Genomic DNA, 58,845 nt, shown 5'->3' with positions numbered 1-58,845 from the left:
TGTGAAAGAAATAATTAAAACTGTCGGTCAAGTTTATTTGATTTTTTCTCAAATTCCGATCAATAAGAAAAAATTGTAATAAGTTTTCTAAGTTGGGTGCCGTTTTTTTCCTTTCGTATCATAAAACAAGATCTTTGCTGCTTGGGGCGTTATTTTTATTTATTAGTTTCCGGACGTTTGTCCTTGGAACTTGCGACCTGCATGAAAAAGCCACCGACACAAAATTTTTCATTAGAATGCAAAGTTTGACTAGAGAGAAATTCATGCAAAAAACACTCTTCAAAATTACATAATCCGCATCCCATTATCCTCAAAGGTTAATGGTTACAAAATGGTTTTAATGGAATTTTTATTAAAATATGTATGGGATCACTTGATTATTTTGAAAAGCCACACGTGACTAAAATTACTGTAAATCGGCAATATTTTATCTGAGTCAGTGCATTGATTACCATCTCATTTAAACTAATTAATTGCCAAAGTCTTGATCTTTTAATTAAAGTGACAATGAAATTTTTTTGGTGGGATTAACAAGCTGTAAAGAATGGCTTCTATTTTTACAAGCTTTTGTTGATGTTTTCAAACCGGTTTTTCCATCTTATTATTGAAAAAGTAGTTTGGAATAAAAATTCGCAACATGACTCATATGAATCGGTTCGTGATTTATTTGGATACCCACTTCCTGATTTTTTTATCATTTGTTACACTTTGGCAGGAAACAAGATAAGAAAAAGATTTATTGAAAATCGCTTCAGGATTTTTCCCCCGGAAACCCGGAATTACACAAGACATATTTTTAGCACGTGATCTCGTTGCATTGTTGCAGATTGTGCAACTCGCACCTAATTACATAATGGCATTAGGAGAGTAAAAGTTCACACTTTCCCACGCATTTTTATCGAAAAAAATCCCTAAATTGCGGATGGTAACACTGTTACATTCCCTCCGAAAAATACCCGATTTAGGAAGCAGCATGCAATCAAGCTATTAGGGGAATGGTTCCAAATTATGCAATAAATAATACGCGTGCGCGCGTGTATTACTGGTTGCCTGCTCCATTGATTCCATCAGCTGATTCTGTTTTGAGGAAAGATTTTTTCTAATTGATAATTCAACAATGACTTCGTTATCGAGTCTTCATTCATTATAATGACTCACAAGTGATACGTAAGTGAATTTTTGTTAGAGTTTTTTTGAGGTTATTTTTGCAGGATGTTCGTTTATGTCATTTCTTTTGCATGTCTTGGAGTCTCTTTAATCCTTTCAACATGTCTCTCATACTTCCTTTTTATTCTGCTAACACTTGGGGTAGTTATATCGAGCCTTGGTATAGTTATTTGGGTCCATGTAAAGCTGTCTTCGCGACATATGGCCACAGTGGGGGCGGAACACACTCTAAAAGACATTGAGAATTTTCGTATCACTTTAATGGTGAGGCTTATGCTATTTCTGCAATTTTTTCAAGAAAAAAATCGTAGCGCGACTATGAGTCCACAAATACCGGCAAAACACCCCAAGCCCATTTTAACCAGATTTTCGGGCGCACTGTTGATAGTTTACTGCAACAGTTGTTGGATTTTATCGTCCGGGATTACATTTTGGTGTATTTGAAGGAATATGCGTACAATTGGGAAACGCTGGGTGAAAATATCAGGTCAGTGTTTGTGTTCGTTGTTGTGGAGTAATTGGGGGTTTTAGGGAGGATTTTTGGGGGGCTATCGAGATCCTCCACGAGCGCTTTTCACGGGTGGACTATGCCAAGCTCATAGCATGCGACATAGTTTCAAAAATCACCGCTCATTTTGAGAAAATACGCGAAGCGAAAACGGCCGTGTTAGTATTTTTTGCCCTTTTTTTGTATTGTGTAATTTTTGGCCTTGATAGGGTTGATAGCGACCGTCCGCCTGTTTTCGCATTGTCGCCCCACGTCATGTCATCCGACAAAGAAATGAACTACATAAGATCGGCAAGTGAATTATTCATCATGTTTCTCCTGCCGCGGAGTTACTCTCTCTCGCCCTCAAAATATTTTCTTAGGGAAATTCTCGCGTGCAAAGTGTTCAAACCATTCGTCGAAACCATCACAGACCCCGATTTTTTCAACTTGCACGTGATTTATTACATCGAAGCGCAAAAAATCGCCGCAAACGTACACGTCAAAGCGTTCGAATATGCCAAAAGTTTCGACGATATTTTGAAAATTATTGCGAAAACTGACGATATCGATGCGCTCAAGTCGATAAGATACAGTCTGGTGACCAAGTTGATGCAAGCGACCACTTTGCAGAATTTGAATCGGTCGAAAGGCGTCGATTTGGATAATGAAAAGAGTGTTCTTGCTTCAGCCGGTGTCAATAAGTCCGATATTAATGCGGCGAAAAAATTGAGGAAGTACATAAATCAGCTTACAGTGGCGAAAAAAGAGTCCGAAAAGAGGCTGGCGAGTCTTGGGTGGGAGTTGGGGTACCAGTTCAACGACGACTTTAAAAAGGTTTGTTAAAGCGCTAAAGAAAAATATGTTAGGTAAATATCTATAAAACAAACATTTTTCGAAAAAAATTACTAATTTTTTTAAAAGTTGTTACGTTTTTGGATGAAAAATGCCCTAGAAGGCAAAAATGAATGTAATTAACTAATTACTGTCTTAATTTGGTTTGTTTTTGGTCTGTTGTATCCCAATCTCAAATAGAAACTGAGAATTTGGTTAAAAATTCGCTTTCAACTAAGTTTTTTGGTTGCGATATTGTTAAAAAACTTAGTTTCACTCCAAAAAAAAAGCTTGAACACTGGCAAAAGGAGACAAATATTTTGTAATTGCTGTCTTCTCTTAATGATTTTTCAGTCTGTTTTGCCAAAATCTCACACTAAAACTAAGAATTTTGTTCAAAAATCGAGTTTATGTTTATTTTTTGGTGATATTTTTTTATTTAAAATAAATATGTTTCCAGTTCAAAACCGAATGAAACAGAAAAATAACATAATTTGGTGTTTTTTGAGACGGTTTTGGCAATTTTGTTTAAAAAAACTTTGATTTTATTTTCAAATGTACTTAAACACTGGAAAGCAACAAATTTAAAATCATTTTTGGTTTATGTTGATACATTTTCGGCTTGTTTTAGATGAAATTTTGCGAGCGAAATAATTACAGGGTGTCTCAAAATTGGCGAATTCCGAGTTCAGAGCATTGTAGAGAATCGATGATTATCAAGAATAATAATGTAAAACAATTTCTCAAAAAATTTGCTTTATTTTGGAGTAAAATAATTTAAAATTTTCGTAATTTGTCCTTTCATTTTTAAGACAAATTACAAAAGTTTCAGATTTTTTTACTACAAAATGATGCTGATTTTTCGAGAAATTGTTTTACGTTATCATTCTCCACTATCATACCTATACCATAAATAATAATGAAATTTTTAGTCTGCATTTGAAGAAAACGCATTTTAAAGTGCACCTTGAAACCAATGTGTCTTTGTGGGGAATCCCCGAATTTTTATTTTGCTTCTATATTTGTATTACTAAAGTGATTCTCTACAATACTTGTTAAAACAGACGAAAAAAGTAAAAGTAATTCTAAAGAATTAAGTGATTTATTAAAACTAAATCTTTATTTGAGCTAATTTAATGATTGAAAAAATTGAAAACGCTAAACAAACAACATATTTGTTTTAATATTGTTATTTTTGGCTACCTTTTATTGAAATTTCCCGAAATAATGATTCTAAAACATACAAAAAACACTCATTTATATTAAATGAGACTAATGCACCACCCAATGAAACAGACGAAAAAATGTTGTTTTTACTTCAAAAATGTGTTTAAACAATGGAAAAAAGCATATTTAATATCCTTAGGCTTAGTATGATACATCTTAGCTCTTTTGTAGCAAAATATAAAGCTTACGAAAAATGTACCTTCCAAAGGAATTTTGTGACTTTTCAATACACAAATTTTTTACACATTCTGGAAAGAAAATTGAGTGATATTTTAAAACGATCGGGAAAAGTAAAATCAGTCACTTTTGGTTTGTTTTTTTTTTATCTAATCTAGTAAAATCTTACAAAAAAAACTGGAAATTTAGTTTTGAAATGTGACTTTAATTAGATGTTGAAACAATTTTCTATCAAATTTTATGTTTTTTCGGTTGTTTTTTTCACGAAATGATCTGATTATCTAAATTTTCGAACATTTTCAAACTCTTTCAATGGAACATATATCAACTTCTATGACCAACATATTTGCCTTAATGTGGTTATAATTTACTCATTAGTAAAGACTAATGTTGTTAAAGAACAACATGTTGCTAAGTAGTTGCATTTCTGATTAAGACGCACAAAAGCCTTTGAAAAAGTGATTTTTCAGTCTGTTTCAACAAAATTTCATACAAACTTCGTTTGCAGATAAACTTTTTGTTTATGTTTAATACTTACAATTTTGAGGAAATTTGGTGATTTTGGGTTTTTAACTAAAAAATGCGTTTTCAAAACTGAATCAATAAATGAAAGAGATGAAAATAACATCAATTTGGTGTTTTTTATTCAGTTTTGATGACTTTGTTAGAAAAAAATGTGCTTTTGCTTCAAAAATCAGCTCAAACACACCAAAAAGGCAAATTTAGCATCACTTTTGAATTGAGTTTATTTTTTTCTATTTTCTCTTGAAATTTTGAGAAATAATATACGAATTCCACAGAAACCATATAGTAATATTTTTTTCGTTTCATAGTTATTTTTTAAGATTAAAGACATCTATTAACTGTTTTAAAACTATAAAAACGCCAACGTCGCATTTTATCAAATTATTTCTTTAAATAATATTGATAAAATTGTAAAATAGTAATTAGTGATTAAATCTCTCATTGAAAGTGCGAATTAAACTAGTTAATTTTTTTTGAATAGCATAAATAATTTATAACAGCTAAGTTTGAGAGAAAATGCGACGCCGACGTTTTTATAGTTTTGAAACAGCCAATAAATCACCAAACAAAATGTTTTTTATAAAAAAAAATGTTTTCTTATAATTTTTTTTATCTTATAATTAGGAAAAAAACAGAGGTTTTAAAAGAGATTACAACAAAAAAAAATTGAAAAATTTAAAAGCCCGTTTTATAGATAATTACCAAAAATTGTTATAGCAGTGGTTTGCTTCTCCACTTGCCGCTACATGGCTCGTGTCACCTTACTTTTGGTCAATAATTTTGTCTAGTCTTTGCCAATTTCGTCAATTTTGGAGCATGTCCTCGGCCGGAAATACCTGTCCCAATTTTTGGAAACGTTGGCAAGCCAAGATTTGGTTCGGTATTGGATCGCCGTCGAGGAATTACGAACAGCCCATCGAAAAAACTGGCATCAATTAGGCGCCGAAATTTTTTATACTTTTATACGCAACCCAACGTCGGAGATAAAAGTTGATAAAAACACACGTAAACGAATGGAAGCGTTTTTGCTAGGTGATAAGGGACCAGAAGTATTCTACGAAGTCCAATCCCAAGTTGTACAAACCCTAGAAGATAAATATTATCAGCCGTTCTTAATCAGCGATTATTACAAGGAAATGATCACAGCAATGGAAAAAGAAGACGACATATCGGACATCGATCGTTCGCTCGAAGACCGCCAAAATTCCGGAGATTCGATTTCGAGCGTCGACAGTACAAATCTCAACGTTGGCGACCATTCCAATTACGCCAAACAAAAATTAGACCAATTAGAAGAGCGTCTCAGTAACAAAACACAAGCGTTGCAAGCACTCCGATCGTCGCTCCGACCTGAATCGAAAGTTTTAAGTAAATTAGAAAAAGAGGTGGAGTGGTTACAAGGCGAGAGAAGGCAATTAGAGGCTCATTTGAACCGAACCGAAGTCTGGGGTGAAAATTTGGGAAAGTGGAGGACGGTTGTACAATCAGCCGAAGTTCCAGACGAAAGGGAACCGCTCCAGTTTGTGCTAGTGGTTCACATGGTTGAAGAGGAGTCCAATGAAGGAGAGGAAACCATCAGCACAGGATGGGTCGTGTGTCGTAGCTTAACCCAGTTTCAGGAATTGCACCGAAAATTAAGACCGTTGTGTTCAGAATTACGTAACATTGAGCTGCCCTCGAATACGTTCAAGTTTTTGTTCGGCAAAACCGACAAAAGCTCGCTGGAGAAGGCCAAGCAACAGATACAGAAGTATTTAGATGTAAGTTGACTAATCTGTATAATCAGTTTTTTTATTATGGCAAAATTTTGTTGGGAAAAAGTATTTTTTGTCTCTGGACTTCTAATGTCCAAAGTTATTTAAAATTTAACAAGGTTCTATTTTTTATTATTACTACGGAGAACTTTATACTAGGAGGCGAAACGAAATATGGTAGCGCTCAGCTCCATTTGCGTGTGCGTCATCTGACATTTCTACGTCACTACGTTTACATAGCAGGGGCATAGCGGTGAAAAACTATCAAATATTTTTTGAGGTTACGAAGTGTTTAAATTATGAGTTGTTACAAAAAATACAGATTCACAAAACAAGAACTAATAAGCGCAGAATCAAAAATCTAACGAAACGCAAATCACAAAACACAATAAACGAACAGAAAATACTTGCGATTAACACCGATAACACTTTCGACAACCATGCGATGACGTCTATAATTTACTGTCAATGTCAGTTTGACAAATTCGTGACACTTGACGGTGTTGTCGAAATGCACATGTAAATTAATGTTCAAGGATACCACCCTTAGATAGCCCTTAGCTGTTTAAATTTGCATTGTTTTTGATAATTTTTTATAGCCTTGTGTTGGTAATCAAAAAATTACATTGATGACGCACACGCAAATCGAGCTGACCGCCACTATATAAGATCATTTGATTTTGCTGTACAGCCGTTCCAAATCGTTTTAAATTAATTTAAATTCAATCAGATCACTAATTGTTTAAAAAAAAACTGCAGAAATTAATTAACAAAATTAAAGATTAAGATTAGTCAAGTTTTTCGACGATTTTTCGACTTATTTTTAACATTATTTCTGCGAAATAATTACTTTTCTGTGTAAAAAAACGCAAAAATTTGAAAATGTTATTTTTATTTTGCACACAATAATTAGTTAATTTTACAGCTTGGTCTATTAGCTAATAAATTAAAAAATGTTTAGAAGCTTGAAAAGGGTTGGAATAAACTCATTATTCGGCCTAAGTTTACTATTTTTCGGCATATTCTTGACAAAATTTCGCTCAAGATCAAACAAAATCGAGTGGAACATTTTATTTTTGTGATTCTGAGTTTGTGATTCTGCAAAAACAAACTAAACTGACTGCAGTAAGATAAAATTTATACAAATTTCGATTTTTGGTGATTTTTCAGCCAATTTGAGCGAAATTTTTTGAGAGAAACAATTTAGTTAATCACTTGAAAAATGTTAAAAATAGATTTTCGGTCTATTTTTGGGTTTGTTTTAGTGGCATCTGTAAACCTAAAATTTTAACTCAAAAACTGGACATGACTTTTGATAAAATAATGTGTTTTTTGGCTTATTTTGACTAAATTTTGCTCAAAAAGAAGTAGGTCGAGAGAAACTAACATTAGTTTCCATTTATTTTATGATTTTCTCTAACTTTACATTCTTAATGGGATGAAAAAACGGAAGACTATAGTTTTTACGAGAAATGTGAGAAGAAAATTATTAGGTATTTAAGATTTGGGCTTCGCGTCATATTTTTTAAAACGGTGCGAATTCGGTTAAAGTCAAGTTTCGGAAAATTAATTTATAAAAAATAAAACAATTTTCATGTTTGTTGCGTCGCGTCGGCTCGACACTTTGAGAAAGGTTAAAAAAATTGAGTTAGTTTGTTTGCAAATTTGATTAATTATTCGGTTGATGCAAAATAAGGTTTAATATGCGATTAAAATTTGTCGTAGAACAAACAAACACGAGCAAAACACGTATTTTTATTTCCATTTTGATTAGAATACCTTGCATTTCGAATTAATGAACAAAATTGACGAGTAATTCAATTCTTCGACGATTTTTTAGCTTATTTTTGACAATTTTTGCGAAATAATTACTTTTTTGCATTAAAACTTTGCTAATAATAAAATTCAAAAATTTATTAAAACCTTGAGTGTTGAGCTCTTTAGATGACTTTTCAGCTTGGTTTTGATAAATAAGAAACTCAAAACCGTGTTTAAAAGCTTGAAAAAAGTAGGAACAACTGCAGTTTTGCCTAAATTGTGTAATTATTTCTGTTTGTTTTTGACTAAATATCGCTCAAGAACAAACGAAATTGATTGAAGCAAGCTAAGGAACAAGTATTTTATTTTTGTGATTTTGAGGCGTGTTTTCACAAGAACTTACAAAATAAGTGAGTTTCAGGTTTAAAGACGAACTAAATTGATTGAAATTAAACAAAATTAATAGCAAATTCTATCAAGTTTTGTGATTTTTTAGATAGTTGTAGCGAAATTTTTCGAAAAGAAAACCACTCGAAACAAAACTTACAATTTATTTTGGACTAATTTTGGTTTGATAAAATTTTGCGAGTTTTCCGTTTCTAGATAAAAAACCTGCTTAACACTCAAAAAACATTACGTAATATTCGACCTAATTTCGAGGACCAAATGTTATGGTTTTTCGGCTTATTTTGCTGAAATAAAACGAGATAAGTCAAGGGAAACTAACATCAATTTCTGTTTATTTTGTGATTTTTAGGTGTATTTTGAAAAGTTATTGCAAAAGAAATCAGTGTTGAACTTTAAAAAGGTAAGGTAGTTCAATTTCGATCTTATTGGGTGATTCTTCATTTAATTTTAGGTAAACATTTTGAACAAACTCAACAAGATTTAACAAAAACAGACTTTGATGGTGTCTGTTTTTAAAGAATTTTTTCGAAAAATTGCGCTTATAGCTGAAAATGTGCTCAAAAGGCAAAAATTAATAATGTTTCATTTAAGTTGGCGATTTTTCGGTCCCCTTTAACAAAATCTCTGGGAAAACTGAGATTTTAGCTCTAAAACTTTTGACCATAATTTATTATTGTAAAAAGTTGTGTACAAGTGGTGAATTTTCTGATTGAACGCTAATTGAAATAATAATCTTTGAAATAATCTACCTGTTAGCGAAGTTATTCTAAGAAACTTAGTTTTTATCTGAAAAACGTTTAAGTTCAACAAGAAATTGGGGTGGCTTTTACGTCTGTTTTTAAAAAACATTTTCGAAAAATTGAGTTTATAGCTGAAAAATGTGCTTAAAAGGCGAAAATTGGTAATTTTTTATTTAAGTTGGTGATTTTTCGGCCACCTTTAATAAAACCCCAGGAAAAACTGAGATTTTATCTCTAAAAACTTTGACCATAAACCATAATTTATCCTTGTAAAAAGTTGTTATACAATTGATGAATCTTCTGAAGATAGTTGAAATAATCTAAATAATCTACCTGTTAGCGAAGTTATTCTAAGCAAATTAGTTTTTATCTCAAAAACGTGTTTAAATCAACAAAAAAGCGAAAAATTCGCATAATTTTGTGTTTTTTCAGCTCGGAAGCTGGAAAAGGTAATAGTAACACCATTTTTAACAATACTAAAATGTGTTTTTTTATTCAAAAAATTATTATTATTATTATTATTATTATTATTATTAAAATTACAAATTTATTTTTTTGACCAATCTTTTCCGACACAAAATCAAAGGGTGATAAACGAAATACCATTTCGTATCCTAACCTATAGTTATCCGTAGTCACTACAAAGTGTAACTTTTAAAAGTTTTTGGATCTTGCATTCCTGATTTTGGCAATTTCAGTTTATTCTGACCGACGATAAACTGAACCAAAGCGAGGCGGTTTATTCATTCCTAAGCCCCAGTTCCGACCACTTGAAACATTCCACACCAAGTCCGAAAAAATCCCGCTTTTCATTTTCAACACTTTTTAAAAGGTAAGACAATTCGGCAAAAACCGCCAAACAAAAAATGAAAAAATTCCAGCGGAAGCGAACAAAGCAAGGACGGTTCTTCGGTTCTTAAAGAAAGCGAAGAGGAAGACATTTCGCAGTGTTTAGCCCCCGATTCAGGCGATTCTGTCGATTTTGTAAAAATAAACGGCCACCACGCAAAATTCTACGACGATTCGAAAGACACAATCGCCGAGCCTCTGTACGCTTTATTAGGCGAGCTTTTCGATATGAGAGGCGTGTTTAAATATCTCCGAAAAACTTTGATTGGGTTCGTCCAAGTGACGTACGGGCGCAATATCAACCGCCAGATACACGAAACCATTTCCTGGTGGTTTTCCGAGCAAATGCTCCACTATTACGTAACGCTGATTTTGAAGAATTTTTGGCCCGGAGGGACTTTGGCGAGTCCAAGCCCCCTCCGGACGGCCGATGAAAAAATAAGAACGGCACGTGAAGCACAAGTTTTATTCGTAAATAACGTCCCGGAGTTGCTTACAACTTTGGTTGGGACAAATGCTGCGAAAAGCGGGGCGAGAAAGGTGTTTGATGCGTTCCAGGAGAAGAATATGAACAAGCAGCTGCTTTATGTAAGTTTTTTTGAGGGTAGGAGGAGAGTTAAGTGTTGTTTGTAGGAGATTTTTGAGGTTTTGATGGATGCTGCGTTCCCGGAGATAAGTTAACGAAGTTGAATATCATTTTTAAGACAAAGGAGCATATTTTTAGAATTATTTTATCAAAAAAGACTTGAAAAAATTGATATGTGGCTGTCAATTTTTCCCAAAGTTTCCGTTAAAGTAAGTACTAAATGAGGCACTAGATTGTAAATAAATGTGACGATTGTGTACAATAAATGTGGCTTAGTGATAGATAAATGTGAGGAAAACATTGTAACACTTGATGTTGTTTAGTTATACACAGTATTAATTTCTAAAGATAACATTACCAAAGAAATTTATTTATTTTCTGTACTTTTTGTAAACAGCATACTTAATACAATGTAATTTTATGTAAATAAATTATACAAAAATGAGCTTCATAATGACTTCATTTATTTTATAATTAGGTAAATACATGGGTGAGTCACTGACTTCTCGGTAATATTTTGCGCCAAAATAAATATTTGCAAGTCGACCTTTAATATTTTAAACAGTCTCAAGGTTTTGCTTTTTCCATATTCTAATAAATACTGTTTTTCTTTAAGAACACAAGAGTCAAAAGTCGCTTTTGCTTTGCCATTTTTTGCCACGAGAAAATCGTACGTGATTATAAAACTTGTTCAATTGTATACTGGGTGTTACAATTACACAAATAAAGTTTCAACAAGAACACCACACTGAAACGCCCGGTATTTAAAACTGTTATTCAAATCTCTCAGTTCCCTTAACGATTGTGCTTTGCGTCTGAAGATTAATATTTTATGTCTCGAAAGGTCTTGTTACAAAAAAGCGGATGTTTTTAATTTCCGTTTATTCTGCTCAAAATAATCACACAAATTATCTACAAAAGTCGGCATTTTCCGAGCACCGATTGGTCCATTTCGTCTCCATGTTAATCTCGCTGCCCGTCACTCCGAAGTTCCTCGACTTTTTCAAACACTTGAAGAGATTCAAAAACGACTTTCGAAATCCACAATTCATGAAACAATAAGTTATGGGATTGCAGCAACTCGAACAGTACGCCAACAACTGAAAGAAAGTTATAGCCTTATATCCTATGTTGTTGTAAATAACGGAAGAGTCAAACAAGACGATTGTATTAATGACGTAGAGTGGAGTCCAACAAATGAAAAACTCCAAAACTACGGCGAAGAGCATTTTTATGACGCGCTTCTTGTTGAGAAGACTGCGTTCGGCGTTTGTTCGCCGGAGTCCCGGAGTGTATTTTTGCGATCCGGTGCCCGGACTGGAGGATTCTTGCGACCAGTTGTGGCGCAGTTGGCGCCAATTGGGGTTGTGGCGTTTGCTCCAACGGCTGGTGGTGGACGAGCCGTGGAGGTTGATATACACGTCCACAGCGCCGTTCACTGGAATCGAAAAATATGGATTTTTAACCCTATTATTTTACTAGAACTTAGAAAACGAAAATTTAAATTCAACCAATTCACTAATTGCTTGGGAAAAAATACAGAAATGTTGCGCTTTGCATTCCTAATAGGCTGAGAAAAACTGATGAAATTTTTTTTAAGTATAAAATTTACACTTTGTCATATTTTTTGAAACGCTGCGAATACAGTTTAAGCTACAAGAAAAATATTAGAGAGACAGTTGTAGAGAATTAAAGTCTGCGAGACCTTGTCTTTATGTGCGACCCAAAGACGTTGAAAGACGCTCAAGCGACGCATTCGTTTCTTTTTGCTGGTAGTCATGTATCGGAAAATTTATTTATACTTAAACTGTTGAAGATGGAAATATGGTGTTAGGGACTTTTTGTGTGGAATTTAGTTTTTTCCACCTCTTACACTTTTTTGTACCTTCAACCGTATTCGCAAGTTTTGATAAATACCTATGAGAAAAGGTAATTGCTAATAATTTTTTAAAATATTGTTTTCCATAAAATGTTTGTATTGTTTCTTTGACCATGATTAAGTTTTTAATTTAAATCTCTTATTTTTTCATTTCAGTTTTTGCAGAGGAAATTAAAAGTATAGTCTGCTTTTATAATTTGCTGTGTTTTTTTAACCCTGTAATCTTCCGTTGAATAGGTAGATACTACTGTTATATATTTCTTAATAAAACTAAATAATTATTCGATATTGTATATTAAGTAGCAAGAACGATAAGGAGATTTTACAAATCGAATACAATATTGTTATATTATTATTGTCTGAGATCGGTAATCCTGAACGTTCGTGATGTTTTTATGGCGTTTTTTGCATGATATTTTCATTTTTTAAAGATTTATTAAATAATGTCAAAATAATTGTCAAGATAGTAGATTTACTGGTTGCTACGTCCAAGGCGTCGAAAAAATTACTTACCGATGCCTTGGACGTAACAACGAATAAACACCACGTACTGTCTTGGAAAAATGTTATTAATATAAATGAATTAACTAATATCTAGCTAGAGGTAATTATGTGGAAAATGCAGGAATCTTTTTGTGTCTTATAGTCTATTACTCTTATTAGCATCAAGAAAATTGTATCTAATACCAGCGAAAATTGAAAATAACTTCAAAGAAATTTATATTATTAGATTCCTTCTATAATCTTATTGAAAAACTGGAGTTAGCTTTCTTAAATACCACATAGCAAAAACTATGCTAGAAGTGAATTCCATCCTGTGAGTATTGTTGTGGCAATAATTTAGGTTTTTTTTTAATTAGACTGAATTTTTATGTATAATTTTAAGTGAATTACACAAACAAAACATAGAAAAAACTAAAAAGTTAAGGAATGATCCAAATTTTAGATTCAATAAATATTACAAGTTTTGAATATAATTACATTACAATATGTTTTGTATTTCTATTGAATTAAAGTCAGGAGTGGGATAATAATAATAAAAGACTTCAGATAAAATATTAATAAGAGTACGAATACTTGTACTTATACAAAAAAAAAATAAACTATTACGTATCGTTTACTTTAATAATAATAATAAATTGTGTTTTTTTTTGTCTTATTCTTTCATTTATTAGTAGTACTTTCATTTATTTCTTAATGAAACTAAATAATTGTTCAACAACGTTATAGAATTACTCTCAATCCAGAGGTAGAGAAAAAATGTAGGAATTTTTTTATATCTCATTAGTACCGATGGAATTGTATGTAACTCCGGCAAAAAATGAAATTAACTTATAAGAAATTCAGGTTCTCTCTATAACATTATTAACAAATTAGAATCACAAAAGGAGTAATTTTAACTAATGATACTCGGCTGGAAGGAATGCAAGCAAAATCCATGCTGAGAGTATAACTTTGTTAATAATTAGTTTTTTTCTATTAATTTTAATTGAACCACACAAACAAAACAGAAAAATCTAACAAGTTAACAAAGGAATCCAAATTTTAGATTAAAAAAAAACATTTCAATTTTTAAACGTAATTACCTTATAACTTTTTTATGATGATTTCTTATGTCTTTTCAAGTAAAATCAGGAGCGCCTAAGTACGACAAATGCGACTTTTTTGGTAGTAAAAATAAACATGACTACCGTTAAAATTTTATTAAGAGTACAAATTTAGTATACTGAGTTGAGCAAAGTATGGAACTAAGCGTTTTGTGCCTAAACTACGTTCTTTAGAAAAAAAAAACTATTTGTACATCATCACCTACTTTAAAAATGCGACCATTTTTTAAGAAAAAAATTTTTGGAAATTCTTTTTAGTCTTCGAGTTATTAAAAAAATATTTTTTTCAAATGGCACTCTATCACGGCAATTTTTTTTTGATAAAGAATATGCTTTAAAAATTACTTCTAATTCAATCATTTTGTTTTTGAACTAGTGTTTTTTATATAAATTATTAACTCATTTTGACGATTTTCCAGTTTGACCTTGTACATGTAACATGTACATGTTACGACTAATGTGTAAACTTGGCCAGTTTACAAACTAGCCAAGCTGTTGGATATTTTAACAGAAAATGCAGTTTCAACTGAAATAACAGCTAGTTTGTTAACTAGTCAAAGTCACTGGCTAATTTACTTGACAGATAGAATAGAAATTTATATTCTCATTTTCTCATTATAATGATAGTAAGTCCAAATTGTCAGAAGGTTGGGAAGTTAGTTGGTTTATGAACGAGATAAAACTTCCATTGTTTCAGTTAATTTATAAACCCGACCTGGTAATAAAACATTAAAAGATCTCATAATCTCAGTTTATTTACTAAGTTAGCCAGCGAGTTGGTTAGTTTGTCAACTAGCTAAAGAGTTGGATATTTTGTGTTGCGAATAAGTATGATTTTAATATTAGCCAGAGAATGCTTTAGAAAATTTATAAACTTCTCCAACTGTTTTATCATTCAAGAAAATTAGCCAAGATTTTTCGGTACTTTGTAAACTAACCGCTATTTTAGTTGAAACTCCGTTTTCTGTTAAAAATAGCTACACATAGCCGTACAGATACAACCACCATAGCTAAGTGCATACTCGTAGTAGTGTCGTGCCAATTGATTTTTTTAGTAACTTGAAAACTAAAACGAATTTAGTCAAATTTTATTTTTGAAAAATGATAACACTTTTAAATTATGTGATGATGTACTAATTTTTTTTCGAAAGATACATACGAGTAGTTTAGGCTCAAAACGCTTGATTCCATACTTTTGCCCAGCTCTGTGTGCATTTATACAAAAAAGCTATTATTAATTTGCATTCTAATACAAAAATGTGTAAGCGATAAAGTTAAAGGGAATTACATTTCTTACAAAATAGTCTGCTATACTTTGAACTACCTTGAACGGTTTTGGTATACGAGTAAATTAGTTTCCTATACTTGATCACAGGTAAAATGAAACGAATTTGTCGCTTCCCATCTTTAAAAATGTTTAGGGCCTAAATGGCAAAGATAGGAATAAAATTTTGGACAGAACGTAATTTGTAAATGATTATTTTTTTCAGAATTTAATGCTCTATCAGTCTGTATTTTTTTGTTTACCTTGGTCTTAACATTCTTTAAGTACGACCATTTTTTAAACAAATGTGATGTAATGAGTTAACTGCTGGGACGTTTTATTTGTACGTTGCCTCGTTTGTTGTTATCCGTATTTCGAATATTTTCCCATATTTATAAAATAATTTTTAAACTGACCTGTGTGGTCGCGCAATGCTCTTTCCGTCTTCATTCCCTTGCAAAGTGTCCTTGTTATGAGAGAGTAAGTGACTCCTAAAACCAGTAGCGGGATGACTAGGAGGACAACGTCTAAGAATAAATTGTAGGCTTTTTCGTAGTCGAGTGACGGCCAATCTTCGCGACATTTGTAATTTCCTGGAATCAGATTAAAATTGTTTGTGACGAGTTTTAAGAGTTTGCATCGTCGATGGCAGTATTTCTCCATTACCAACTTAAAAATTGGTTAAAGTTTCTCTTATCCGGTGAATTATTTAAAATTTATCTCGGGTTAAATCTAGAAAAAGTGTAGGTGCTGGAGTTGCGGCTTTGTTGCAAAGTTCAATTGGCTGGAAAGAAGGCGTTCTTCTATTGATTTATTATTAAGAAGCATCAGGACTTGCGGGAATTTATGGTTGTTGGTGCGGTGCCTATTAAGTGCTTAGTCAACAAAACTAATTATGTTCACCTTGCTTGGTGGGCTTGAGTTGACTCAAAAGGGCGATGGGTGCCATGCAAATGAGACTTCCGATCCATATCCCGACTATGAGCTTATAAGCGTGGCTGATAGTTTGCCATCGGAGAGATCTCAAAGGGTGACAAATCGCGTAGTACCTCTCGACGGAAATGGCCACCAGAGTCCACACACCGACGCTGACGGAGCAAGCTGAAACAACGGTTAGAGCTCTCTTATCTTTTATGGCTGTTTAAAATTTTAAGTGTCGCCCGGCGCCTCCACCATTTTTGATAATGAGCGCTGAATTTTCTCGGGAGATAGAGCGACAATTGCTTTTCTTACTTCCGAATGCAAATAAAATTTAATAGGACGTCCGCAGGGACGTCCGACTAGCCGGAATCTGATTATTGTCTTTAATGGGATGGCATTTGGGTTTAATGGAGGCTTAGTGGCGAAATGGGGATTTGGTAGGTGGCGGAAAACGCGCCAAATCGCTTTCAAATCGAAAAAATCATTTCGAATGAAGACACGACTTAATTTAGTCGAGAGATTTATTTGAACTCGATCCTTTTGTTAGTTCCGAACTTCCCGGCCCGATTTATTCAAAGAGTTCTAAACAAAATTTAATAAAAATTATTCCTCATGCATGAAACGAACTGATGAACCGGCATCTGTAAAATTTATTCTTTTATGAATAAAAAACACGGATGAGTCTGCGAAAGTTTTTTGTTCGAATATCCGACTGGAATTAAAAAGTTTATGGAAAGGGAATTTTTAAAGTGTATGGCTTCCGACAGAGATTGATGCGAGTTGCGTCTTGTTAGATTCTTCTAATTCATTTATCATTACATCAGTGAATTGCAACAGGTTTTGCGATTGAATAAGAAGCCAAATTAATTTGTGTTTGGACGTGGTCCAAGTCCCGGCGCATCCACCCAATTTCCTTAGAAATTTTTTGCGATATATAAATATAAAGTGATCCTCGGCCATTTTTCCACGTCTTTCTTTTCATGTTGCGCACGATTTATATCAGATGTTGGGACAAAATAGTTCAAATGATTAATAAGCCGAGTATTATTAAGCGATTTTGCGGCAAATCGATGATGAATGAACCCTTTCAAATCCGTTGATTATTTCCCCGAGGAGGTTTCATTGTTTTCCCTCCAATCACTTTAATTACCATTCGACCTTCCTCAATCATAATTAAAACGGTGGTAATATTGATGATCACCATTTTATTAGGCACGGATCTTTTCATCCCATGTTGGTTAATTAGTCACGTCCGATGACACGCAGCCCATAAATTCCCTGTACGTGACACTCTAATCTATCTCAAGCCCTTTTTGAAAAAAACCTAATCCGAGAGTTGACACTCGCAAGTGTATTTTGGCGGGTCGGTGGTCACGTGTCATATATCAAAATAAAATACTCTCGCCGTACTTTATCTTTTACGAGACAGAGAGGAATTTCCTGTGTTAGGGCGCTTTGCTGAAATTACCTTCCAACTCTGTGAAATTCTAATAGCTCGTCATTTACAACAGCAGAACATGTAAATTATTGCCGAAATGATTGATGTACGGCTTCTTCGGGAAACTAGTTCCGCTCGACGAAACGCCTTAATAAAACCTGGAAAGTACACAGGAATTTTTTCACGATGTTGACTCAAGTGTAATCTGCAATTTATGCATACAAAAACTTGATACGGGATTTCGTGTTTGCTTTCGCCATCTCCGCACGGATTTATGCAAATCGGGCCTCAGTTAAAACGCTTGTTTTACGCCTCAACCTGCGCCACATGAGTTATGTCAACCATTTAGGGGCAAAAACGACGTCTTTATTTTATACAGACGACGGATAATGGACTCCCGAATCGACGGAATGGCTAATTTTTGACAAGGACTCAGACTCAATCCTCAAAGTTTTAACCTGTTGCCACCTCTCAAAGATCAAATTAGGGGAAATGTAACACGATTTGGAGCCCTTGCTCACATCAATCTCTGTCAAAAGCTATAAAGTGCACTTTAAAGTTCTTTGGCGGCAAAATCCCTTACACCACCTTGTTGTAAAAAATTGATACGAGGAGGCTAGACGAGTCAATTGTGTCCCATTAAAGGCAAATGTTGCGCCATTAAGGACAACAATCTTAGTTTAGCGTCTCTCCGGACCTTCCATTAGATTTTATTTGCATGTGAAACTAAGACGCTGTCTTTCCACTCGACCAGAAGCGATTTAATCCTCGTTTACGTTATACAGGGTCGCTAAAAAGTAAGGACTAAATATTTTTAGAACGGTTTAACAGAGCAGCTTGAATTTTGGGGAACAGTTAACAGCGTTGAAACTGTATCATCTCAGATGTTTTTCAACTTTCCACCATCATTTATTTTGAAAATAAAATGTTAACTTGATTTTTTAATGATACGAAGGAGCAAATTTAATAATTTTTAAAAGAGGATTTTTCTATGAAAATTTTTTGTAACATATACCCTCTTTTATTTTTATTAGAAGATAAATAAAAATTCAAAAATTTAGTACTGAATTTCTGAAAAACTAAAACTAAGATAGTACTAACGATCACTTGTGTATTAGGCAAAAAGTAAACTTGTGTCCAATAATAGATTATCGGTGCTACATGAAATAAAGCTTATGGAAATTTTTATGATGGTTGGTTATGGCGACAGAAAGCCAAGAAGTCAATAGAAATCATTTTGAATATCTTCTTTGGCAAAAAAACAGTATTTTGTGTTTAAGCTTTTTTTAATAAATTGTGGTCTTTTTCAGTTAAAAGTCTTACTTTAACAACTACGTTTGCTTTTAATTATTTTGTTGTCAAAGTTCTAGCGGCAAGGAGCTAACGAAAGATAAAGACAACATTTCCAAGCCAAACAAAATATTTCAAACTTTTATTAGTTCAATATACAGGCTGTTCTGTCTAAACTCTACATTAGAAGTATTTGGAGTTCTAATAATGATTGTCATCTGAAAATTTGTGTACAATCATAATCTTTAGGTCTTGCTTAATGAAAATATTGTTAAAAGGGCAGCACTTCCGGTTATAACGCAAGTCGCTATCAACTTCTTTATTTTAAATGGAAAGCTATATTTTTGAATGCGTTTTTGAATTACTAGAGTTATTTTGAGGTAGTTTTTATAAGCTCTCCCTATACCTAAATTTAGCCGTTTACGAAATATTTATGGTTTTTAATTTTTTTTAGATTTGCACCTTCCAATTTAAAAATCGATAACTTTGCCATTTTTGAAGATTTGGAAATATTTTTCAGCTTATTTGAGAGAGGGAGCCTATATATTTATTTTGGCGTTTTCAAATTTCTAAAAAAACTTCCAAATTCCAAATTTTTTAAGTTAAGTTTGCAGAACTTTAAGCACCCATAACTAATTTTTTTCAAATGAAATGCCAAAAGTTTTATTTTACTAAATGGTAGAAAATTTAATTCTGCATCAATCTGTATTAACATTCTCTATACTTATGTTTAATAGTTTTCAAGTTACAATAACTTTTTGTTGGGATTGAGAAATGCATTAACCATAGGTCTATTATTCTCATACTTTGCCATGGTATGAAAAAATGTGAGAAATTAAGGTTTTTAAATCAACATTCAATTAAATTTATTTTGTTTTTAGGGCATGAATAACACAATTTTGAACAGAGTTTATCGTTTAAGTTTAATCATAAATATTTTTATGACAAACTATGCAAAAATAGCTCTGGTTAGTAAGAAATTTCCTACAATGACAAAAAAAACAACATAACTTTGAAATCATTACAGATAGGTACTGGAAATACTAATACAAATGGATGCAGACCAAAATTGTTCTCTATCTAGTAAAATAAAAATTGGGACATCCCGTTTAAAAAAATTAAGTTATGAGTATTTGAAATCGTCTAAACTTAGCCTTAAAATTTTTGGATTTATTATCTTTATTTTAAAGTTTGAACACACTCAAGCATAGATATAGCTCATATTTTTTAATTCTCCAAATATGATCTCGAAATTTTTAAAACTAAGCGAGTTGCCGATTTTTTAAGTGACAGGTGTAAATGCAAAAATTTTCAAAAAATCTCAAACATTTCAAAAACGGTTAAACTTAGGCATGGGGAAAGCTGATAAAAACTTTATTAAAATAACTGAAATTATCCAAAAACGCAATGATAAATATAGCTTTCCATTTAAAATAAGAAACTTCATAGCGATTTTAGACGTAACACCCTGTATATTTTTTAATTTTGATTAAAATAATGTGTTACACCATAGAACTCAGAAAAAATGCTACTTTTAAAACATTTCAAATACTAAATTTGAATCTTTTTGGTATTTAAAAAAGTCAAGCCATTATCCTCAGAACAAATAGAGATAGAAATTCGATAAACAACTGAAACGATAGGATTTATATACTCTTACGAGTACACGAGTATACTCAAGTCCACTAAGTTTTGGTGAATACTTTTTATAATATTTAACTGTCTCCATACTTTTAGCGACCCTGTATAAAAATGGTGGATGCGCGCCTGTCTGAGGGATTAAGTCCAGATCCGGGATCGATCGTAAAAAGCGCGTCTTTGATGCATAATAGAAAATTCTCTTGATCTTTGTCTGGTCCAAACACCGACCAAAGCTGATTACAGCCCACAAATCAGTGTTGAAAGAAGCAATCGCATGAAAAATAATCCCGAAACAGTTCGATCGAACGAACTTCCAAGCCCACAAGGCATCCGACCGATTCGTAACTTCCTTTGCGAGTAAATACACAATAACTTTGTTTGAAACAGATTCGTTATTCACACAGGGAGGAAGGGAAAAAACGTGACTTTGACTGAGTTTCGCTGCACCTTGCATTCCGACAGAGCCATCAATATCTGTTAGAGTTCACGTCGGCACTGCATTCAATTTGTTACTCGTTAGAAGAATACGTGACGGGGAAAAACCGCACTGAACTATCGATATTTTAATTCGATTCGTCGCGTCGCAAACTCCATTTGAATATATTTTCGGTTGAATCAATCCTAATTATGCAAGGACCTGATTTCCTTCAGGACCTAACCCGCGTCAGGCGGTCGACATCTGTCCAAGGCAAAAATGCGATAGGTGGCGCTAAACGAAACACCTCGCGGTCACGTAAAAGAGCAGCTGAATGAAGTGAGTAGACTTATTGTGATTACGAAGGGGAAAAACTGCCAAATTGACTAATATATTTTGTGGGGGTGGCTTAAGCGCTTCAACAAATTTGCTAGAGCCCGTCCACATATCTCTCGAAGGAAAAAAGGATGAATGGAAGGGTCGCAGGCTAAGTCTTTCAATTCGGTGATTTTTGGACGATTCTGGCCACGTGCTCGGCCCATCTATCACTTTGAAAGGATTTTTCGTATTTAATTGCTTGTGCCGCCCCTCTAGTATGCATTCGAAAAATGTAATCACAGCGATGCCGGACAGGACATGAATTATTAAAGGGAGTCCGAGTTGGGAAAAACAGGATTGCAACGCGAATTAGACTTTATGGACGTCAGAGTGTTTCTTGGAGGATTCGGGTAATTAAGCTCGTAATTCACACGGAATTGCGATGTAAAGCGTTTATGCGTGTAGTGTTACGATAATAATAGCAAAAAGGGAGATTGTGGGTAATCCAGGATGTGGATATAGCGAATAGACTGATTTAAAGGGCCTTTTGAGGCCCTTGGAACAAGTTTAGTGGGTCCGAACGGGCGGCCATGCGCCCTCCAACCATTTGGCTGAATTTTGTTGTAGCTGCTATAATTTCTTCGGTATGCCAGGACAAATGAAGCCAACAGACAACATTTATAGGAAATTAGAAAAAAATATATAAATAAATATATGAAAATAAAAATAAAAAATAACAAAAAAATCTGATTTCTCTGCTTTCACATCAAATGAAATAAATGACTATTTTTTTATTAAATATAAAAGAATAATTACCTCGTAGTAATTATTGTACAGCCAGTAAATAAAATTATGGATAAGAAATTCAAAACAAAAAGTATTTTTTCGTTAAGATTCACAACTTATGGAGATGTCTCAGACATTGATTAAAATCTAATGCAATTGGTAATTAGGGTGCAAAACTGTTGAAATTTTTTTGTCCAACTGTTTTTAAGTTTTTAGTTCATTTTAGTTAGTATTTTCAAACTATCTCATCTTAAGTTTCAAACATAGCAAAAACTTGTTGAAACTGGGAAACTTATTGAAACCAGGGGAGACCGGTATTAAATGTAACATTCGACAAACTACTGCTTGTCGGTTATTATAAAGTAGTTATTTGCGAAACTTGAATTTTACAACTTTTAACATATTTATCTATGATGGAGGAGGTGTGCTTTGTCATTTAAAATTTACTTTCGTTAGGTTTGTAATTATGTCTTTATTTTTATGAAAGCGTTATTATTATTTGGCCGGAATAAGGCATTTTAGGTATAATTCGTCGCAGTTTGTTTACTTTAAATTTGAGGTGAAGTGGAATTTTTTTCGCGCAAAGGGTCAAAGAGCTGCTGGTGTCGAATGTAAAATTTCTCAAGGTGAAGTTTGTAACACTGTTACAAAGAACTTTTTCGACCTAAGGCAGATTTTACTTAACGAAAAACCACGAGAAAACAAAATGGAAAAACAGCCATTGGTTACAGACATGCCAAAAAAAAACATTTTGGAGAAAAGTTACAAAAATAGAAAGGTAGGTTGTGCCAAGAAAAACCTTCTACAAAATAAAGGAATTGAGAAATGGAGAAAGACAATCAAGGAAAAGACAAACGCTAAAAAAAGCAAAGTAGGCTAAAATTGTAACTGAAGAGTTAAAATAGTCCTCCGAGGATGAATATGGTATCTGTCCAGTATCTTGTGGACCTTTCCATCAAAGCAAAAAAGATTGACTTAGGTGTAGGGCGTACAGTTTTTGTGCTAATAACATTGCATTATTTGTCTTACATAATTGTTTATAGGACTAAAATTTGTTTAAAATGGGCTCTAACTAAGAATTATTATTATTATTTTCATTATTTTGTTAAGTTTATAAATCTCATAAAGTTTATAATAAATAATACTATAACAATTACTTAAAAACCTTAAATATCTTTAGACCTTTTTTGGCCGATGTTTACAAGCACACATCCATTGACTGTGCGGTGTCAATAGTAACGGCTGACACTTAGAATGGTTATAATTTTTTATTAAAAAATTAATTCTACGAAAGTTGACTATTCACTTGTATTCTAGAAGCATCATGGAATGTACATATATTTTTACACATCTTGTTTAATAATAGTAATCACTAATAAATAAATATTTTTACAATTGATTCCGTTATCTCCTACTAATCTTTTTTATCGATAACTGCTATAGAGGCTGTTCAAAAATTGGTGCACTAACTTAGTGAGATGTTGTTGCAAAGCATGTCTAGATTATAGGAAGAATCTTGAAAAAATTCCTAAAGTCATATTTTAAAAAATCTGGAACTACAAACTTATTTTCTTCAATTTTCATTATTGTTTAATGTTTTTATGTTTTTCTCAAAGTAAACGTCCACTAACAAAACGATAAATATTTTTAAATTTACTATTAGACTTTATAATTTTTTTGAGTTTAAAAAATGGAAAATTTATCAAAAAAATCACAATTTTTAGATGTGCCAACGTTGGGAATAATTTTCTAGAAACCGATTCAAAAATAATTTACTTTTATTGTTAATTAAATTACGACTGCTAGAGAACATTGCACATATCATTTACTTAAAATTCGTAATTTATCAATAACTTTAATATATTTTTTTTAACTATTTTTATCTTTGTATCTAAGCAATTTTCTACCACAAACTATTGAGTTGGTGCGTTGGTTTTTGAGCACCCGGTATAATACACAATCCTTGTCTAGATATTGTTGATAAATACAGTTTGCTGAAGAGTCAAAATAATTGTTGCAGGTTTTTCTGTGGTTTAAAAATTTAATCACGTCTCTAAGTATATTTCAGAATTAAATTGCCTAAGTAAACAGCATGTTCACAAGTACCACCCCACAATGTTTTTACTTCGTCTTTTTTTTAAATCTAAATCCAATTATCTTTGAAATAAGTTTCATGATCGACAAATAGCTCCTATTATCCCACATAGCTCCTATTACCCTTCGTAAAACAACACAATTGTTTTTATCTAGGTTTCGTACATCTACATATTTTAGATCTTTTACTTTTGATTCTGTTAAAGTTTACAATTGCAATTTTGATCTTTTTAATAATAATATAGTTGTTTCAAATCTATAAAAGCGCCAACGTCGCATTTTCTCTCAAAATTAGCTCTTATAATAATTATTCATGCACTTCAGGAAAATAATAGCTAATGTATTTTATACTTTCAATGAGGGATCTTATCATTAATAACTATTTTATCCATAATTTTAGTAAACTTATTAAAAAAAATTATTTGGTAAAATGCAATGTTGGTGTTTTTACTGTTTTAAAGCAGCTAATAACCACAATAAGAAATTTTCGAAATAAGTTATTAGTGATTATAGTTTTGGTTAATTTTTGCTTTTGTTTCTAGATTATTAATTTTAATTATAGACTATGTATTTTTATAAAGGTTAAGTTGAATAGCTTCACGCTTCACTCTCTAAAATTCTATTGTTATTATTATTATTATTTCGGTGATATTCCGTTCCCTCATAAACATTTTTAATGGGTGCCTTATTTAGTGCACAAGTTTAGTTCGTTGCTCACTTCAAACGGGCCCAAAAAATTTATCCCTCGGTTTAAATTTATTGACGGGACGAGGACGTAATTTCGTTGAATAATAGCCCACTTTGAGTGATTATGAGTAATTTCCATTATGTATCATTATGTCGGAGACAGTAAATAACTTTCATCCCCTGCTTAATTATATTACATTATACATAACCTTCGCAATAAGCGAATTTCGCTAATGTATGCTCTTTGCTGGATTTGCGGGTATGTACTATTAAAACTTTACACAAGTTGCCATGCGATTATTAATCAAATCTACCTCCGGGATTTAATTATCGATCGACTCGCTCTAATAACATAATCCTGCCCTTAACAAAAGTTAAGCCGTGAGATGGCGCCACTTGTAAATATTTCCGCACATTAATGCACCGTGAGTGTGTAAGGACGTGCGCTTAGAGAGTTGCAACGGTTCACTCGAGACAAATCCGATTAAAGTCTCGGTTTGAGGATTGCACTCGGTCGTGCAATTGCACTCTTCCCGCACTATTAATCTTGAATGTAACGAGGAGTGGATTTCGCATTAATCAGGTTTGTTTTGCGTCAGACACGAAATTGCCAATCACTTTAAAAAGGGGGTGCAGACGAGTAGACGTCATAAATAGATTTGACTTGCTAAAGAATAATGCTTTTTCGATATCGTTGAATTCTGATCGCGCCGAGTTCAAAGGATAATAATCCCGACACAAGTATCCTCGGCTTTTTTCCTTTGTACCTCTTTAATAAATAGATAGTGGATGTCATTTTGTTTTACATAAAGCGAAATTTATTCCATTTTAAAACCGGGAAAAGTTCCAAGCTGGCGTTTGACGGCCGCATCTGTGCTTTCACGAATTCGCAAAAAATTTAGTCATAATTGGTATGCAAGGTCTTAGCAAGGACTTGTCCGCCTATTTACAAGTAAATTATGCTGTATTCACTCGGACAAGGATAAAGGATTACGCAGGACGTCGACTAAATCAAAGCGACCCTCCACAATACAGCTTGACCCGATTAAGGGCAAAAAATTCAATGTGTCATTAGTGTAAATCAGATAAGAAAGTTTTAAAAAAGAGACGATGACGTCTGGATTTAATTAAAAAGCACCGGGTTAATTGCTGATTGGATTGGAGCTATTTTCACCGAAATTGTTTATAATATTCGGCGCGAACTCAACTGCTCCATTATTGAGATACACTTCTCAAGACAATGCCGAAATCGCAGCTTAATTTCGGACGTACGCTGAATAAATTAAAGCCAAGCTTCGAAATGGATTGCTCTCTTGATCTCTCCGTTTTTAATGAAACCTTTCGTGCGAATCAAGCACTTGAACGTAATTATAATGACCAATTCCAGATTTATCACCGATGTTACAATGCACGCTTTACAACCATAATCAAAATTTTATTAGAGTATAAAATACACATCGAGGAGAGATGGCGCTGTCACTTTGTATCGACGACTCGTATGGGAACCGATTTTGTATAAAAATGTGCAACGTGAAGATAAACATGCTTTAGTCACACAGAAACATAAATTTTTATTTCACAGACAGATAATCTGACGTTTGCTGTATCAAAAAGTGACGCTTACATCTCTTGTAGCGTATAAATAACGACGTCTAGTTGTAAACGAGAAAAATAAATCGCAATATGTGTTTATATCGAAGGAAGGAAGTTGATAACTTGCCGACTAGCACATTTTCTTCGAAAAATATAATATCTGGAGTTTATCGCTTAAAAATATTAAGGGTGGGGATTATTTAAAATAGCCCCATTTACTCCAGGGACGCTGTTTTATGTCTTATACGCTTATGGAAATGAAAAATAAATATTTCGTATGTACATATTTTGTACGATATAGATGCAGTGTTTTCTTAGACTAAAATATTCATATTGAAATTGATGTTGATCTGGGCCGAGATTGGGTATGTAATTTTTTTATTTATTGATTTCTTTGTTTGTTCGTAACAATAAATTAGAGAAAATTGAAGACTCAACTACGGAGGACTATAACTTAGAAGACGAAACGAGATACAAAATTGCAGGATTTTCTAAACCAAAATAATTAGTAGGTAGAGTAGAATGAGGGTGCCAAATCTTTTAAAATTAATTTGATTACAACCCATTCACTAATTAGTATTTAAAAAAAAAGCAGAAATGTTGAGCTTTGCATTTTTAACTGACTGAGAAAAACTCACGGCTCCAATTTTTACAAGAAACATGAGAAAAGAATTATTTAAAATATAAAATTAGTGCTTCGTCCTGATACAAAAAAATCCTAAGAAGAAAGCTGTACAGAATTAAATTTCTTCTAAAAAGCCCGCGAGACTATATTTCAACGCTCAAGCAACGGGTTCGTTTCGTTTTACCGGTGGTCAAGTAACAGAAACTTAATTCATACCCAGTGGCTGAATTAGGGGTGGGCCTGGGTGGTCCAATGCCCACCTAAAAAATCTGAAAACTTACTGGTTTTTATTGAAACCAATTAAAAGGATTTTTAATCAGATTCAGATTCGAATTAAATTACAAAAACTATCTGCATTTTTTTGTAACTCAATGACAAACGAAAGACTTAATTTTTGGTTTGGTTCTAACTAAAGTAGCACTGAATCAAAAATAGCAAAGTATTTATAAACTTCTAGAACGTTTAATTTCATTCTTCTAATCAAAATTGAGGAGTTTTGTTTCATTGTGAGTAATTATAATCTAATCTAACTTATTGTTTAATATTTATTAACAATTTAACCAGATAGTTTTAAATACATCTACTACAAACTGAAAATTAATAGTATTATAAGCGATTTAATCTATAGGTACAAATATATTAAAATGTTGAGTCCAAAACTAAACTGCTCAAAAAAAGTTAGGGATGTAAGTACGCATTTTGAGATTAATCGTTTCTAAGCGTGAGAATTTTTACTGAAAGATACAAAACTCTAAACGATAAAATAAATAGTATCATAGAAAACGCATTTGATATTATTTTTCATGCGACTGCAGATTTTTTTTTAATTTAGATATCATTTTTTGAAATCTAGACAGTGTCCTTAAGAGAAAAAGATTAGACCATTTATTACTGATATTAGGTGTTATCTGCCCAACAAAAATTTTTTTGGCCCACCTATGTGTCTACCCAAAAATTAGGAGCTAGTTCCGACACTGTTCATACCTAAACCGCTGAAGATAGAAATACAGTGTCACGGATTTTTTTTAGGAAATTTAGTTTTTTACAACTTTGTTCTTCACACTTATTTTGTATCTTCAACCGTTTATGCAGCATTTTGATAAATATGCGACGGTGCACGGAAAATTATTGCCTAAAATTTTCTGATATTTTTACAAACGCAGCAAATACGGTTGAGGATACAAAAAAATGTAAGGGACAAGGTTGTAGAGGATTAAATTTTCTATAAAAATGTCTGTGACACCACATTTATATCTTCAACGGATTAGCTATAAAGTAGCTTTCTGTTACTTGACCACCTGTAAAATGAAACAAATCCGTCGCTTGAGCGTCTTTGGACGACTTTGGGGCCTAAATAGTTGAAGATTGAAATAAGGTGTCGCAGATTTTTTTATAGGAAATTTAATTCTCTATAATTTTCTTCTTAACATTTTTCTCCGATCTGTAACCGTATAAGCAGGGTTTTAAAAAATGTGGGGCAGGGTTTGAATTTTTTTTAATTTTATTAAAGATGTTTGCATTATGTTTTATTTCTTACTATTGAGAAGTTAATAATTAATCTGCCTGTATTTTTTTGTTTGCCTTAGGCTAACTGTTATACGTACAATAACAACAATTTTTTAGATAACTTGATAGTAATGCGATCTCTGGCGACATCCACGGAACTACTGAGGACGGGAACGTTTTACTTGTATGTCGTTCCTAAGCTTTAGATATCCGTAGGCTGTAGACTCAACAATATAAAGGTTAGTTTTGGTTACAAGTGTTTACGACTGCTCTGAAGTTTGAATCGGATATTCGCGTTTCAGTCGTAAGAAAATTCGGGTTGCAATAAATAATGAAAGTTTTAATTTGAAAGGATCATGTTTTATCAGGGAATATTGCGCGTTCTTGTTTTATTCTTGCAAACTTTACGCCTATTAAAGCACTTTTATAAACTCGAGCTAATTCCTGGGGAATGTCGGTTTTTCTTTCGTTCATTTATTCTTTTGATAAAGCATCGTTTTTTCGCGTTGTTGAAACGGCTAATCTGTTTATCTTTTTTCTGTTTACAGGCCGATTTATTTAGATTATGAAGGCGTTAAGGCGCTTTCAGACTAATTGCCAAACCGACGATTTTGATTTTTTTATTAGGGTGTAATCCCGATTAGGTGTAAACTCGAGAAGTGCTCAATCGGAATATAATAGGCTATTAATCACGAATGGTACGACTGTAAAGTAAGATTAAGCACGTGAGTTTCGCAATAAATTCGCGATTTAATTAAAGACAACACGCACATCGTCGACGATAAATTTCAGCCAGTTTCACACTCCATAAAAGTGACGATTTTCACAACCGTCAAATTTGAATCAACAGTCATTAGTCGCTCCGACGCTTCGGCCACGACAATTCCGAAACTAAACAGAGGATCTTCCTCTAATTCCAGCGAAAAGCAACACGATACGTGCACCGAATTTCAATAGAGGGAATTTAAGCGAACAATGAGGACCATTATTTTCATTGTTGAAAAATGGGCTTTTAATATCACCACGGATTTATGGCGAATACAACCAAAATGGCCGCACTTTTCAATTTACAAGAGGCGACAACGGAAAAATGAGCCTCTTCCTCTCGGATAACCCACGAATATATTGCAAAGTTTCGTATCTCTGTGCTTTTTTCAATTTCCCAAAAATTTCAAGTTAATTAAATGGAACACCATGTCAGTCGGTTGTATTTATCTGCGTTTCATCTAATCTGTGACTGACGATGCGAAAACGCTCGTTTCAATCAATTCACATTAGCATCCGGCAATAAATTGAAAATATTGCGTGACTCATTAGCGCAAAGCATGAATTATTATCGAAACTGGTGCCGAATTTCCAATTAAACATTTTCTGCCCAAATAGTGATATTCAAAATTAATTAAAATTAATGAACCGTATCTTTGGCATCTTAGCTCGGTTCAGTACTCAATTTTCCGGTGTTTAGCTCGGTTTGTCTCCGTTCAAATTTCGCATCAATCTCGCCCTCTGGTCAAAAAAGCCTCCAAGTGTTGCCTCTAACGAGCAATCGGAATTGTCTGGAGTGTGAATTACAGTCGATTCGTGCTCGCCTAACTGTTATTTGATCCATCCTTTATGGCATCGGCCGAAATGTTTCAGTTTCTTTGTGCTGAAAAAAGCGAGCCACCTGTTCCGAAACAAACCGAGACTTTTCGATCTATTATGGCTCGTAAAACAGGCCACGACAAAAAGCCTCCAAACTTCCCAACCAAATTAGACTCGTCTTAAATCCGTTTTGTGGTTTCTGTATCCATAATTTTCGGGAGATAGGAGGTTTCCCGACGAAAAAACTTCCATAACTGGCTGAAATTATGGATTTAGTCGGTTTAGCAGGCGTAAATGTGTACGACGGCTAGAATGATATCGTTCGAATAAAATTGCGATTATTGCCGGCAGAGTCGACTCCAGATGGGCCATATGGTATTTGGTTTAATTTCATTTGAAATTCAAATAAAAAACGCTGCAAATGTATCGATTGTCACCCTTCCGGTCGCGTTTTTAATTAAACTTTTTTCTGGCTTGTTAATTTTTTTAATGAAATATCAAAATGTGGGCGGCGAGACGGAGTCCTTGATCGACTCGACCCGCATACAAGATAAATTTTATTGCGAGGTGAAGTGTGCAAAACTATAAATTGAAGGGTTTACGGCTTATCGAAAACTTTCACTCTTTCGCTTGCCAAATTAACGACTCTCAACGCCCAAATCGGCGGGGATCGGCTTTACTTAATTGCGAGCTCTGCAAGAATTTTGCCTTTCAAGATACTTTTAATTTCTTAGAAATAGCGACTTTTCTAAACCCACTTTTCTAATTTTAGCTCTTTGCACCATTTATTTTTTTCCGAGTTGCTTACACCACGTCTCTGGAATTGAATGGAACGTCACTCGCTTCCATTAATCTGAAAAAACCTCCTTTCTATCTCTCGAGACATCATAAACAAGAAAATAATCTCATTTTAATAGTTCCATTAACCTAGGAGAACTACTTACAGGGTGTTTCACTAAACAAAATTCCTCTACACCTTTTTCAATTTTATTTCAGATTACGTCAATTAAAATTCAGATTAATAATATGTATTTCAACTGTAATTTACTGTAATTCAGATTAGTTAAGAGTATTTCTGAAAATGCCAATAGAATCTCAGATTAGTAACTTTGATTTAAGAAAAATTTTTTGTAGTTCAGAAATTGTAAATTATATTTTAAAAACAATAAGTTGTAATTAAAATTTACGCAATCTGAATTAAAGTTCACGATTTCTTAAATACAATTTACTATTCTCAATTACAATTAGATTCTGAGTTACATTTATGGTGGTATTTTCTAACTATCTCTGTTACACTGTTACGTTTATAGAATGTTAGCAACATTGCTCTGTTATGACACCGCCTAACAGAGCTGTCTAATTTGCGATTCTCTAACACTCTCTGTTAAAATAAGGGTAACAGAGTTCCCATTTGTTCAAGAATGTAATTTTAGAGAAAATGGAAGTCGATTTTAACGTATGGCTTACTACTTAATTCAAATATTTTATTCAAAAATGTCAAGAAGTTTTCATAAAATTATTATTTCGAATTTGGTGTCGCAAAAAGTTTCTCTAAAATGTTAAAAAAGTGAATGCAGAAGACAAGTGCAGATCAAGGCAAATAACATTCTTGTTTATTGAAAAGAAATCCAAAACAAATACAAAACGCAAAATAAATAAAAGGGAGAAACAGAATCTGGAAGAAACGAAATAACTATTAAAAGGCAAAAAATTTAATTTGAAATAAATAATACAAATTAAAAAATCTATGTTTTATTTTACAGAATAATGTTTCCAAAATGAAGAGTACGCAGTGTTAAATTTTTTATTTATACAAATTATGGTTCCTGACGAATTTTAAGTTGTGTTCATTCCCACTTAGGATTGTCAAAGATTACCTTTGCAACATTATGGATAATTATACGAGTTGATTTTTTTTTAAGATCGATCTTATTCCCTTTCTTCGTTTTCTATTACTTCAAAAACCAAAGGTAGACTTGTTTGCGTGATTCTAAGCTTCTAGTTTCATCCACTTATCACATTTTTGATGCAATTTCTTGTTAATTTGGTGAAACAAACGTAAAAATTCACGATCTTTTACTGTCATTGTTAGTTTATGGAGAGATTTTTGCCGTTGTTATTTAACAGAGAATGTTACTGTAGAAATGTTACTAACAGAGGGTAACAGAGTTTACGGAATACGAATCTAAATAACAGTTGTAATTTTTACAGTAATAGAGCAATAACATAGTAACAGAAGTTAGAGAATAGCACCATTAATGCTTTTTGAAGTTTACTAATCTGAATAACAGCTAATATTTTTTGAAATAAATTTTATGTTTTTTAAATACAGTTAAAAAAAGGTGTAGTCTTATGTATTTAACGTTTAAATGCGATAAAACAGAAATAATTGTTTTTTGCCCGGCGCCTCCACCAAATTTGAATGAAACGTTTCTCGAATCCGACTCCCCTGAATTGAAATAAAAGGTAAAAAGGTATAAATTTCACCTATCTGTTTCCCTTTTCTACCGGTAATAACAACAATGTCGCTAAATCATCCGTATCTCGTAAAATACGGCCGTACATTACCTTGGAGGAAGGGCAGAAGCTTGCACATGACCTCGCCGAAAACGAAGTGTCTCAATAGGGTCCCTATTAACGTGAAAGGTATGCAAAGGACGCCTAGGAGAAGATCCGAAACGGCCAAGTTGAGGAGGAACAAGTTTGTTATCGTTCTCATCCTTTGGTTCTTCACCTGTGCAGAGAGAGCTTTAATTAATTCCCTGACATGACCCGAATCAATATTTTGGGAAAAATTTTTAGGGCCTGACACCCGGTATTGATTAGGTGGTAATTTATTGTTTGTGGTATCGTAGCAGCACAATTGCGCCGCTTTTTTCCTGCCTTGATAAGGGAATGAATCATCGAATTAGCTTTGTCTGAAAAAAACTCGAGCTGTAAAATTCAAATTTCTTACCAAGGTGAGTATAACGAGGGTGTTTCCGATGACTGCCAACATAAAGATAACGGCGTATAGGGGGATGGTAAGTCTGCCCGTTTCGTACCATTGTGGCACACTTCCGGTTTTCGTTGCGGTTTCCGGTGTCGTCACTTCGTTCAATAAAGTTTGTGAAATGTTCCAGAGGGTGGAGTTTTCAGCCCAGTCCATTGTTACATTCTGGAACAGGTGTTTTTTTCGGGTGAAGGGATGAGTGGAAAAAAATAATTATTTTCAGTCCGACGACAAATCGCTCGGATCAGGAATGAAAAGCAATTTTTTTGGTCGAGGAAATTTACTTTCGGCTCTACAAACAAGTCGCTGAAGGCTAGACGAGGAGTGTAAATGATAAACGTTTTAGAAAACCGAGGCCTGAAAATGGAAAAAACAGGTCGCTTTTGTTGAGGTTTAATTTTAAATTTAAATTAATATATTTTCGAAAAATCGGGGCGTGCGAACAAACGATCTGAAATGGCAGGATGAGTGTACTGAATTCTGAAAAGAGGAAAAGTAATTTTAAACTTTTACTGAAGAAGTTGAGGTGGAGCGGAATGAAAAAGACGACAAGTGACAAATCAGGGCGCAACCAAAAGACTGAAATTTTAATCTGTGCTAGTTCACAAATATTTCAGCGGTTTACTGAAAACCTCATTGTTATTCAAAACACATATTTTTCGGTTATTGAGTTACGGACAAATAAAGTGAATGTGAACATATTTTTAACTTTTCCGAATAATTTTAGCCACGAGAACACGAGTAACAAAAAATACATTAATTTATTGAGTCATCGTAGCCGCTTTTTTGACAAGCCTTAGTCGTTAATTTCAGAGAGAAAAACAGTAATTATTTTTTCTTAATTAAAGCCTCGGGGTTGTTATTTTACGTGGTCGTCCTTTGATAAAATATTTAATTTAATTTTTCCGTTTGAGTGTGCTTATCGTGCGTTGAAAAATGAGCGTATTTAAAATGTTTCCTCTTGGCTGCAATTCCTCAAATTTTCGTGCAAATTCTTTAGACAAAATAACGCTTGATAAGATAATTACCGTGGCAAATAACGAAAGTAGACATCTCGTGCGACCATTAGCGACTGCCTCCCATTGATTTAAAGATTCTCAAGCGCCCCGTCTCGCCTTAGGCATTAAACTTAATTAAATCCTTTCTCTTTGGAAATGAAATTCAACAGTAATACACCATCGATAGTCGTCGGGAAAAAATTTTCGGCCAACCGTGGGCTCTCACTTAATTGCCATGTCTCGGAAAAACGAAATTCATTACGTCCCTAATTCACAATTAGAGGCCAATTAATTAAACGAAGTAGTAAGCGAAGTGGAAGCGACCAATCGCACTGATAAAATCGTCCAGAAATGACGGCCGATCATTGAAAAGAAGTCCAGACGATCTAATGATCGATGCTCGAGACTGTGAAAAATTTGACGGAACGTTTTTCTCGAATGAAAAATCTGCCACTGACACTTTCCATATTTTTTTCACAGTTAATTAATCCCGACTTTAGTGTTATTTGAGGTTTTCCGGTGCTCGGAATCGTAAAACACGACACTGGCGGTGACAAAGAAGTGCTTTCATGCACCGAATGCTATTATGCAAGCGTGAAAGGTGTACTTTAAAACATCGAGGCGTGAGATTGACACAAAGCACTATTCACATACGAAATTTACGCGAAATGGAAAAATTCTCGACCGGAAATTAATTCGGCAAAAAACGATTTTCGGATACAGAATTATAGTTGTCGTTGTTTCCTCAAAAGTATTAAAAGTTTGTACATTTCGAGCTGTCTTGTTCAATTCGAGACACTAATGGTGCAGCGAAAACTGAAATTTTAGCTCAACTAACGAGGAAAGTTTTTTTATCATCACCGCCATACAAATACTACTTTAATTAAACCAATTAAACGCCGAAAATAAGTTTATTTTATAACTCCCGAACGACACAAAACGAATTTTAAGTTTAGATGAGCTTTCAGACTTTTTCAGACAAATTAGATTCGTTTCAACTAAAACCAACTAAATTAATTTGCATTCAAAATAACTATATTCACATTGAAATTATTTCATGAATCACTGCTAATCATTTGAGTTTGGAAAAAAATGTTACGCAATAATAACGATTCAGGTTTTTTTAGCTCATGATTTGAATTTCATGATTTCAGTTAATTCATTGTCTGAAATAAATCAAACTTTAACCTTTTGAATATTTATGACCGGTGTAATTTATTTTTCAGCTTTGCTCACTTGACAAAAAATTTGACGTTTGTTTCAGGAGAGAAAGCAAATTTAAATAACAATGTTTTCAATTTGGTGCGAAATTGGAAATATCTCACCTCGATCACCTCGAAGGTGTCTGGGGTCGTTTTAGTTGGAAACGCCGTTTTTTCTTTTATTGGGTAACTTTTAAACGGTCATAAAAGCGCGCGCGATCAAATCCAAGCAACAGTTTCAAGATAGCCGTCTGAAAACGTAACGAATACTGAAACGCTTGAGCTTTCAAGAGCAGACCGAGCGACGCCAGCGCTTTCATTCACAAGACGATTTATCCTGACCTACGATCCATATCCTGCATCAATTGCACCGATTATTGCCATAGGTTAAGACTACCTTAAGCTTGCCTCTGAAATTTTAATAATCCCGAAAGCTCCAACACTTGCAATAAGAAAAATTAATTTCGTCCTTAATTGCTGAAAAATTAATTTTTCAGGCGACAAAGCCACCTGTTGATTTGTTGATTTTGTTGATTTTGTTGATTTTTAATTAAGAAAGAAATTTATAATTGTCTCTGAAGCGTCTTGAAAGAATGATTAATCAATTAGAAAGTAACTTCCTGAAATTGAGATAAATTTTTGATTGATTGTTGAAAGTTTTGGCTTTAGGTCGGGCCTCGATACATAATTGTGGTCCGGGGGTGTTTTAATTGATTCAGGGCCTGGTTTCCAATACCTGGGGGTGTTTTGGTTTAAAGTTAATTAATTGGAAGGAAAAATGGCCGAAGAGTTGACACTTTCGGGTCGTAAATCGGAGTTGAATAATTTTTTACGTCGGCGTTAACGAGCTTTTAATGTTGCCCAAATAAAATTTGCCTGAGAGTGCTTTTTCCGATCTATTATCAAAGTTTTTGTTGTTTGAATCCGCGTTAAATCCTGAAAGTAGTCGTTTCGGGGCAATTATGAATAATTTATGTCCAGAGAAAAGCCTGAAAATATAATTAAACGAGAGACACTCGGAGAATTTCGCTCAAATACCTAATTAATTTCTGTTTTAACTGCTCTCTTACCTATTGTAGTTGAGGAAAGAGAATGACCGGAAAATTCGGGGCACGTGTTGGCTGAAATGGTCTTTGAGGAAAATAATAAAAGTGTCAGCGTTGCAGTTTAATTGTCGAATCCTGAAAGGATTATACTTTTCTATTTTTCGATAATACAGGTAGGAACGTAATATCGGCATAAACAGGAATTCCTCGAGGGCTATGAAAAACTTGAAACGAATATTGTGAGGCAACTATTGCGAAAAAAGAGAAAACCTTTCAAGATAATAAAATTTCGCAAATACTCGGCTGAGTTATAAAAGTTTCATGAGATTATTTGGTGGCGAAAAAAATTTAAAAGAATTATCAAGAGAGTTAATTAGCGTTGCGTTATCAAGAGGGTTGATTATTTATGGGCGAGGGCGCCATCTGCAGGGCAGGACTCTAATCAATACAGGACGCTTCAGCAGATCGATTCGGTTGATTACTACCTAAATTAATTAGTAGTAATTAGATTAAATTTAGTAATTATTTCTTTTTTTTCCAATTTAAAGCGCCGATTGTGTGCAAATAAAGACGCAAGTGGAAGTTTTTCAATTAGTATGTCACCGAAAATACTGTTGTTTATTTCTGCTCCGTAACGTCAAGATTACTCGCCGACCCCAGTTCAATTCAATTAAATATTCATTGGGCATTGTAAAATTTGTCATCAATATGCATACGCCAAAACCATATTTATACTGTCTCACCACCCTTACGCAGCAGTTTTTCTTTAGTTAGTGCGGGACAATTCGTGTAAAATGGTTGTGGTTGAAGAATCCCTAAACCATTCGCTCAATTTGGGCAACTCTGTGCTGATTTCTCTGGGTGTGGTGGCTGTAATTTTGGCGGTTTATCACTTTTGGCTCCAATCTTTGCGTTACACAAAGCTGGGCAATAAAATACCCGGATATGACCCCTTGCCCATCATTGGCAACGCCCATATGGTCATGAACAAGAATCCCACACAAGTCATGGAGCTAGCGTTGAGAGTAGCCTCGGAAAAAGGAAGTGTTGTGAGGTTTTGGTTCGGGAGTAAGCTGGGAGTTGCTTTGCTAGACCCCAGAGATATCGAAGTAAAAAATAATTCCGCCAAAAAATTTTTTTTAATAATTTTTGTAGTTGATTTTGGGTAGTAATGTTCATTTGGAAAAAAGTTCCGAGTACCGATTTTTCGAGCCTTGGCTCGGCGACGGCCTTCTGATTAGTAAAGGTGACAAGTGGCGTTCGCACCGAAAAATGATAGCGCCAACGTTCCACCAATCCATTTTAAAAACTTTCGTTCCTGTTTTCAATAAAAACGCGATGGATTTGGTCGAACAATTGCGAAACGAAGCCCTTGATCAAATTTGTGACGTTCACGACTACTTGAGTGGTGCCACTGTGGACGTCCTTTTGGAAACAGTGATGGGCGTTAAAAAGACCAAAGAAGCAAGAACTAGTTACAAGTACGCCAAAGCCGTGATGGAGTAAGTCAGTGTTTGTCCCGATTTTGTCTGAAAAATAAATTCCCTAGCATGTGCACAATTCTCCATTTCCGGCACGTCAAATTATGGCTGCGTTCAGATTGGATTTTCAGCTTTACAAAATTGTTTAAGGAGCAGACTTCACTCTTGAGGATTATCCACAATCTCACGGACCGGGTCATCAAACAAAAAAAGAAAGCTTATTTCGAACGTGTCAAAGACGGGGATGTTAGTTTGTACAATAACGCGGTCAAGGAAACGGAAGAGGAGAATCTGAAAATTAAAAACGAGCAAACTTTTAATTTCGGGAGCGGGCTTCGGGACGATTTGGACGAAAACGATGAGAATCTCGGTGAGAAAAAGCGACTCGCGTTTTTGGATTTCATGGTCGAGGCGAGCCAGACCGAGGGAAATAAACTAAACGATGAGGAAATTCGGGAAGAAGTTAACACAATTATGTTCGAAGGGCATGACACAACGGCAGCTGCGTCGAGTTTTTTCATCTGTATTTTAGGAGTCTACCCTGAAATACAGGAGAAAGTGTATCAGGAATTGAGGGACATTTTCCAAGACAGTGACAGACCGATCACTTTTAACGATACTTTACAAATGAAATATTTAGAGCGCGTTCTTTTGGAAACCTTGAGAATGTACCCACCGGTCCCTATCATCACACGAGTCATAAACGAGGAAGTCAAGCTTGGTACAAATTCAATTTGAATTTTCATTGTCTGAAGTTTGATTTTAGCTTCGGGCGATTATACGCTACCTGTGGGCACCACGGTGGGGATTGGTCAATTTTTGGTTCACCGAAATCCCAAATATTTCCCCAATCCGGATAAGTTCGATCCGGACAATTTCCTACCTGAACGCTGCCAACAGAGACATTACTACAGTTTTATCCCTTTCAGTGCAGGCCCCCGCAGTTGCGTCGGCCGTAAATACGCAATGCTCAAACTGAAAATTCTTCTCGCTTCGATCGTGCGAAACTTCAAGATCAAATCGGTCGTCAAAGAAAAAGATTTCCAGCTGCAGGCCGACATTATCCTGAAAAGGGCTGACGGTTTCAGGGTCATTTTAACCAGCAGAACATGAAATTATTAGTTTATAACTGTGAATATTTTATTGTGCTAAGAAGTTAAGGATTTAATAATAAATTATATAATCACCGCTCTGGAACTTATTGTTTTAAAGTCGTTATATATAAACCCTTCCACTTGATACGTGTCACAATGGCTAAGACAGGCGATATCTTCCCTGTGAGAGACCCCGTGAAACGATGTCTTTTTATCCCGAAACTCCTCCTGGAATCGACTAATTTTTGGCCCGAAAAACGCAATTTTTTGACCAAATTCGCAAACTGGGTCATGTTAATAATTTGTGTTTTGATCGAAAGTGGACAAATTGCGTTCGTTGTGGTCAACATCAAAGATATAACAAAGATTGCTTCAGCCATGTCGACTGTCTCAACCACGTTTCAGGTAGGTACGTTTAAATTTCAAAAAACACCACCAAAATTGCTTTCAGGCAATAACAAAACTCACAGTTTTGTACATTTACAACGACAAACTTCGCCTGATTTTGAAATCAGTCTGGTATGAATTTTGGCCGTCTTACACAGCCGGTCGGGAAATAAATACGAAACTAGAAACGTACAACAAAATTGTAATTGTGAGCTTTCTAACAATCTTAATTAGCGGGATTTGCTTCGCTTTTGGGTTCTTAAGCTCGCCGCTCATTTCCGGTGAAAGAATTTTACCGTTTGAGACTGTTTATCCGTTTGATTGGACCAAAAGTCCGTATTATGAAATTATCTACGTTACGGAATGGATGACAAACATTGCATTCATTCTCATTGGAATTTGTGGCCACGATTTTCTTTTTATGGGTCTTTGTAGCAATGTCGTGGGTCAATTTACACTTTTGAGGGAGCTTTTTGGTTATTTGGGTACGAAAAATGTGGCCCAAATTATTAAAAAACTGGGTCATGACACTAACATCGAGCCAAATCGCCAATTGTTGCGAATCTGCATCATTCATCACGTCCGAGTGACTGAAATTTGCAAAGAAATTGCTGAAATTTTTAGTTTCAGCTGTTTTATTCAATTACTCTCAAGTGTAACAGCCCTTTGTGTCGGTGCTCTAATTATGACTTTTGTAAGCTCAAATTTGAATTACTCTCACAGTAATTTCAAGTTTTAGGCCGATATTGATGCTGCCTTGTTTACCGTTTCTTCAGCTTACATTGTTGGCCATTTGCTTCAGTTATTTCTCTATGCGACGCTTGGGAATGAAGTCATTTACTATGTATGTCACGGTTTTTGGGTAAAAATTCTGAAAAAATGTTTCAGGCGAGTAGACTTCCGAATGCTATTTTTCACAGTCATTGGTACAATATCGATTTAGAAGTGAAGAAAGATATTTTATTTGTACTTCAAAGGGCCCAAAAGGAAGTAAAAATTTCGGCGATGGGAGTCAGTGTTTTAGATTATCAAACGTTTATTCAAGTTTTGAGACTGTCGTTTTCGTTTTACACAATGCTGAGCAAAGTTACTGATCACTGATGAATATTTTATTGCAGCAAAAAGTTAGTTTAAATAATAAATTAAAGTACACCATTAATTTTGCACAATTTGAACCTGTTTTGGCATTGTTTTTACACCTTAATCTTTGATTAAACATGGCATACTGAAGTATTTTGCTTTATTTCTGCCTCATTTTATATTTAGAAAATATTAATGAGACATTATAGAACCAAAAATCGCTTTCAGGCAGCAACAAAACTCATAGTTTTGTACATTTACAACGACAAACTTCGCCTGATTTTGAAATCAGTCTGGTATGAATTTTGGCCGTCTTACACAGCCGGTCGGGAAATAAACACGAAACTAGAAACGTACAACAAAATTGTAATTGTGAGCTTTCTAACAATCCTAATTAGCGGAATTTGCTTCGCTTTTGGGTTCTTAAGCTCGCCGCTCATTTCCGGTGAAAGAATTTTACCGTTTGAGACTGTTTATCCGTTTGATTGGACCAAAAGTCCGTATTATGAAATTATCTACGTTACGGAATGGATGACAAACATTGCATTCATCCTCATTGGGATTTGTGGCCACGATTTTCTTTTTATGGGTCTTTGTAGTAATGTCGTGGGTCAGTTTACACTTTTGAGGGAGCTTTTTGGCTATTTGGGAACCAAAAATGTGGCCCAAATTATTAAAAAATTAGGTCATGACACTAACATCGAGTCAAATCGCCAATTGTTGCGAATCTGCATCATCCATCACGTCCGAGTGACTGAAATTTGCAAAAAAATTGCTGAAATTTTTAGTTTCAGCTGCTTTATTCAATTACTCTCAAGTGTAACAGCCCTTTGTGTCGGTGCCCTCATTATGACTTTTGTAAGGTCAAACTTAAATTATTCTCAAGTAATTTCAAGTTTTAGGCCGATATTGACGCTGCTTTGTTTACGGTTTCTTCAGCTTATATTATTGGACATTTGCTTCAGTTATTTCTATATGCGACGCTTGGGAATGAAGTCATTTACTATGTATGTCACGGTTTTTGGGTAAAAATTCTGAAAAAATGTTTCAGGCGAGTAGACTTCCGAATGCAATTTTTCAGTCATTGGTACAATATCGATTTAGAAGTGAAGAAAGATATTTTATTTGTGCTTCAAAGAGCACAAAAAGAAGTCAAAATTTCGGCTATGGGAGTCAGTGTTTTGGATTATCAAACATTTATTTAAGTTTTGAGATTGTCGTTTTCGTTTTACACAATGCTAAGTAAAGTTACAGATCACTGAATAATTTAATGCAGCAAAAAGTTAGTTTAAATAATAAAATAAACTACACTATTAATTTTGCACAATTTTAACATATTCTGGCATCGTTTCGACACCTCAACCGTTGATTAAACATGGCATACGGAAATATTTTGCTTTATTTCTGCCTCATTTCATATTCAGAAAATATTATTGAGACATTTTCGAAAAAATAGAACCAAAAATCGCTTTCAGGCAGTAACAAAACTCGCAGTTTTGTACATTTATAACGACAAACTTCGATTGATTTTGAAGTCAGTCTGCTATAAATTTTGACCGTCTTACACGGCCGGTCGGGAAATAAACACGAAACTAGAAACGTACAACAAAATTGTAATTGTGAGCTTTCTAACAATCCTAATTAGCGGGATTTGCTTTGCTTTTGGGTTCTTAAGCTCGCCGCTCATTTCCGGTGAAAGAATTTTACCATTTGAGACTGTTTATCCGTTTGATTGGACCAAAAGTCCGTATTATGAAATTATCTACGTTACAGAATGGATGACAAACATTGCGTTCATCCTCATTGGGATTTGTGGCCACGATTTTCTTTTTATGGGTCTTTGTAGTAATGTCGTGGGTCAGTTTACACTTTTGAGGGAGCTTTTTGGCTATTTGGGAACCAAAAATGTGGCCCAAATTATTAAAAAACTAGGTCATGATACTAAAATTGAGCCAAATCGCCAATTGTTGCGAATCTGCATCATCCATCACGTCCGAGTGACTGAAATTTGCAAAGAAATTGCTGAAATTTTCAGTTTCAGCTGTTTTATTCAATTACTCTCAAGTGTAACAGCCCTTTGTGTCGGTGCCCTCATTATGACTTTTGTAAGGTCAAACTTAAATTATTCTCAAGTAATTTCAAGTTTTAGGCCGATATTGACGCTGCTTTGTTTACGGTTTCTTCAGCTTATATTATTGGACATTTGCTTCAGTTATTTCTATATGCGACGCTTGGGAATGAAGTCATTTACTATGTATGTCACGGTTTTTGGGTAAAAATTCTGAAAAAATGTTTCAGGCGAGTAGACTTCCGAATGCAATTTTTCACAGTCATTGGTACAATATTGATTTAGAAGTGAAGAAAGATATCTTATTTGTGCTTCAAAGGGCACAAAAGGATGTCAAAATTTCGGCGATGGGAGTCAGTGTTTTGGATTATCAAACGTTTATTCAAGTTTTGAGATTGTCATTTTCGTTTTACACAATGCTAAGTAAAGTTACAGATCACTGAATAATTTAATGCAGCAAAAAGTTAGTTGAAATAATAAAATAAACTACACCATTAATTTTGCACAATTTTAACATATTCTGGCATCGTTTCGACACCTCAGCCGTTGATTAAACATGGCATACGGAAATATTTTGCTTAATTTCTGCCTCATTTCATATTCAGAAAATATTAATGAGACATTTTCGAAAAAATAGAACCAAAAATCGCTTTCAGACAGTAACAAAACTCGCAGTTTTGTACATTTACAACGACAAACTTCGCCTGATTTTGAAATCAGTCTGGTATGAATTTTGGCCGTCTTACACAGCCGGTCGGGAAATAAACACGAAACTAGAAACGTACAACAAAATTGTAATTGTTAGCTTTCTAACAATCCTAATTAGCGGGATTTGCTTCGCTTTTGGGTTCTTAAGCTCGCCGCTCATTTCCGGTGAAAGAATTCTACCATTCGAGACTGTTTATCCGTTCGATTGGACCAAAAGTCCGTATTATAAAATTATCTACGTTACGGAATAGATAACAAACATTGCGTTCATCCTCATTGGGATTTGTGGCCACGATTTTCTTTTTATGGGTTTTTGTAGCAATGCCGTGGATCAGTTTACACTTTTGAGGGAGCATTTTGGTTATTTGGGTACGAAAAATGTGGACCAAATTATTAAAAAACTGGGTCATGACACTAACATCGAGCCAAATCGCCAATTGTTGCGAATCTTCATCATCCATCACGTCCGAGTGACTGAAATTTGCAAAGAAATTGCTGAAATTTTTAGTTTCAGCTGTTTTGTTCAGTTACTTTCAAGTGTAACAGCCCTTAGTGTCGATGCTCTAATTATGACTTTTACAAGCTCAAACTTAAATTATTTTCAAGTAATTTCAAATTTTAGGCCGATATTGATGCTGCCTTGTTTACGGTTTCTTCAGCTTACATTTTTGGACATTTGCTTCAGTTATTGTTATCACAGTCATTGGTATAACATCGATTTAGAAGTGAAGAAAGATATTTTTTTGTACTTTAAAGGGCACAAAAGGACGTTGAAATTTTGGCGATGGGAGTCAGTGTTTTGGATTATCAAACTTTTATTCAGGTTTTGAGACTGTCGTTTTCGTTTTACACAATGCTGAGCAAAGTTACAGATCACTGAATAATTTAATGCAGCAAAGTGATTATTATTTTATTGCAGCAAAAAGTTAGTTTAAATAATAAATTAAACTACACCATTAATTCTGCACAATTTTAACTTGTTCTGGCATCGTTTTGACACCTCAACCGTTGATTAAACATGGCATACGGAAATATTTTGCTTTATTTCTGCCTCATTTCATATTCTGAAAATATTAATGAGACATTCTCGACGAGTGTTAAGTGTCATAAAACAACACATTATGCCGGCCGCTGACCTCGACTTAATTTAATCGCTTAACGAAAATTGAACGAAACAATTAAAACAACTTGGTTTTCATTAAAGCTCCGAATTTTTTGGCGCGCTTCACGCAAAGGAAACCAGTAATAAGCGACTACAGTTTGTAATTATTTTAATAACGCTGAGTTTACACCGTCGTGGGTTTTTTGCCCGTCACGTCACTTATAATTGCTTATTTTTGATATTAAATCAAGCGCAAACTTCTCCTCTTGTGGAGAAGCAACGAAATTTCTATGATTTTCTAACAAGGGTTCGTCTCTGAGGCTAAAATACGAAGCTTTGGGACTAGATGTCGCCAATGCTTCTGTGTGTACGGTGGCGCCCCCTTAAACTAAATACGTGCATCAATTGTTTTGAAATGAAACAAGGGCCGATCGTCCGCAGCCACTTAGACTCATCCGAGTGTAAATAAATCACGTCCGAGTAATTCTTAAGAATTTTTTCAGTGTCTGCGTTTGTAGAAGCGTGACAAAAAAAGGGTTAATGGTTGTTTAATTAAAGCACAAACGCGCCGCTGCTATTTATCGAACTCAAAACGGTGTACAGTATCGAAAGTTCACCCCCACAATAGAAAACCGTTAGGTCTGAGGGCTTACAGCCCCTCGTGACCCGATCTAAATCGCATGATGGGTGTCAAGGACACAATAGCGAAACTAGGATATCGACCATTGTATTTCTTAAATCCCGATGGGAAGAGAAATCGATGGTTGGGTATCGAAAATTCCGCGGCTAATTTTTCGGAGACTTCACCCTCGGTGCACACACACGTGTTCGAAGGGGTGGTTTGACACAACTACCGGAAACAGTTTTTAATGTTAGAGCCGTGGACACACTTCTGATCGAAAACTAGACAGGAAATAGGAATTAGTTTGCGTTACTTATGGGAATTAACCGGTGGAAAATATTGAAATTTTTTGAAAGAAATGAATTTGAGGAATTAATGGGCCGGAAGCTTTGCTATTATCAAACGCACGTGGCTTTGTGCACTACCGTGGAAAGTCACGTGTGGGAATTGTCAGGTGGCGATTATCACAAAAAGCTTAGTCATAAACCGGTGGCATTTCGGCACGATTAGGGCTATGCCACGCGAATAGCGAATTTTTCTCAATTTTATGTCTATGCAGATAAATATTCTTAAACCATTGCTTTTACTTAATTTTTCATTTTTGGGACGTGACACAAGAGTCTACTTTAGGCCCAATTCTATAAGCACCGTCCACCTTGCTCTAGCAAGCTATATTTTTAAAATCCACTACACCTCTTAAAAGTGTAAAAAAGTCAATAGGAGAAAATTGCTAACAACAGAAAAATTGCTAAATTTAAGTGTTAATAACTTAAAAACTATTAACAATTTGCAATTTTCTCAACGCCACTCGATTCTCTCTATAATCTTGCATAGGTTTCATCAAAATATAAAAAAAAATTCGAATAGTTTTGCAGTAATTATTTAAAATAAAAAATAATAATTTCTGATTCAAGCTATCTGATGGATTTTACGTAAGCGTGATTTTTTCGTTTGAATAATTCGTTTTTTCTTAGCTTTTTTATTTTTGCCGTAATCGTCGTTTAAATACTGAAGTTTTGAAACTTGTACCATTTTGTAGAGTTTTTTTAAGCCGGTTATGGTACTACTTAACATTTTTCGCAAGCTACAAAAGTTTAGCTATAATCAGCGCTTGAAAAATGAAAATTTCAACATTTTTGTGCTTTTTTCTCGGAAATGGAAGAGCAAAATGCAAAAACCACCAAAATGCGCCTTAAGTTATCTATTGATATCATCGTAAAAATCCGAAGCTGCAACGGATATCTGGTTACAAAACAATTTTTGTTTTTTTTTGTATAAAATTATAGTGGTCGTTTCACTTACATAATTAAAAAAACACTGTTCATAAAAGTCTTGCAATTTTACAATTACAATTTTAGATAAACACATATTTATTTATTTCTGTATTTCTTCAAAAAAATTTTAATTTAACCAACTCTAGAGGTATTCACTATTTTGGGTCATTTACAAACATTTCTTCAAGGCAAGAAATCTTAACATGATATGTTTTTCTTGTGTTTTAAAGCTCGAAACTTGCTGAAAATTTTTTTTTAACTTCATTATTTCTTAAAAATTCGCTTCTTGTCTTGATACCAGTAGATATTATATCCAGGATTCTTGATATTTCTTGATCTTTCATTTCGTTAAAGTTTCTTAAAATTTTTAATTATTCAAAAACATACTGTGAAGAGTAGATTTTAATTTCTTTAAACTTTTTGGTTAGAAGGATCAATCGGTCAGTAGTTATTTACATTATGAGGATTACAGAAGTTGAAAAAAAGAATCTTTAAGCATTCCTTCCATGCATTTATAAATATGACATCAACTATGAAAGATGCCAATTTTTTGATTAATTTGTTCAATATAGATATTATCATATCCTGCAAATTATACAATTATTAACTGGAACTGCTTGGTGCAAATAAATCTAAAATTATTTTTGATGTGTTGTTATTTATTAATCTGTTTTTCTTGTAAAATGCATTGTTACTGTAATTAATACCTATTATTTGAGAGAAAAAAGTAATTGAAAAATTTCGACGCTTGTAAAAGACTTTCAGTTTCATGAAAAAATTCAGGGTTCGAACACGAAAGTTTCCTGATTTTCGTGAACACTAGTTCTTTTAGAATACCTACACTTTTTTCATATTTCTTTGTTTACCAAGTAAAGAAAAGTCATTGTTGCGTTTATTTTCCGCTATATGCTTCCGATATGGTCGACTAGTTGGACATTTAAACGTTTTTTAAGACAGGTGTCCATTTAAATGCTTCTCGTATCAATAATTCCAACAAACCAACATTAATTATAAAAAAGGAACTAAAAATTGCTATTGACAGTCTCATAATCAATTGGCTACGAACATCATGAAGTTGCGTAACTATACCCTGGATGCATTTGGACCTGATTTATTACACATTCTTCTGTAGAGACCCTTTGTACACTCTTTGCCAGATTTAATGTCATTTTGCCCCTACAACTCCCTACTTGCTCGAATAAAAACCTAGATAGGGTAATCACAAGTGGTTAACGAACGAAATTGATGGAATTTTCGGTGCGTGGTTGGTGTGTGAGTGTGTGCATTTAATTTGTCGAAGAGCGTACAATCGCCCCATGGCAGTTATACCCCGAAAGAATAGAAAATCCCGTCAATTGTTGTGCAAATCTGAATTCAACAGTCGCGTGGCACGAAGCGTGTCTGCACACAGCCCCTCAGCCCCCCAGCCCCCAGCTTCAATCACCAGGTAGCTAGAGAAGGACGGGCAACCCCAACAGCTGAACATCTGGCCAAAGTTCCCTTTCCCCTCTGCTATTTTTAATTTCGTCGTCAGTGCAATGTCAAGGTTAAATGTTCCCGCCAAAAGGGCCAATTTTGGGAAATAAGCGGACAAAACGCGGTCGGGGGCTGATGCGAATTTGCGTACATAAGAGCTCAGTTGGGGATTTCTGAATTTAGCGCTTTAATTCGTGTCGTTTTCGACGAAATTGGATACGTAATTCGGTTTTTTCAAAGAAATTGGATGACTTTTTGAATTTCTTGATAGCGTGGGGTCGGCGCGTTTTTAATGGATTTGTACGGCACGCTCAAAAGGGGTGGAAATTGAGAGGGATTGGAATAAATTGAGTCGTTTGAAACGGTGGCACTGCCCACTAGGGGGTTAGATACGAATTAAGGGTTTTTCAAATGGTTTATTTACAAAAGTGGCTAATAACAAGTCGAATGAGATCATTAAACTAAGTTTGCAACCTTAAAACTACAATACGGGACTTGAATGGCCGTCAGATTACAATTATCCGGCTGAGGGCCAGTCAAGTATCACAATTAAGGCACTGGTGTTTCATCACAATATTACTACACTAACGTAATTTACAGTCTTAGAACGAGTATAAAAATAAATACAAAAATATCAATAAAAATTTCTCTAAAAACAATCTTAAAATTCGTTTATAATAACAACAGTCGGAGCTCGTTTTTCGTTTCGAAATTTCACTAAAATCACAATCGGAGTCTGGTTTACTGGCACTGGGAATTGGCGGACGAATCTGAAACAGAAAAATCGGCTTGTTTTAAGTGTTCCGAGCGATAAACACGTGTCGATTTATCTACAAGAGTGCCGCTTGATGGTTTTAGCACTTTACGTAAACATAGCAAGAGTGTTAGACGGGAATAAATAAATACTAAGTCGCTTGTAAAGGCACAAATGATAAATAAATAATGTAAATCCACTCATTGCACTGATATACTGCCCCACTTAACGAGAATTTGTTGCTTCTAATCTTTGTGTTGATCGCTTTAGATTTTAACGCAAATGAGACAATATTTAAAAAAGGTAGGATTGGTTAATTTTTTCGTGGCTGCATTCGTGTGAGTTCTTCCCCGACGGCTTTCGATTTCATCGCCCCCCAGCGACCGGCTCGCTAATTACGGTTTTTTTGAGCTCGCTCGCCTCCGCCTCGTTGATAAAAACGTAAACTATTCAAACATTTCCGTGACACTGTAATAAATCAGTGGGATAATGGATGTATCCCGATACGTGGTGAATATATTTTAATAAACGATCTGATTTGTTGCGTGCGGAATAATTAATAAAGTCGCCGGATCAGCGAGCACTTATCATTTCGTCGGATGGCTCACCGTTTAACTTATGTCCTTGTCGAGTAATTAATTACGCGAGAAGCCGAGTTCTACTTAAAGACAATGATCGATGTTTCGTGTACGGTTATATCGGCGAATAATTCGTTATAGTCGAAATGACGCCAACAATTTTCTCCCTAAAGGTGGGCATCCATTAGCGAACTCCACTTCCGCCACGTTTTACATCTGGCACACTTCACTCCGACGAAATAGAAACGTCTCCGGACTCTAAGTCTGATGTATGGGTCAAAATGTTGTGACGTTTATAAGCTCGATTAAATGCTCTGACGCTAAGAAGCTGATGTATTGGCACCTCCTACGAACGGTGAATGAGAGATTAATGAGATTTGTCGCGGTTCGGAGATTCTCAAAATTTATTTTTTGTCCGAATTGAATCGTCCACGATGAAATATTACAACACATGTTCTTATAAAAAGGGGACAGATTCTCTAATGTCGAAATTATGATAATTTCGGGGACTTCAATGGGGTCCTATCTGTGAAATTTCTATTGTAATTGATCATTACCTGTGAAAAATTTCCACCAAAAAAATCTGAGAACCCAAAAAATTATTTGTCCGAGCTCAACTCAAAAACACAAGACAAATGAATTGTACTCTATAAATATCCAGAAATTAAAATGTTTAAATTATGTAAATTGTGGGTCTTGGAGGGCCCTATCTGTGAAACTCCCTTTGTAATTGCTCATTATTTTACTGGCAAAGGGACTACCTGTAAAAAATCGCTGGTGCCTATGTACCTGAAGATGCTTTAGAATCGTTGTTTGTGTAACAAAATTCGAAATGAAAGCCGTGCTTTTAATAGGATTAGTTTGTAAGAATAGCAAGGTTGCACGTGGTTCCATTAAGGGCCCGGGAATCGGCTACCGCAAGAACCTAATCAAACAAATATTAAAGAAAAAAGCAATAAAGTTGAGCTTGTCACAGTAAATTCAATATTTACTTCCTGTAGTCTCGACTAAAGCTTGATTTATTTGTATTCCCATTGTCTCCCATCGATGGTATAATTTCCCATCGGCTCCCATAAATCACATAATTGAATACCAGCCCAGGTATGATTTAAGCAATGTCGAATTTATAGCGCCACATTTTTTCAAATCAACTTTAGCGAAATAAATTTTCATTACCGGAGATTTATCGTTCCGACTCGGAGGCAGTCGAGTGTCTTTTTACCATCGTCCATCATCGCCCCGTGAATTTGTTTATAATAAAAGAGTGGTTTTTTGCAAAAATATCAAGTTTAATTCAACTGTCACGCCGGTAATCAATCATCGGCGAAATTAACTCCGGTTTCTCGAGTCTCTGGGTCCTCAAACCAGCTTCATTCGGCCGTTATGAACTACCGAAAATGGAGCGTGCAAAGGGCCCCTTTCAGATTTTACCTGTTTGACGAAAAACAAGTTCGGTGGGAATAAATTCCCATACGGGACGAAGGTGCATATAAAATATCCTCGGGACAAAAGCCAGTTTTATGCCCTAGCGAATCGAGAATTTTAACGGATAAAACGGTCCTTTCCGAGCGGGAAACTTTACAGGAAAGTGGAAAAAAGCTCGTCGGCGGTTGGCTAACGACCGGAAGTCGTGGGAAAAATTTCCGAATTGGGCAAAAAATCCCAGTGGCCATAACGGTCGCAAACGGAAAAGGGCGCGTGGCGAGTTAAAAAACACGTTCCTATTCTTCTCTTCCGGAGTCGGCTTCGCGTTCCCATTCATGCGAGCGTCTTCAAACATCTCAAGTCCGTCTGGGTTATGAAAGGACTAGTTGGCTGGGTATTAAGCCGCTTTCAATCTACCTACGTATTAAAGGTCGCAGACTTTACCTCAATGTCACGGCGAGCAATCACAGTGAATTGTGTCTTCGGGTACAGAACCGGAGCGACGAATAATAACAGAGGGACGGAGCAGGTAATTTTTTGCGCGACGAACGGCCAACACCATCAAAAAATTTTATAAGCGACGCTGAGGCGGTTTATTGTGACATTTGACCGGAACTGTGCCCGCAAAACCCGGACTTATTACCCACCGGAATCGAATCTAATTTACAATGAACCAAAGAGACCAACTCTTGTCCAAACTTCGGCTTAGAGTTTAGAGTTAATTTCAGCTCGCAATCAAGCTTTTTTTCAATTAGAATCTCTAGTTCAAGTGAGGTAATTTCTCAAATTAGGTGGTAAAATTATTAGTAATTCACAAGTTCTAAAGGTTAGAACCCAGCTAAATGAATCAAGTTAGAACTAAAATTAATTAAGTCTCAGGAAAACAATTAGTTGTCTAGGGTGTCCCAGCAAGTTGGTAAAGTCCATTCTTGACCTTTAAATGTTAGAAAAATGTTTTCCACAAAAATCGTATGCAAGGTGAATTTGATAGTTTTGCACATATTTTAAGGGGTGATAGTAGAGCCCGAAAGAAGTCAAAATAACTTGCCTTATCTGAATGTTTATACTTTCGGAGATATAGAGGGTTTTAGTCAGCGAGTAAACGAAAATAAAAAAGAATATGATCTTTGAGATTACTTTTTAAAACCAATTATTAAAAAATTTTTTTATAATTTTCAAAAACAGCTACCGAAAATTGTCTTCACATTAAAAGAGTTCTAAAAAAGGTAGAAAATTTGCATAATTTACCAACAAAGTTCATTCTTTTAAATGTAACATTATTTTGACGGTTAAATGGAGGTTTCACCCACTCTGTATCTCAGAAACTATAAACATTTGGAAAAGGCAAGTTGAGTTATGACTTCTTTTGAGCTTTACTATCACTCCTTAAAATATATGCAAAATTATCAAATTCACCCCGTATACTAACCCCTGGATCACCTAAAATTATTTTTAAATTTATACAGGGGTGTTTCTGAAATAAGCTACAATATAGTACAATGTTATGTTTTTTGGAAAAGGAACACATTACTTTTTATTACTGGACATAACTTTCAATTCAGATGATTTTGACCTAAATTTTACTGGTCGATTTTGCAAAGTTTTTGAGATACCTACTAATTTGATATTTTTGACGAAAACATACTGTTTTAAATAAATATTATACAAAACTAAGAATCGTAGAAGAGTAAGACTTCAACCACTTTAAAGAAGAAAGTTCAAACTTTAAAGACATAGGAAATTAAAAAAAAATCAAATGCAAAAATAACATTATAAAGTATTTCATATTTCCGGACGACTATTAGTTTTTAAGATATACCTACTAAAATGACTTTTAGCAGATTTACCTTGTGTAATTAGTAATTACTATTATCCTAATAAAAATTATAATAATTATTATCAGAAACAAAGTTAAAAATAGAAATGATTAGTAAAGATAAGTAAGATTAAATTTAATTAGGTGTAGGTTGCATTCGTCATTAAATTAATTTCTTCAATTAATAAAAATCAATATTATTGGAAGCTACTCAAAAATTATGTATATGTATAATAAGTTGTAAATTAATTAATTAATTATGTTATAACTGAAATGAACTCATGCTCTAGTCATTTTAGAACTAGTATAAATAATTTTGCCAAAGCTCAAGGCAAGATAATTGAAAAAGTTATTGGAACACAAAGTTTTAATTAGGAACTGATAATGCTTGAAATTTATATAATTAATTACTTAAACTGGGGTTCAATCCGTTTTTTTTTCAAATATTATTAATAACAATAATTGTTAAAGTTGGAAGCTACAGATGTGTTTAATTATAAATGACATTAATATTATAATTAGGCATCATAAGCTGTTTATACATAGTTAGCTTAATTAATTAAGTATCATAATTTTTCGTCGATTCTAGATTGACCAAAATTTAATAAGTTAATTAAGGTGTTGATGTCTAATGAATATTTTTAATAAGATAATAATTTCATTTGATCAGAATTCGATCAAATTACGTTAAAGATTTATTATATTATCTTTTGTATTGTCATTGCTTAGTTTTTGGATTTGCAGATTAATGATCAGAGAGAAAAATTGATCTGCTTGTTATTTATAAAATTATGGTATTGACATTAAATGATTTGACTGGTTACCAAATTGGGTTTACGCAATTTTTTAAATCAATATTAATAACCAGTGTTAAGCTGGAAGCAGTAGTTGTATGTAGTTAGAATTCATACATAATTAACTTAATTAATTATCATAATTTCTTGTCGATAGATCAAAATAATTTGTTTTCCAATTTAGGCCACGTATTAATTTGTAACGTGTTCGTTAATGCCTCAAATTAATAACTGAAATTAATCGACACTCAACTGAATGAGTCGAGTTAGAACTAGAATTAATTACGTCAAAGCAAAATTCAGCGTACACAAGACTGCGAAGAAAATAAGAAAATCATAATTAAATTTTCGGAATTAAGATTAAAAGATCATTAGGGAAGGTAATTTTTTCGCCTTCAGAGAGTCGTTTTCCTTCCAACTCCCTGCTCCACCTCCTTACCATCGTTTCCACTAACTAATGGTCGACCGCGGCGTCTGCTGCTGTTCCCACCACTGCATGACATCCATAACATTCGTCTTGTGCTGCTGCGGCAGCTCGTTCTCGTTCTTGAGCGAAATCACCGGAACGTCCTCACTTTTCCCATCGTCTCCGAAAACCGTATCGGGCGATAAACTCTGTTCACTGTATATCCCCGGGGATAAGGAGTCACTTACGTGCAACAGGGACAAGTCCTGAGCACCCTTAAACTCTAAATCGGCGTCCATGAGACTAGGATCGGAGAGGATGTGGTCGTCGACATTGAGCGCTTCGTAGGGGATGATCTGATAGGTGTAGTGCGGCGGTGGCGTGGGGTTCGTTGACAAGTCGTCGGTGGTCGAAGGCGAGGGTATCGAGGAGGTGGAGGACGAAACGGTGCTTTCGTCGAGGGCCAGGAGGTCCTCCAGGCTCCGGATGTACTCCACAGCCATGCGGAGGGTCTCCACTTTGCTCAGCTTCTTGTTGCCCCCTCGACTGTTGGACTCGAAAGCGGCTGCGATGAAATTCGGGATGTGTTGGCGCAAATTGGCAAAGCCATTATTGACTTGCTTGACTCTGTTGCGTTCGCGGGCGTTTCTTCGCGCAACGGCGACGGGCTGAGGGGCGGTTTTGCCTCCAGGTTTCGACTTCTTTTTTGTGAGGAGGATGTCGTCTTGAGGGTTTTTTCGGAGAATTATGATTTCGCGACGGTCGTTTTGCTGCAGGACGTTGATTTTATGAGGGGATACCACACTGACGCCGGCCATAGTCACTACTGTCTGTGTCAGAGTTCAGATCTGTTAAGTGGATGACTTCAATGCCGGACCGGATGTTGGGTAATTGGTGATGGGTTGAATTGTGTCGCGTGCGCGTATTTCTAAAGATCGAACGCAACTAAAAATTCTCAACGTTGTTTCGCACATGGCACGAGACCAGTAACATAAATCGACCCCTCCCTGTTCCAGGGGTGGGTTTTTAGATCACAGCTGTTGCCCATAGGGGAATCGGACGGTAAACAACGACGGGGACGAACGGGGATTCGATACAGGAAACGGAACCTATCGCAAGATTTTCACACAAATTCGGAAGTCGGCGGAAATGGGCTTTTTCTCGGAAAATTGGCCCTAATCCATAAAATTAAATAAACTTTAAATTACTAACCGACTCATTAAAACCGACCGTTAAAATAAAAAAAAATGCAAAGAGTCAGTTTAGCGTAATGTAAATGCATGCTTGGATATCATGTAGTAAAAGCAGAAAAGCAGGAATCGTAGAAGCAATTTTTTTATTGCTTGGGGAAATAAACTAATAAAAATTTATCGAACATAAGATAAAAATTTCTAAATAAATTTTTTTTACCAATACATTTTTCACAGTGAGAATGGATAAAAAATACTCGACCTAATTAATTAAAAAAATACAGACTGAACTAAAAGTAACGCACAAAATCGTATCTTCCTAATGAGTCAAAATTTTTGCACAGGTCGATTTTATTTTTTTAAATATATAATTTGACACTATAAAGTCATCACCTGACCTGACTTGACCTGACGTCATTCGTTTTTGAGTAATAACATCATATTAAATTTTTTAATGACAACTCAGGTTTTTGATTATTGTTTTACATTTTAAATCAATTATCAATGTCAAAAATTTTGAAATTATGTTATATAGGAACGAAGTCTGGATCACTAATTTTAAATGGAGTTCTATTAGTTGTTCAAAACGCCAAGTTCGCATTTTACCGAATTATTTTTTTAAATAAGACTGATAAAAAATTGTAAAATAGTGGTTTGATAATCCACTCGTGACATAAAACGTCCGATTTACACTCAAACTTGTTAAATAAATAACTATACCTATTATTTTTTGAAGTGCATGAATAATTTATAACAGCTAATTTTGAGAGACAATGCGACGATGGCGTTTTTATAGTTTTGAATAAGTATAAAATGAGTATAAAAAATTCAAAAAATTCTAGCAAGAAAAACTGTAAAACAAAGAAATCAAAATAAAAAAGTTGTAAAACTCATTGAGAGTATTACACAAAGATCTTTCTTACATCATAAATATCACTATGACGTCAAAATGTAACATTCGAAAAAATAAAAACGACCTGTTCGAGAATTTTTTGGAAAAGTGACTAACTTTGGCTCAGTCTCTACATGTCATTCAAATTCGACTATTTCAAAAATAAAATCCATGGGCTTTTAAGGCTGTCCTCAGCATAATTACGAGAAGTCATGGATTTAGAAAACTCTTTTAAATGCAATAGGGATGTAAGCTGATAATCTAAGTAGTTATTTTATTATAATGTTGAATTACTTTTGGAGAATAAAAAATTCTGGTAAAAGAAAATACTAGTTTTAATCACTATACTTGAGTAGTAGACAAGTAGTTTTAATCGCTATAAGTACATGTCTGAAGTAAAATTCCTCCCAATTTTAAATTTTTATTTAGATCAGAATACCGGTTTCGGCACAAATGGCTGTCAAAGAAAAGAAAGGGCAAACAAATTTTAAAGTTTAATCTTGATTTTAAGTGTTTAATGTAATAATGTTTGATTTTAATTACAATAATTATATGTGAAGTGTTTTGACGAAGAACTGGTGAAGGCCGTCAGGCCGATAGGCATTTTGATCTAAATAAAAATTTTAAATTGGGTGGGAATTTACTTAACATCTTAATATATGCTCCAATTTGAGGTATAAAACCAGACATAATAGAAGAATTAGTTTATGACGACATTCCTAAATTAGTTTAAAAATTAAAAATAAGAGCAGTGACTTCTTATTACAGAAAAATAATTGCGGTAATTGAGAATACCAAAAAAATGAAGCTTTTGGAATTGGGAACAAAAATTAAAGAACAAATGTTAGTTTTTATATAATCTAGCAAAGTGTTCTGTAATTAAAATTTTTCTAACAGTTGCATTTTCTTCAAAAAAGTCTCTCTGAGAAAGCGAATTTCTAATACATTCCATCGATTGAAATCAACCCTAGAATAATAATAATTTTACTGTTTTATCGAATACTAATATCTCGAGGAATTACTTTACATGAATATCTAATATAGAAAGAGTTATAACACGAAAACTCAACACTGAATGTGTGAAAAGAATAAAAAAATAGATTACGCTTATCTTCCAATGTGTGAGAGAATATGGTACGTATTATTTTTTGAAGAGATTTTTCTTAATTTTAATAAAGTTAATTTAATTGTGTTTTTCTTAATTTTAATAAAAAAGAGCCATCAGATTAATATCCAATTGGAAACCAGATTCTTGTAGAGACATTTTTGAAAAGTATAACCAATCAAGGCTTACTGGTTTAAATGTTTTGGAATGCTTGTGTTTCGGGCTTCAACATCAGCACTTCCTCAGCGACTATTTAAAAATTTAAGACAACAAGAAAAATTGGAACATTAGGATAAATATCATTGTTAGAGAGAGGGATGTTGCTACAAGTGTCTAAGATTATCTCTTCCTTACATTACAAAAACTAGCATTGACCTTTTTTTAAAAACTAATTATATCAGAGACTGAGAAAACATACCGCATCACCACTAAAATTTCAAGGAAACTCCTGTATTTTTTCTAAAACTACGTAGTTGTAATTGAATTTGGGGATAATTTTTAGAGGGGTTTTGCAATCTTTTGAGCGATTTCTAGTCTTTTTATCTTCTGATTGTTTATTTTCAATTGGCTCCTGGTCTAGGTGCGGGAACGAGCAGGAAAGCATTTCAAAAGCGGTTTATTTGTTCACAAAATAGAGTTTGTGCTGGAAAATGTTGTGTGAAAGACGTGGAGTGGTTTTTTAGGATGGAGCAAGGTCGAGGCCGGTGGTTGAAGTGGTGGTTGCAAGCCGTCTCTTCGTCTGGCGTGCCGTCGCATAACGGGGACCATATGGGTCGGTGGTTTCGGCAAGGAAATGCACCGTCGCCGTTGATTGAAGCGGCTCTCATGGCTGCCAAATGTTAGATCGAAGCAGTGTCTCGCTGTAAAAATAGATATCGGAGTGCCACATGTGCCTCGGTAATTGCACGTTGGATCTCCACCATCGCCATGTGGTGCAGTACTACGTGAAAAATGCACTTAGCGCACCGCGCCATAAAACTGTCAGTTTAGGGCGTACTAATAGGTCCATTACCGTTTTGGTAATTTGGCAAGAAACAAAGCGCCGAAGAATTTTTCACGAAACACACTTTAAAAAAGTCATAAATGTTCGCCTCGCTCGATTATTATTTTTATTCCCAACGGTTACGACTCGGTCATTATACGACCGACAATTAACTTTTACATGACATAAGTTTGAAGGAATGTCGCGATGAGGACAATTTCAAATGATGGATTAATTAATTTAGGTTTGTTTGTGGCGCGTTGAGGAGCTTTTTAGAAATGACCGGCGACTTTTTACTCGTTTCGTCGAGACGACAACAAATTCTTCGTTAATCTGGGAAAAAATCGACAGATTCTGCACGACACGACTGGATGTTCAACAACCAATAAATACGTCGTAGAGCTTCCAGAGTGGCTGTTACACAATCCGTTCAATGATATCGATAATTCCAATCAAACAAGAATTTCAAGACACCCTATCGAAAAAAAAATGTACAGTTGTCATCTGGACGAGTGGTTTGACTTCAACAGGTCGCTGCTAACCCCTTAAAATTGCTGTCCCCGCAATAAAAAGCAAGAAGGAGGTGGAACGATGTTATCGAGCTCCAAACCCTTGCGAAACTCGAACCGTTAGCCACATGATCACTGGCTTTTCGGAATTTGATTTCACTCACAATTTTCACTTCTCCACCACCCTCTTAATCCTTCCAAAAAAACGTCAAAGAGGCATATTTCAGGCCCTTCACACAATAGTGCCGGATGTTTGACAAGCAATAAATCCGACTAAAGGGCTCCTAGAGTGGCTGTTACACCCTCAAACACAATCCGTTCAATGATATCGATAATTCCAATCACACGAGAATTTCTTCCTCCCTTGCCTTGTGTCTCCTCCTCTGACACTTGCAGCTAACCCTTGAAATAATTGTCTTCTCAAGCAATAAAAAGTCAAGACGATGCATGCGTTAATAAATTAATCAACTATCCGTTGACCTCTAGCCGACAATTCCATCTTGTACTAGTTACATAATGGCCGATCATTTTAAAGCGTCTCATTAATTTTTTCCTCTCCTCTCAGTTGGATATACAGAACAAATTAATAAATCACAGCTACCAGTCATCTCAAATTAAACTTTGCTTAATTATTATTCAAATCAGTCGATTGTGGAAACTGATTAAATATTCGTTATTAACGCGTAATACAGGCGTCTAACAGG

The 58,845-nt window shown here is 34.5% G+C and overlaps 7 protein-coding genes and 1 pseudogene across 8 annotated transcripts; 6 read left to right on the top strand and 2 right to left on the bottom strand.

The window, feature by feature from the left end:
• Nucleotides 1-1,010: 1,010 nt before the first annotated feature.
• On the top strand, nucleotides 1,011-10,957 carry snz (snazarus). The gene is made up of 9 exons (XM_967695.5): nucleotides 1,011-1,167; nucleotides 1,212-1,431; nucleotides 1,479-1,654; nucleotides 1,699-1,833; nucleotides 1,885-2,491; nucleotides 5,206-6,177; nucleotides 9,776-9,909; nucleotides 9,959-10,514; nucleotides 10,560-10,957. Exons 2-9 carry the CDS (start codon nucleotides 1,213-1,215, stop codon nucleotides 10,605-10,607), a joined length of 2,847 nt encoding a protein of 948 aa, XP_972788.2. The 5' UTR covers nucleotides 1,011-1,167; nucleotide 1,212; the 3' UTR covers nucleotides 10,608-10,957.
• A 420-nt stretch (nucleotides 10,958-11,377) lies between these two features.
• Nucleotides 11,378-35,627, bottom strand: LOC661502 (cholecystokinin receptor). Of its 2 annotated transcripts, XM_967657.4 has the most exons (6): nucleotides 35,476-35,627; nucleotides 33,117-33,317; nucleotides 32,729-32,894; nucleotides 16,166-16,363; nucleotides 15,679-15,855; nucleotides 11,378-11,950 (listed from the first exon to the last, which is right to left on the bottom strand). In XM_967657.4, the coding sequence occupies exons 2-6, from the start codon at nucleotides 33,306-33,308 to the stop codon at nucleotides 11,421-11,423; spliced, it is 1,263 nt and encodes a 420-aa protein (XP_972750.1). In that variant the 5' UTR covers nucleotides 33,309-33,317; nucleotides 35,476-35,627; the 3' UTR covers nucleotides 11,378-11,420. The 2 variants fall into 2 exon arrangements, with proteins under 2 accessions (XP_972750.1, XP_064214783.1); XM_064358713.1 differs by lacking the exon at nucleotides 35,476-35,627 and having other exon boundaries at nucleotides 33,117-33,394.
• A 1,548-nt stretch (nucleotides 35,628-37,175) lies between these two features.
• Cyp4g7 (cytochrome P450 monooxigenase CYP4G7) lies at nucleotides 37,176-39,076 on the top strand. Its single transcript, NM_001114388.1, has 4 exons — nucleotides 37,176-37,507; nucleotides 37,554-37,900; nucleotides 37,948-38,600; nucleotides 38,646-39,076. Exons 1-4 carry the CDS (start codon nucleotides 37,193-37,195, stop codon nucleotides 38,990-38,992), a joined length of 1,662 nt encoding a protein of 553 aa, NP_001107860.1. The 5' UTR covers nucleotides 37,176-37,192; the 3' UTR covers nucleotides 38,993-39,076.
• Nucleotides 39,077-39,129: 53 nt separating this feature from the next.
• On the top strand, nucleotides 39,130-40,590 carry LOC100141914 (odorant receptor Or1). Its single transcript, XM_015978855.1, has 4 exons — nucleotides 39,130-39,378; nucleotides 39,425-40,054; nucleotides 40,100-40,204; nucleotides 40,249-40,590. Exons 1-4 carry the CDS (start codon nucleotides 39,130-39,132, stop codon nucleotides 40,459-40,461), a joined length of 1,197 nt encoding a protein of 398 aa, XP_015834341.1. The 3' UTR covers nucleotides 40,462-40,590.
• Nucleotides 40,591-40,817: 227 nt separating this feature from the next.
• LOC135267120 (odorant receptor 22c-like) lies at nucleotides 40,818-41,702 on the top strand (annotated as a pseudogene).
• A 113-nt stretch (nucleotides 41,703-41,815) lies between these two features.
• Nucleotides 41,816-42,951, top strand: LOC107397719 (odorant receptor Or1-like). Its single transcript, XM_064358907.1, has 4 exons — nucleotides 41,816-41,835; nucleotides 42,065-42,545; nucleotides 42,590-42,694; nucleotides 42,739-42,951. Exons 1-4 carry the CDS (start codon nucleotides 41,816-41,818, stop codon nucleotides 42,949-42,951), a joined length of 819 nt encoding a protein of 272 aa, XP_064214977.1.
• Nucleotides 42,952-42,959: 8 nt separating this feature from the next.
• On the top strand, nucleotides 42,960-44,096 carry LOC135267119 (uncharacterized). Its single transcript, XM_064358906.1, is given in 4 exon segments — nucleotides 42,960-42,971; nucleotides 43,165-43,490; nucleotides 43,536-43,742; nucleotides 43,940-44,096. Coding segments are annotated over 4 exon segments (702 nt in total).
• Nucleotides 44,097-53,507: 9,411 nt separating this feature from the next.
• On the bottom strand, nucleotides 53,508-54,281 carry Ase (asense). Its single transcript, NM_001039444.1, has one exon. It carries the CDS (start codon nucleotides 54,279-54,281, stop codon nucleotides 53,508-53,510), a length of 774 nt encoding a protein of 257 aa, NP_001034533.1.
• Nucleotides 54,282-58,845: the final 4,564 nt, after the last annotated feature.

Source organism: Tribolium castaneum, chromosome 9 (assembly GCF_031307605.1).
Source record: "Tribolium castaneum strain GA2 chromosome 9, icTriCast1.1, whole genome shotgun sequence".
NCBI lineage: Eukaryota > Metazoa > Arthropoda > Insecta > Coleoptera > Tenebrionidae > Tribolium > Tribolium castaneum.
The sequence above is the reverse complement of the archived record's forward strand: the minus strand, read 5'-3'. Positions and strand labels throughout refer to the sequence as shown.

Coding starts and splice junctions, on each gene's coding strand:
- snz (XM_967695.5), top strand. CDS start 1,213: ATGTTCGTTTATGTCATTTCTTTTGCATGTCTTGGAGTCTCTTTAATC. Junction 6,178..9,775: donor AGATACAGAAGTATTTAGAT/GTAAGTTGACTA, acceptor TGGCAATTTCAG/TTTATTCTGACCGACGATAA. Junction 10,515..10,559: donor TGAACAAGCAGCTGCTTTAT/GTAAGTTTTTTT, acceptor TGTTGTTTGTAG/GAGATTTTTGAGGTTTTGAT.
- LOC661502 (XM_967657.4), bottom strand. CDS start 33,308: ATGGACTGGGCTGAAAACTCCACCCTCTGGAACATTTCACAAACTTTA. Junction 32,895..33,116: donor CCCTCGTTATACTCACCTTG/GTAAGAAATTTG, acceptor CTCTCTGCACAG/GTGAAGAACCAAAGGATGAG. Junction 11,951..15,678: donor AGCATTGCGCGACCACACAG/GTCAGTTTAAAA, acceptor TTTCGATTCCAG/TGAACGGCGCTGTGGACGTG.
- Cyp4g7 (NM_001114388.1), top strand. CDS start 37,193: ATGGTTGTGGTTGAAGAATCCCTAAACCATTCGCTCAATTTGGGCAAC. Junction 37,901..37,947: donor TACGCCAAAGCCGTGATGGA/GTAAGTCAGTGT, acceptor TAAATTCCCTAG/CATGTGCACAATTCTCCATT. Junction 38,601..38,645: donor AAACGAGGAAGTCAAGCTTG/GTACAAATTCAA, acceptor GTTTGATTTTAG/CTTCGGGCGATTATACGCTA.
- LOC100141914 (XM_015978855.1), top strand. CDS start 39,130: ATGGCTAAGACAGGCGATATCTTCCCTGTGAGAGACCCCGTGAAACGA. Junction 40,055..40,099: donor GTGCTCTAATTATGACTTTT/GTAAGCTCAAAT, acceptor TTCAAGTTTTAG/GCCGATATTGATGCTGCCTT. Junction 40,205..40,248: donor GGAATGAAGTCATTTACTAT/GTATGTCACGGT, acceptor AAAATGTTTCAG/GCGAGTAGACTTCCGAATGC.
- LOC107397719 (XM_064358907.1), top strand. CDS start 41,816: ATGGCATACGGAAATATTTT. Junction 42,546..42,589: donor GTGCCCTCATTATGACTTTT/GTAAGGTCAAAC, acceptor TTCAAGTTTTAG/GCCGATATTGACGCTGCTTT. Junction 42,695..42,738: donor GGAATGAAGTCATTTACTAT/GTATGTCACGGT, acceptor AAAATGTTTCAG/GCGAGTAGACTTCCGAATGC.
- Ase (NM_001039444.1), bottom strand. CDS start 54,281: ATGGCCGGCGTCAGTGTGGTATCCCCTCATAAAATCAACGTCCTGCAG.